General features: G+C 45.1%; 1 protein-coding gene across 1 annotated transcript; it reads right to left on the reverse strand.

Annotated features, from left to right (window-relative positions):
* Positions 1-24,326: 24,326 nt before the first annotated feature.
* LOC129833779 (transmembrane protein 235-like) lies at positions 24,327-57,101 on the reverse strand. The gene is made up of 4 exons (XM_055898583.1): positions 56,575-57,101; positions 55,020-55,100; positions 48,086-48,223; positions 24,327-25,489 (listed from the first exon to the last, which is right to left on the reverse strand). The coding sequence occupies exons 1-4, from the start codon at positions 56,744-56,746 to the stop codon at positions 25,257-25,259; spliced, it is 624 nt and encodes a 207-aa protein (XP_055754558.1). The 5' UTR covers positions 56,747-57,101; the 3' UTR covers positions 24,327-25,256.
* Between the last annotated feature and the right edge of the window lie 6,250 nt (positions 57,102-63,351).

Consider the following 63,351-nt stretch of genomic DNA (forward strand, 5'->3'; position numbering starts at 1 on the left):
CAGCACTCAGCACTAACAGCACTCAGCACTAACAGCACTCAGCACTAACAGCACTCAGCACTAACAACACTCAGCACTAACAGCACTCAGCACTAACAGCACTCAGCACTAACAGCACTCAGCACTAACAGCACTCAGCACTAACAGCACTCAGCACTAACAGCACTCAGCACTAACAACACTCAGCACTAACAGCACTCAGCACTAACAACACTCAGCACTAACAGCACTCAGCACTAACAGCACTCAGCACTAACAACACTCAGCACTAACAGCACTCAGCACTAACAGCACTCAGCACTAACAACACTCAGCACTAACAGCACTCAGCACTAACAGCACTCAGCACTAACAGCACTCAGCACTAACAGCACTCAGCACTAACAACACTCAGCACTAACAGCACTCAGCACTAACAGCACTCAGCACTAACAGCACTCAGCACTAACAGCACTCAGCACTAACAGCACTCAGCACTAACAGCACTCAGCACTAACAACACTCAGCACTAACAACACTCAGCACTAACAACACTCAGCACTAACAACACTCAGCACTAACAACACTCAGCACTCAGCACTAACAACACTCAGCACTAACAACACTCAGCACTAACAACACTCAGCACTAACAGCACTCAGCACTAACAGCACTCAGCACTAACAGCACTAACAGCACTCAGCACTAACAACACTCAGCACTAACAACACTCAGCACTCAGCACTAACAGCACTCAGCACTAACAACACTCAGCACTCAGCACTAACAGCACTCAGCACTAACAACACTCAGCACTAACAGCACTCAGCACTAACAACACTCAGCACTAACAACACTCAGCACTCAGCACTAACAGCACTCAGCACTAACAGCACTCAGCACTAACAGCACTCAGCACTAACAACACTCAGCACTAACAGCACTCAGCACTAACAACACTCAGCACTAACAACACTCAGCACTAACAACACTCAGCACTCAGCACTAACAGCACTCAGTACTAACAGCACTCAGCACTAACAACACTCAGCACTCAGCACTAACAACACTCAGCACTCAGCACTAACAACACTCAGCACTAACAGCACTCAGCACTAACAACACTCAGCACTAACAACACTCAGCACTAACAGCACTCAGCACTAACAACACTCAGCACTCAGCACTAACAACACTCAGCACTAACAACACTCAGCACTCAGCACTAACAACACTCAGCACTCAGCACTAACAACACTCAGCACTAACAGCACTCAGCACTAACAGCACTCAGCACTAACAACACTCAGCACTAACAGCACTCAGCACTAACAACACTCAGCACTAACAACACTCAGCACTCAGCACTAACAGCACTCAGTACTAACAGCACTCAGCACTAACAACACTCAGCACTCAGCACTAACAACACTCAGCACTCAGCACTAACAGCACTCAGCACTAACAACACTCAGCACTAACAACACTCAGCACTCAGCACTAACAGCACTCAGTACTAACAGCACTCAGCACTAACAACACTCAGCACTCAGCACTAACAACACTCAGCACTAACAGCACTCAGCACTCAGCACTAACAACACTCAGCACTAACAGCACTCAGCACTAACAACACTCAGCACTAACAACACTCAGCACTAACAGCACTCAGCACTAACAATACTCAGCACTAACAACACTCAGCACTAACAACACTCAGCACTAACAACACTCAGCACTCAGCACTAACAACACTCAGCACTAACAGCACTCAGCACTAACAACACTCAGCACTAACAGCACTCAGCACTAACAGCACTCAGCACTAACAACACTCAGCACTAACAACACTCAGCACTCAGCACTAACAGCACTCAGTACTAACAGCACTCAGCACTAACAACACTCAGCACTCAGCACTAACAACACTCAACACTCAGCACTAACAACACTCAGCACTCAGCACTAACAACACTCAGCACTAACAGCACTCAGCACTAACAGCACTCAGCACTAACAGCACTCAGCACTAACAGCACTCAGCACTAACAGCACTCAGCACTAACAACACTCAGCACTAACAACACTCAGCACTAACAGCACTCAGCACTAACAGCACTCAGCACTAACAACACTCAGCACTAACAACACTCAGCACTCAGCACTAACAGCACTAACAGCCCAGCACTAACAGCACTCAGCACTAACAGTACTCAGCACTAACAGCACTCAGCACTAACAGCACTCAGCACTAACAGCACTCAGCACTAACAGCACTCAGCACTAACAACACTCAGCACTAACAGCACTCAGCACTAACAGCACTCAGCACTAACAGCACTCAGCACTAACAGCACTCACAGCACTCAGCACTAACAACACTCAGCACTAACAACACTCAGCACTCAGCACTAACAACACTCAGCACTAACAGCACTCAGCACTAACAGCACTCAGCACTAACAACACTCAGCACTAACAATACTCAGCACTAACAACACTCAGCACTAACAGCACTCAGCACTAACAGCACTCAGCACTAACAGCACTCAGCACTAACAGCACTCAGCACTAACAGCACTCAGCACTAACAACACTCAGCACTAACAACACTCAGCACTAACAACACTCAGCACTAACAACACTCAGCACTAACAGCACTCAGCACTAACAGCACTCAGCACTAACAGCACTCAGCACTAACAGCACTCAGCACTAATAGCACTCAGCACTAACAGCACTCAACACTAACAGCACTCAGCACTAACAGCACTCAGCACTAACAGCACTCAGCACTAACAGCACTCAACACTAACAGCACTCAGCACTAACAGCACTCAGCACTAACAGCACTCAACACTAACAGCACTCAACACTAACAGCACTCAGCACTAACAGCACTCAACACTAACAACACTCAGCACTCAGCACTAACAGCACTCAGCACTCAGCACTAACAGTACTAACAGCACTCAACACTAACAGCACTCAGCACTCAACACTAACAGCACTAACAGCCCAGCACTAACAGCACTCAGCACTAACAGTACTCAGCACTAACAGCACTCAGCACTAACAGCACTCAGCACTAACAGCACTCAGCACTAACAGCACTCAGCACTAACAGCACTCAACACTAACAACACTCAGCACTCAACACTAACAGCACTCAGCACTCAGCACTCAGCACTAACAGCACTAACAGCCCAGCACTAACAGCACTCAGCACTAACAACACTCAGCACTAACAGCACTAACAACACTCAGCACTAACAGCACTCAGCACTAACAGCACTCAGCACTAACAGCACTCAGCACTAACAGCACTCAGCACTAACAGCACTCAGCACTAACAGCACTCAGCACTAACAGCACTCAGCACTAACAACACTCAGCACTAACAGCACTCAGCACTAACAGCACTCAGCACTAACAGCACTCAGCACTAACAGCACTCAGCACTAACAGCACTCAGCACTAACAGCACTCAGCACTAACAACACTCAGCACTAACAGCACTCAGCACTAACAACACTCAGCACTAACAGCACTCAGCACTAACAGCACTCAGCACTAACAACACTCAGCACTAACAGCACTCAGCACTAACAGCACTCAGCACTAACAACACTCAGCACTAACAGCACTCAGCACTAACAGCACTCAGCACTAACAGCACTCAGCACTAACAGCACTCAGCACTAACAACACTCAGCACTAACAGCACTCAGCACTAACAGCACTCAGCACTAACAGCACTCAGCACTAACAGCACTCAGCACTAACAGCACTCAGCACTAACAGCACTCAGCACTAACAACACTCAGCACTAACAACACTCAGCACTAACAACACTCAGCACTAACAACACTCAGCACTAACAACACTCAGCACTCAGCACTAACAACACTCAGCACTAACAACACTCAGCACTAACAGCACTCAGCACTAACAGCACTCAGCACTAACAGCACTAACAGCACTCAGCACTAACAACACTCAGCACTAACAGCACTCAGCACTAACAGCACTCAGCACTAACAACACTCAGCACTAACAACACTCAGCACTAACAGCACTCAGCACTAACAGCACTCAGCACTAACAGCACTAACAGCACTCAGCACTAACAGCACTCAGCACTAACAACACTCAGCACTAACAGCACTCAGCACTAACAACACTCAGCACTAACAGCACTCAGCACTAACAGCACTCAGCACTAACAGCACTCAGCACTAACAGCACTCAGCACTAACAACACTCAGCACTAACAGCACTCAGCACTAACAACACTCAGCACTAACAGCACTCAGCACTAACAACACTCAGCACTAACAACACTCAGCACTAACAACACTCAGCACTCAGCATTAACAACACTCAGCACTAACAGCACTCAGCACTAACAGCACTCAGCACTAACAGCACTCAGCACTAACAGCACTAACAACACTCAGCACTAACAGCACTCAGCACTAACAACACTCAGCACTAACAGCCCAGCACTAACAGCCCAGCACTAACAACACCCAGCACTAACAACACTCAACACTCAGCACTAACAACACTCAGCACTAACAGCACTCAGCACTAACAGCCCAGCACTAACAACACCCAGCACTAACAGCACTCAGCACTAACAACACTCAGCACTAACAGCCCAGCACTAAAAGCCCAGCACTAACAGCACTCAGCACTAACAGCACTCAGCACTAACAACACTCAGCACTAACAGCCCAGCACTAACAGCCCAACACTCAGCACTAACAGCCCAGCACAAACAGCCCAACACTAACAGCACTCAGCACTAACAACACTCAGCACTAACAACACTCAGCACTAACAACACTCAGCACTAACAACACTCAGCACTCAGCACTAACAGCCCAGCACTAACAACACTCAGCACTCAGCACTAACAACACTCAGCACTAACAGCCCAGCACAAACAGCCCAGCACAAACAGCCCAGCACTAACAGCACTCAGCACTAACAGCACTCAGCACTAACAACACTCAGCACTAACAACACTCAGCACTAACAACACTCAGCACTCAGCACTAACAACACTCAGCACTAACAACACTCAGCACTCAGCACTCAGCACTAACAGCACTCAGCACTAACAGCACTCAGCACTAACAACACTCAGCACTAACAACACTCAGCACTCAGCACTCAGCACTAACAACACTCAGCACTAACAGCACTCAGCACTAACAGCCCAGCACTAACAACACTCAGCACGAACAACACTCAGCACTAACAGCACTCAGCACTAACAGCCCAGCACTAACAACACTCAGCACTCAGCACTCAGCACTAACAACACTCAGCACTAACAACACTCAGCACTCAGCACTAACAACACTCAGCACTAACAGCACTCAGCACTAACAACACTCAGCACTCAGCACTAACAGCACTAACAACACTCAGCACTAACAACACTCAGCACTAACAGCACTCAGCACTAACAACACTCAGCACTAACAACACTCAGCACTAACAACACTCAGCACTAACAACACTCAGCACTAACAGCACTAACAGCACTCAGCACTAACAACACTCAGCACTCAGCACTAACAACACTCAGCACTAACAGCACTCAGCACTAACAACACTCAGCACTCAGCACTAACAGCACTAACAGCACTCAGCACTAACAACACTCAGCACTAACAGCACTCAGCACTAACAACACTCAGCACTCAGCACTAACAGCACTAACAGCACTCAGCACTAACAACACTCAGCACTAACAGCACTCAGCACTAACAGCACTCAGCACTAACAACACTCAGCACTAACAACACTCAGCACTCAGCACTAACAGCACTAACAGCACTCAGCACTAACAACACTCAGCACTAACAACACTCAACACTCAGCACTAACAGCACTAACAACACTCAGCACTCAGCACTAACAGCACTAACAGCACTCAGCACTAACAACACTCAGCACTAACAGCCCAGCACTAACAACACCCAGCACTAACAGCACTCAGCACTAACAGCCCAGCACTAACAACACCCAGCACTAACAGCACTCAGCACTAACAACACTCAGCACTAACAGCCCAGCACTAAAAGCCCAGCACTAACAACACTCAGCACTAAAAGCCCAGCACTAACAGCACTCAGCACTAACAACACTCAGCACTAACAACACTCAGCACTAACAGCACTCAGCACTAACAGCACTCAGCACTAACAGCACTCAGCACTAACAGCACTCAGCACTAACAGCCCAGCACTAACAGCCCAGCACTAACAACACTCAGCACTAACAGCCCAGCACTAACAGCACTCAGCACTAACAGCCCAGCACAAACAGCCCAACACTAACAACACTCAGCACTAACAGCCCAGCACAAACAGCCCAACACTAACAGCACTCAGCACTAACAATACTCAGCACTAACAACACTCAGCACTAACAGCACTCAGCACTAACAGCACTCAGCACTAACAGCACTCAGCACTAACAGCACTCAGCACTAACAGCACTCAGCACTAACAGCACTCAGCACTAACAACACTCAGCACTAACAACACTCAGCACTAACAACACTCAGCACTAACAACACTCAGCACTAACAGCACTCAGCACTAACAGCACTCAGCACTAACAGCACTCAGCACTAACAGCACTCAGCACTAATAGCACTCAGCACTAACAGCACTCAACACTAACAGCACTCAGCACTAACAGCACTCAGCACTAACAGCACTCAGCACTAACAGCACTCAACACTAACAGCACTCAGCACTAACAGCACTCAGCACTAACAGCACTCAACACTAACAGCACTCAACACTAACAGCACTCAGCACTAACAGCACTCAACACTAACAACACTCAGCACTCAGCACTAACAGCACTCAGCACTCAGCACTAACAGTACTAACAGCACTCAACACTAACAGCACTCAGCACTAACAGCACTCAGCACTAACAGTACTCAGCACTAACAGCACTCAGCACTAACAGCACTCAGCACTAACAGCACTCAGCACTAACAGCACTCAGCACTAACAGCACTCAACACTAACAACACTCAGCACTCAACACTAACAGCACTCAGCACTCAGCACTCAGCACTAACAGCACTAACAGCCCAGCACTAACAGCACTCAGCACTAACAACACTCAGCACTAACAGCACTAACAACACTCAGCACTAACAGCACTCAGCACTAACAGCACTCAGCACTAACAGCACTCAGCACTAACAGCACTCAGCACTAACAGCACTCAGCACTAACAGCACTCAGCACTAACAGCACTCAGCACTAACAGCACTCAGCACTAACAGCACTCAGCACTAACAGCACTCAGCACTAACAACACTCAGCACTAACAGCACTCAGCACTAACAGCACTCAGCACTAACAGCACTCAGCACTAACAGCACTCAGCACTAACAGCACTCAGCACTAACAGCACTCAGCACTAACAACACTCAGCACTAACAACACTCAGCACTAACAGCACTCAGCACTAACAACACTCAGCACTAACAGCACTCAGCACTAACAGCACTCAGCACTAACAACACTCAGCACTAACAGCACTCAGCACTAACAACACTTAGCACTAACAGCACTTAGCACTAACAGCACTCAGCACTAACAGCACTCAGCACTAACAGCACTCAGCACTAACAGCACTCAGCACTAACAACACTCAGCACTAACAGCACTCAGCACTAACAGCACTCAGCACTAACAGCACTCAGCACTAACAGCACTCAGCACTAACAGCACTCAGCACTAACAGCACTCAGCACTAACAACACTCAGCACTAACAACACTCAGCACTAACAACACTCAGCACTAACAACACTCAGCACTAACAACACTCAGCACTCAGCACTAACAACACTCAGCACTAACAACACTCAGCACTAACAGCACTCAGCACTAACAGCACTCAGCACTAACAGCACTCAGCACTAACAGCACTAACAGCACTCAGCACTAACAACACTCAGCACTAACAGCACTCAGCACTAACAGCACTCAGCACTAACAACACTCAGCACTAACAACACTCAGCACTAACAACACTCAGCACTAACAGCACTCAGCACTAACAGCACTCAGCACTAACAGCACTAACAGCACTCAGCACTAACAGCACTCAGCACTAACAACACTCAGCACTAACAGCACTCAGCACTAACAACATTCAGCACTAACAGCACTCAGCACTAACAGCACTCAGCACTAACAGCACTCAGCACTAACAGCACTCAGCACTAACAACACTCAGCACTAACAGCACTCAGCACTAACAACACTCAGCACTAACAGCACTCAGCACTAACAACACTCAGCACTAACAACACTCAGCACTAACAACACTCAGCACTCAGCATTAACAACACTCAGCACTAACAGCACTCAGCACTAACAGCACTCAGCACTAACAGCACTCAGCACTAACAGCACTAACAACACTCAGCACTAACAGCACTCAGCACTAACAACACTCAGCACTAACAGCCCAGCACTAACAGCCCAGCACTAACAACACCCAGCACTAACAACACTCAACACTCAGCACTAACAACACTCAGCACTAACAGCACTCAGCACTAACAGCCCAGCACTAACAACACCCAGCACTAACAGCACTCAGCACTAACAACACTCAGCACTAACAGCCCAGCACTAAAAGCCCAGCACTAACAGCACTCAGCACTAACAGCACTCAGCACTAACAACACTCAGCACTAACAGCCCAGCACTAACAGCCCAACACTCAGCACTAACAGCCCAGCACAAACAGCCCAACACTAACAGCACTCAGCACTAACAACACTCAGCACTAACAACACTCAGCACTAACAACACTCAGCACTAACAACACTCAGCACTCAGCACTAACAGCCCAGCACTAACAACACTCAGCACTCAGCACTAACAACACTCAGCACTAACAGCCCAGCACAAACAGCCCAGCACAAACAGCCCAGCACTAACAGCACTCAGCACTAACAGCACTCAGCACTAACAACACTCAGCACTAACAACACTCAGCACTAACAACACTCAGCACTCAGCACTAACAACACTCAGCACTAACAACACTCAGCACTCAGCACTCAGCACTAACAGCACTCAGCACTAACAGCACTCAGCACTAACAACACTCAGCACTAACAACACTCAGCACTCAGCACTCAGCACTAACAACACTCAGCACTAACAGCACTCAGCACTAACAGCCCAGCACTAACAACACTCAGCACGAACAACACTCAGCACTAACAGCACTCAGCACTAACAGCCCAGCACTAACAACACTCAGCACTCAGCACTCAGCACTAACAACACTCAGCACTAACAACACTCAGCACTCAGCACTAACAACACTCAGCACTAACAGCACTCAGCACTAACAACACTCAGCACTCAGCACTAACAGCACTAACAACACTCAGCACTAACAACACTCAGCACTAACAGCACTCAGCACTAACAACACTCAGCACTAACAACACTCAGCACTAACAACACTCAGCACTAACAACACTCAGCACTAACAGCACTAACAGCACTCAGCACTAACAACACTCAGCACTCAGCACTAACAACACTCAGCACTAACAGCACTCAGCACTAACAACACTCAGCACTCAGCACTAACAGCACTAACAGCACTCAGCACTAACAACACTCAGCACTAACAGCACTCAGCACTAACAACACTCAGCACTCAGCACTAACAGCACTAACAGCACTCAGCACTAACAACACTCAGCACTAACAGCACTCAGCACTAACAGCACTCAGCACTAACAACACTCAGCACTAACAACACTCAGCACTCAGCACTAACAGCACTAACAGCACTCAGCACTAACAACACTCAGCACTAACAACACTCAACACTCAGCACTAACAGCACTAACAACACTCAGCACTCAGCACTAACAGCACTAACAGCACTCAGCACTAACAACACTCAGCACTAACAGCCCAGCACTAACAACACCCAGCACTAACAGCACTCAGCACTAACAGCCCAGCACTAACAACACCCAGCACTAACAGCACTCAGCACTAACAACACTCAGCACTAACAGCCCAGCACTAAAAGCCCAGCACTAACAACACTCAGCACTAAAAGCCCAGCACTAACAGCACTCAGCACTAACAACACTCAGCACTAACAACACTCAGCACTAACAGCACTCAGCACTAACAGCACTCAGCACTAACAGCACTCAGCACTAACAGCACTCAGCACTAACAGCCCAGCACTAACAGCCCAGCACTAACAACACTCAGCACTAACAGCCCAGCACTAACAGCACTCAGCACTAACAGCCCAGCACAAACAGCCCAACACTAACAACACTCAGCACTAACAGCCCAGCACAAACAGCCCAACACTAACAGCACTCAGCACTAACAACACTCAGCACTAACAACACTCAGCACTAACAACACTCAGCACTAACAACACTCAGCACTCAGCACTAACAGCACTCAGCACTAACAGCACTCAGCACTAACAACACTCAGCACTAAAAACACTCAGCACTCAGCACTAACAACACTCAGCACTAACAGCACTCAGCACTAACAACACTCAGCACTAACAACACTCAGCACTAACAGCACTCAGCACTAACAGCACTCAGCACTAACAGCCCAGCACTAACAACACTCAGCACTCAGCACTAACAACACTCAGCACTCAGCACTAACAACACTCAGCACTAACAGCACTCAGCACTAACAACACTCAGCACTAACAACACTCAGCACTAACAGCACTCAGCACTAACAGCCCAGCACTAACAACACTCAGCACTCAGCACTAACAACACTCAGCACTAACAGCACTCAGCACTAACAACACTCAGCACTCAGCACTCAGCACTAACAACACTCAGCACTAACAGCACTCAGCACTAACAACACTCAGCACTAACAGCCCAGCACTAACAACACTCAGCACTAACAACACTCAGCACTAACAACACTCAGCACTAACAACACTCAGCACTCAGCACTAACAACACTCAGCACTAACAACACTCAGCACTAACAGCACTCAGCACTAACAGCACTCAGCACTAACAGCACTCAGCACTAACAGCACTCAGCACTAACAACACTCAGCACTAACAGCACTCAGCACTAACAGCACTCAGCACTAACAACACTCAGCACTAACAACACTCAGCACTAACAGCACTCAGCACTAACAGCACTCAGCACTAACAGCACTAACAGCACTCAGCACTAACAGCACTCAGCACTAACAACACTCAGCACTAACAGCACTCAGCACTAACAACACTCAGCACTAACAGCACTCAGCACTAACAGCACTCAGCACTAACAGCACTCAGCACTAACAGCACTCAGCACTAACAGCACTCAGCACTAACAACACTCAGCACTAACAACACTCAGCACTAACAGCACTCAGCACTAACAACACTCAGCACTAACAACACTCAGCACTAACAACACTCAGCACTAACAACACTCAGCACTAACAACACTCAGCACTCAGCACTAACAACACTCAGCACTAACAGCACTCAGCACTAACAGCACTCAGCACTAACAGCACTCAGCACTAACAGCACTAACAACACTCAGCACTAACAGCACTCAGCACTAACAACACTCAGCACTAACAGCCCAGCACTAACAGCCCAGCACTAACAACACCCAGCACTAACAACACTCAACACTCAGCACTAACAACACTCAGCACAAACAGCACTCAGCACTAACAGCCCAGCACTAACAACACCCAGCACTAACAGCACTCAGCACTAACAACACTCAGCACTAACAGCCCAGCACTAAAAGCCCAGCACTAACAGCACTCAGCACTAACAGCACTCAGCACTAACAACACTCAGCACTAACAGCCCAGCACTAACAGCCCAGCACTAACAGCACTCAGCACTAACAGCCCAGCACAAACAGCCCAACACTCAGCACTAACAGCCCAGCACAAACAGCCCAACACTAACAGCACTCAGCACTAACAACACTCAGCACTAACAACACTCAGCACTAACAACACTCAGCACTAACAACACTCAGCACTAACAACACTCAGCACTCAGCACTAACAGCCCAGCACTAACAACACTCAGCACTCAGCACTAACAACACTCAGCACTAACAGCCCAGCACAAACAGCCCAGCACAAACAGCCCAGCACTAACAGCACTCAGCACTAACAGCACTCAGCACTAACAACACTCAGCACTAACAACACTCAGCACTAACAACACTCAGCACTAACAACACTCAGCACTAACAACACTCAGCACTCAGCACTAACAACACTCAGCACTAACAACACTCAGCACTAACAACACTCAGCACTCAGCACTCAGCACTAACAGCACTCAGCACTAACAGCACTCAGCACTAACAACACTCAGCACTAACAACACTCAGCACTCAGCACTCAGCACTAACAACACTCAGCACTAACAGCACTCAGCACTAACAGCCCAGCACTAACAACACTCAGCACTCAGCACTCAGCACTAACAACACTCAGCACTAACAACACTCAGCACTCAGCACTAACAACACTCAGCACTAACAGCACTCAGCACTAACAACACTCAGCACTCAGCACTAACAGCACTAACAACACTCAGCACTAACAACACTCAGCACTAACAGCACTCAGCACTAACAACACTCAGCACTAACAACACTCAGCACTAACAACACTCAGCACTAACAACACTCAGCACTAACAACACTCAGCACTAACAGCACTAACAGCACTCAGCACTAACAACACTCAGCACTCAGCACTAACAACACTCAGCACTAACAGCACTCAGCACTAACAACACTCAGCACTCAGCACTAACAGCACTAACAGCACTCAGCACTAACAACACTCAGCACTAACAGCACTCAGCACTAACAACACTCAGCACTCAGCACTAACAGCACTAACAGCACTCAGCACTAACAACACTCAGCACTAACAGCACTCAGCACTAACAGCACTCAGCACTAACAACACTCAGCACTAACAACACTCAGCACTCAGCACTAACAGCACTAACAGCACTCAGCACTAACAACACTCAGCACTAACAACACTCAACACTCAGCACTAACAGCACTAACAACACTCAGCACTCAGCACTAACAGCACTAACAGCACTCAGCACTAACAACACTCAGCACTAACAGCCCAGCACTAACAACACCCAGCACTAACAGCACTCAGCACTAACAGCCCAGCACTAACAACACCCAGCACTAACAGCACTCAGCACTAACAACACTCAGCACTAACAACACTCAGCACTAACAGCCCAGCACTAAAAGCCCAGCACTAACAACACTCAGCACTAAAAGCCCAGCACTAACAGCACTCAGCACTAACAACACTCAGCACTAACAACACTCAGCACTAACAGCACTCAGCACTAACAGCACTCAGCACTAACAGCACTCAGCACTAACAGTACTCAGCACTAACAGCCCAGCACTAACAGCCCAGCACTAACAACACTCAGCACTAACAGCCCAGCACTAACAGCACTCAGCACTAACAGCCCAGCACAAACAGCCCAACACTAACAACACTCAGCACAAACAGCCCAACACTAACAGCACTCAGCACTAACAACACTCAGCACTAACAACACTCAGCACTAACAACACTCAGCACTAACAACACTCAGCACTAACAACACTCAGCACTCAGCACTAACAGCACTCAGCACTAACAGCACTCAGCACTAACAACACTCAGCACTAAAAACACTCAGCACTCAGCACTAACAACACTCAGCACTAACAGCACTCAGCACTAACAACACTCAGCACTAACAACACTCAGCACTAACAGCACTCAGCACTAACAGCCCAGCACTAACAACACTCAGCACTCAGCACTAACAACACTCAGCACTAACAGCACTCAGCACTAACAACACTCAGCACTAACAACACTCAGCACTAACAGCACTCAGCACTAACAGCCCAGCACTAACAGCCCAGCACTAACAACACTCAGCACTCAGCACTAACAACACTCAGCACTAACAGCACTCAGCACTAACAACACTCAGCACTCAGCACTCAGCACTAACAACACTCAGCACTAACAGCACTCAGCACTAACAACACTCAGCACTAACAGCCCAGCACTAACAACACTCAGCACTAACAACACTCAGCACTAACAACACTCAGCACTAACAGCACTCAGCACTAACAACACTCAGCACTAACAGCACTCAGCACTAACAACACTCAGCACTAACAACACTCAGCACTAACAGCACTCAGCACTAACAGCCTAGCACTAACAACACTCAGCACTCAGCACTCAGCACTAACAACACTCAGCACTAACAACACTCAGCACTCAGCACTAACAACACTCAGCACTAACAGCACTCAGCACTAACAACACTCAGCACTCAGCACTAACAACACTCAGCACTAACAACACTCAGCACTAACAACACTCAGCACTAACAACACTCAGCACTAACAGCCCAGCACTCAGCACTAACAACACTCAGCACTAACAACACTCAGCACTAACAGCCCAGCACTCAGCACTAACAACACTCAGCACTAACAACACTCAGCACTCAGCACTAACAACACTCAGCACTAACAGCACTCAGCACTAACAACACTCAGCACTCAGCACTAACAGCACTAACAGCACTCAGCACTAACAACACTCAGCACTAACAGCACTCAGCACTAACAACACTCAGCACTCAGCACTAACAGCACTAACAGCACTCAGCACTAACAACACTCAGCACTAACAGCACTCAGCACTAACAACACTCAGCACTAACAACACTCAGCACTAACAGCACTAACAACACTCAGCACTAACAACACTCAGCACTAACAACACTCAGCACTAACAACACTCAGCACTCAGCACTAACAGCACTAACAGCACTCAGCACTAACAACACTCAGCACTAACAACACTCAGCACTAACAGCACTAACAACACTCAGCACTAACAGCACTAACAACACTCAGCACTAACAACACTCAGCAATAACAACACTCAGCACTAACAACACTCAGCACTAACAGCACTCAGCACTAACAACACTCAGCACTAACAGCACTCAGCACTAACAGCACTCAGCACTAACAGCACTCAGCACTAACAGCACTCAGCACTAACAACACTCAGCACTAACAGCACTCAGCACTAACAGCACTCAGCACTAACAACACTCAGCACTAACAACACTCAGCACTAACAACACTCAGCACTAACAACACTCAGCACTAACAACACTCAGCACTAACAACACTCAGCACTAACAACACTCAGCACTAACAACACTCAGCACTAACAACACTCAGCACTAACAGCACTCAGCACTAACAGCACTCAGCACTAACAACACTCAGCACTAACAACACTCAGCACTAACAACACTCAGCACTAACAACACTCAGCACTAACAGCACTCAGCACTAACAACACTCAGCACTCAGCACTAACAGCACTAACAGCACTCAGCACTAACAACACTCAGCACTCAGCACTAACAGCACTAACAGCACTCAGCACTAACAACACTCAGCACTAACAACACTCAGCACTAACAGCACTCAGCACTAACAACACTCAGCACTCAGCACTAACAACACTCAACACTCAGCACTAACAACACTCAGCACTAACAGCCCAGCACTAACAACACCCAGCACTAACAGCACTCAGCACTAACAGCCCAGCACTAACAACACCCAGCACTAACAGCACTCAGCACTAACAACACTCAGCACTAACAGCCCAGCACTAAAAGCCCAGCACTAACAGCACTCAGCACTAACAACACTCAGCACTCAGCACTAACAGCCCAGCACTAACAACACCCAGCACTAACAGCACTCAGCACTAACAACACTCAGCACTAACAGCCCAGCACTAAAAGCCCAGCACTAACAACACTCAGCACTAAAAGCCCAGCACTAACAGCACTCAGCACTAACAACACTCAGCACTAACAACACTCAGCACTAACAGCACTCAGCACTAACAGCACTCAGCACTAACAGCACTCAGCACTAACAGCCCAGCACTAACAGCCCAGCACTAACAGCACTCAGCACTAACAGCCCAGCACAAACAGCCCAACACTAACAACACTCAGCACTAACAGCCCAGCACAAACAGCCCAACACTAACAGCACTCAGCACTAACAACACTCAGCACTAACAACACTCAGCACTAACAACACTCAGCACTAACAACACTCAGCACTCAGCACTAACAACACTCAGCACTAACAGCCCAGCACAAACAGCCCAGCACTAACAGCACTCAGCACTAACAGCACTCAGCACTAACAACACTCAGCACTAACAACACTCAGCACTCAGCACTAACAGCACTCAGCACTAACAGCACTCAGCACTAACAGCACTCAGCACTAACAACACTCAGCACTAACAACACTCAGCACTCAGCACTAACAACACTCAGCACTAACAGCACTCAGCACTAACAACACTCAGCACTAACAACACTCAGCACTAACAACACTCAGCACTAACAACACTCAGCACTAACAGCACTCAGCACTAACAGCCCAGCACTAACAACACTCAGCACTCAGCACTAACAGCACTCAGCACTAACAGCACTCAGCACTAACAACACTCAGCACTCAGCACTCAGCACTAACAACACTCAGCACTAACAGCACTCAGCACTAACAACACTCAGCACTAACAACACTCAGCACTAACAACACTCAGCACTAACAACACTCAGCACTAACAACACTCAGCACTAACAACACTCAGCACTAACAGCACTCAGCACTAACAGCCCAGCACTAACAACACTCAGCACTCAGCACTCAGCACTAACAACACTCAGCACTAACAACACTCAGCACTCAGCACTAACAACACTCAGCACTAACAGCACTCAGCACTAACAACACTCAGCACTAACAACGCTCAGCACTAACAACACTCAGCACTCAGCACTAACAACACTCAGCACTAACAGCACTCAGCACTAACAACACTCAGCACTCAGCACTAACAGCACTAACAGCACTCAGCACTAACAACACTCAGCACTAACAGCACTCAGCACTAACAACACTCAGCACTCAGCACTAACAGCACTAACAGCACTCAGCACTAACAACACTCAGCACTAACAGCACTCAGCACTAACAACACTCAGCACTAACAACACTCAGCACTAACAGCACTCAGCACTAACAACACTCAGCACTAACAGCACTCAGCACTAACAACACTCAGCACTAACAACACTCAGCACTAACAACACTCAGCACTAACAGCACTCAGCACTAACAACACTCAGCACTAACAACACTCAGCACTAACAACACTCAGCACTAACAGCACTCAGCACTCAGCACTAACAGCAATAACAGCACTAACAGCAATAACAGCACTCAGCACTAACAACACTCAGCACTCAGCACTAACAACACTCAGCACTAACAGCACTCAGCACTAACAACACTCAGCACTCAGCACTAACAACACTCAACACTCAGCACTAACAACACTCAGCACTAACAGCCCAGCACTAACAACACCCAGCACTAACAGCACTCAGCACTAACAGCCCAGCACTAACAGCACTCAGCACTAACAACACCCAGCACTAACAGCACTCAGCACTAACAACACTCAGCACTAACAGCCCAGCACTAAGAGCCCAGCACTAACAGCACTAACAGCACTAACAACACTCAGCACTCAGCACTAACAGCCCAGCACTAACAACACCCAGCACTAACAACACTCAGCACTAACAACACTCAGCACTAACAACACTCAGCACTAACAGCACTCAGCACTAACAACACTCAGCACTCAGCACTAACAACACTCAGCACTAACAACACTCAGCACTAACAACACTCAGCACTAACAACACTCAGCACTAACAACACTCAGCACTAACAACACTCAGCACTCAGCACTAACAACACTCAGCACTAACAACACTCAGCACTAACAACACTCAGCACTAACAGCACTCAGCACTAACAGCCCAGCACTAAAAGCCCAGCACTAACAACACTCAGCACTAACAACACTCAGCACTCAGCACTAACAGCCCAGCACTAACAACACCCAGCACTAACAACACTCAGCACTAACAACACTCAGCACTAACAGCACTCAGCACTAACAACACTCAGCACTAACAGCCCAGCACTAAAAGCCCAGCACTAACAGCACTCAGCACTAACAACACTCAGCACTCAGCACTAACAGCCCAGCACTAACAACACCCAGCACTAACAGCACTCAGCACTAACAACACTCAGCACTAACAACACTCAGCACTAACAACACTCAGCACTAACAGCCCAGCACTAAAAGCCCAGCACTAACAACACTCAGCACTAAAAGCCCAGCACTAACAGCACTCAGCACTAACAGCACTCAGCACTAACAGCACTCAGCACTAACAGCACTCAGCACTAACAACACTCAGCACTAACAGCACTCAGCACTAACAACACTCAGCACTAAAAGCCCAGCACTAACAACACTCAGCACTAAAAGCCCAGCACTAACAGTACTCAGCACTAACAGCACTCAGCACTAACAGCACTCAGCACTAGCCCTTCATTAGTAAAATCTGATGTGTTGTTGCTCGATTAAACCAAAATGTGCCCACCATAGGAGTGTCTCCATAGGAATGGCTGGAGAAACAGTGCTTTACATAAGCCTCATCTGGTTTCACCAACACAATGCACACATACTGTTGTGTTGTTGTAAGGCATTGTATATTGCAAAAAGCTTAATTTTCTAATTTAAGTGAGCTTGGAACAAATTGGGGTTTTAAAAGCTGTGGTTGTGATGTTGTAAGGCATTGTTTATTTGCATAAAGCTTAATTTGCCCAGTGGGCAGAACCAAAGAAGGCTTAAAACAGTTGGCTACAATTCAGTTGAAACTTACAGCGTCATTAGTCTGTCTTTGTGCCAGCCACCTCGTAAGGACAGGAGCTTAAGCTTTTTATACTGTGGTAATTGTACATCATTTTGAACATAATTATATGGTCAGATTTATCAAACTTTAGAACCAGTTTGCACTTAATAGTATACTGTATTTGCATTTTATGCGCTATGCTAACCTGCACTGACTTCTCACAACATTTTAAAAGAGAGGTTACAAGATTATTCCAATGCGATACTGTGGGTATAATGTCAGTGTATTTTACAGATGTAAAATGCCGGCTACAAACTAAGGCCGGGGATTCAAACAAACCACAATGTGCAGACATCACACTGCACTGTAGAATATGCCACGTTCACGTTTTAGACAGAACTAGGACACTCAGAAATGTCTGACTTGCTTACTGGTTGAATGCAGCACAGTTTAGCAAGCAGACATTTTCAAGTTTCCTAGTTCCGACTAGCACGTGAACTCGGCATAATTAACAATTGAATGGAGCCAATATCTCCACAGAAAACTGCCTTTATTAATAGTCAACTGAGGTGTTCTACCAACTCTGTGATGTTTGTTTGAATCACGGCCTTAGAGAAAGAAAAAGAAAAAACATGTTTTGCTTATAGCTTTGTTTGTTTGAGTATCATTTCCCTCTGCATAGTTTGCGCCTGCTATTTACAAAGACCCTATTAGAAAATTGCCCAATTGGCAGATTGTCTGCTCAAAGAAGAATACATTGATGCTACAATTAGGTTAACACATGGACACTGAGAAATATTGATACATACATGACTATTGACAGCATTTATACTGACATGACATTGCAGCAAACAACAACAGAAGCTGAGAGACCCCAACATCTTATGTTAATGGTGGTCATGAGGCAAAAAGGGATCCCCTAAATGAACAGAAATATTGTCTAGAAATAGGCTAGCAAAGGTCCCGGTATTCTTTTGTCTTGCCTACTACTTACTAAAACGGCATACTGTGTTCTACAATAAAATACAACTTTATTGTCCATGTTACAGCAAACAAGGCCAATTGATCTCCTGCACATACAGTTCATTGGGTTTTCCTCAAACAGCTGAATGTGCAGTTTAGTCCACAGAACCCTGGTTACATAACCTTGGATATCTCCTAACGGAACGGTAATTGTTTCTAGCACTTCTGGCACATCTTGAAATAGTTTCCTACGAATGCGGCTCTACATTTTGAACAGTTGGAGCTATTACCAACTATGACCTATTCCTGAAAGCCTCTCAGTGTGTGTCTTCTGCTTCCACATGCGATGCAACCTGTGCAGAACTTGTTAGACGGGAGAGTGGTAAATCTGCACAGAATAGCCTAACTAAGGGAAATTCATATATCCACCACAAACTATCATACACAAAGAGAATCATAAGAATCAACCTCAACATTTGGTTAATATTTAATTGTGTTGGCAAAAAACATGAATTATACTTGAAATAAACTAACCCTTAAAATCCTGTTGTTGAAAATCGGGTGAGAATTAGTGTACGTTGACCACTTTGTGCGTTTTTAACCAAATTGATGTTCAATGTCAGTGAGTTGACAGATGACATTCACAGAATGTTGCTTCAATGTATTTTTGCCCGGTGGGATGTAAACACTTTTATTCATATTATTCCATTAAGGTCTTTAAACAGAATTTCAGGGCCTAAATGCTGCAGCTGTAGCATATTTATTAACCACATACTGTATATGGTACAGTAGGTCTATGAATCACACTGACTACATATATGGTAGGTCTATGAGTCACACTGACTACATATATGGTACAGTAGGTCTATGAGTCACACTGACTACATATATGGTAGGTCTATGATACACTGACTACATATATGGTAGGTCTATGAGTCACACTGACTACATATATGGTAGGTCTATGAGTCACACTGACTACATATATGGTACAGTAGGTCTATGAGTCACACTGACTACATATATGGTACAGTAGGTCTATGAGTCACACTGACTACATATATGGTAGGTATATTCGTCACACTGACTACATATATGGTAGGTTTATGAGTCACACTGACTACATACAGTATATGGTAGGCTTATAGCTATGTTGGTTTATGAGTCACACTGACTACATACAGTATATGGTAGGCCTATAGCTATGTTGGTTTATGAGTCACACTGACTACATACAGTATATGGTAGGCCTATAGCTATGTTGGTCTATGAGTCACACTGACTACATACAGTATATGGTAGGTTTATGAGTCACACTGACTACATACAGTATATGGTAGGCCTATAGCTATGTTGGTTTATGAGTCACACTGACTACATACAGTATATGGTAGGTTTATGAGTCACACTGACTACATACAGTATATGGTAGGCCTATAGCTATGTTGGTCTATGAGTCACACTGACTACATACAGTATATGGTAGGCCTATAGCTATGTTGGTCTATGAGTCACACTGACTACATACAGTATATGGTAGGCCTATAGCTATGTTGGTCTATGAGTCACACTGACTACATACAGTATATGGTAGGCCTATAGCTATGTTGGTCTATGAGTCACACTGACTACATACAGTATATGGTAGGTTTATGAGTCACACTGACTACATACAGTATATGGTAGGCCTATAGCTATGTTGGTCTATGAGTCACACTGACTACATACAGTATATGGTAGGCCTATAGCTATGTTGGTTTATGAGTCACACTGACTACATACAGTATATGGTAGGCCTATAGTTATGTTGGTTTATGAGTCACACTGACTACATACAGTATATGGTAGGCCTATAGCTATGTTGGTTTATGAGTCACACTGACTACATACAGTATATGGTAGGCCTATAGCTATGTTGGTTTATGAGTCACACTGACTACATACAGTATATGGTAGGCCTATAGTTATGTTGGTCCATGAGTCACACTGATTACATATATGGTAGGTTTATGAGTCACACTGACTACATACAGTATATGGTAGGCCTATAGCTATGTTGGTTTATGAGTCACACTGACTACATAGCTATAGGTGTACCATGTGATAAACATTTGATTCAGCCATACTCCACAACGTGTTTTCACTTATCTTGTCACTTTGAGTGTATAGTCTCACACATATTGCCATTCCACATGGTGATACGTGAGTAAGGTGTGATTAATTAGTATGAGAAACCATTTTCAGCCCCAAGAGACAACACAATGTAATGTCAGCAACATGAGGGTTTGAAAGGAGTTTGAGCATAATAAAAACCCAGGTAAGATGACACGGATGTCATTTTATATAAGGGAGCAGTTCACTTCGGTTGAACTTCAGTTGAACTGTGTGGGATTGGAGTTTGTGTGATGGATACTTTCTCACAGATCCAGAAGTGCGATTCACTCCACAGTGTATCCAGCTTTCCTCTGGGCTAGAAGAATGTGACCATCGTTCAGCACAGTCCTCCCTGCCATGATAGTTATTACACTGTCCGCTCCCCTTGTAACAATACAGAGAACCTCCAATGTCCAGTAGCTTTTAATGATTAACGCTTTATTTAGGCGATAACACTGTTCTTCACTCCTGGACCTGGACACACTGGAATCAATCAGCTGACATCGGTATAGCGTTGCTAAAATCCGGTAACTTTACAACAATTCCCTAATTACCCCATGATTCCAGCAATGTTCTAACCGGGATTTCTGTATAACCGGGTCGTTTTTGGAAAGTTAGAATTCCTGCCTGTGTAATGCATGGATAAATACCTGATAATAGCAGAGACAAATCATGAACATAATTCACTGGCTTTCTACTCTGCCCACACACACATGATACTTCAGCTCTCTCTCTCTCTCTGAAATGGTTTTAATCCGTCTGTCATTTTTGAACAAACTCCCCTATTGTCCTCTCTCTCTCTCTCTCTCTCTCTCTCTCTCTCTCTCTCTCTCTCTCTCTCTCTCTCTCTCTCTCTCTCTCTCTCTCTCTCTCTCTCTCTCTCTCTCTCTCTCTCTCTCTCTCTCTCTCTCTCTCTCTCTCTCTCTCTCTCTCCTCTCCTCTCTCTCTCCTCTCTCTCTCTCTCTCCCTCTCTCTCTCTCTCTCTCTCTCTCTCTCTCTCTCTCTCTCTCTCTCTCTCTCTCTCTCTCTCTCTCTCTCTCTCTCTCTCTCTCTCTCTCTCTCTCTCTCTCTCTCTCTCTCTCTCTCTCTCTCTCTCTCTCTCTCTCTCTCTCTCTCTCTCTCTCTCTCTCTCTCTCTCTCTCTCTCTCTCTCTCTCTCTCACCTGTTCCTCTCAGCTGTTAATGATCACCAGGTCTGAGTCTCTCCTCAGACAGTCCTGTCTCTCTCACCTGTTCCTCTCAGCTGTTTATGATCACCAGGTCTGCGTCTCTCCTCAGACAGTCCTGTCTCTCTCATCTGTTCCTCTCAGCTGTTAATGATCACCAGGTCTGCGTCTCTCCTCAGACAGTCCTGTCTGCTCTCATCCCAGGATTTCACCTCAATGGAGATGAAGTACAAACTGGATTCCAAATTCCTCCGTCCCTGTTGAGAAGGTTGATCTGTTGATGAGAACAGAGGAACAGACTGAAAAACACCCACATGGACACACAACTTTTATGACAGTTAACTCATTTCTCAGAGTTTATAACTCACCTAGCACAGAGAGCTTGTCTGAAGATCGTCTCTCTCCACCTGCATCTGCTCTCTCTCTCTTTAGGAAGGTTTTTGTTTCTGGTACAAACAGTAGCTCATCTCTCTCTTTAGGAAGGTTTTTGTTTCTGGTACATACAGTAGCTGATCTCTCTCTTTAGGAAGGTTTTTGTTTCTGGTACATACAGTAGCTCATCTCTCTATTTAGGAAGGTTTTTGTTTCTGGTACATACAGTAGCTCATCTCTCTCTTTAGGAAGGTTTTTGTTTCTGGTACATACAGTAGCTCATCTCTCTCTTTAGGAAGGTTTTTGTTTCTGGTACATACAGTAGCTCATCTCTCTCTTTAGGAAGGTTTTTGTTTCTGGTACATACAGTAGCTCATCTCTCTCTTTAGGAAGGTTTTTGTTTCTGGTACATACAGTAGCTCATCTCTCTCTTTAGGAAGGTTTTTGTTTCTGGTACATACAGTAGCTCATCTCTCTCTGCAGATTAGTTGGTTTTCTGAACCTTTTTTAGTCCTTTATTACTACTGGTATGCAATTGACCTTTGGCACTATTGGCAGGTGGAAAACCCAGGGGAACTAGTGAGTGAGGGCAGCTACTGTATGTGGGACTAAAACAGTGAGACAGTATTTCAGACTAATGATCATTGTTCTACATTGTGAGGGTGAAGAGTTGTGTAGGTTAGGGTCATTTAGAATGTGCTGCAGTATACACAACAGACCAATTTCCTTTGTTAGCCCTCATAGTCAGTATGATTTAATGTTACTGTAGCAAGGTTTGAAAGGAGTTGGAACATAACACAAACACAAGACTGCCATGATGCAAGTACAAGGCAGGCATCTGTCTACTCTACAATTATAGGCTTAAAGCATTTTGAAACTTGGATCATTTCCTTTTTTCCAAATTAAATTCTACAATGCCTATTAACATTATGATACAATTACAGAGACAAGTGGACTGAGAAACCAAAACCAAACTTCCCTACAGCAATAATGTCCTAGTGATTAACGTTGTGTCTTTCTTCATCTCACAACAACTTATTGATTAGCAAAGAGCCACAACATTAATAAATGAGTAGATTGTGACAATGTATGGAATGTGCTGAAAGTAGCTTCTGGGCTGTGAACCCTGAGGAAACCAAAGAGGAAATAGAGGTGCTATGTAATCGAAGCCTTATTAACTACTGTTGCCCTCCAGCCATTGAGGATGCGAAAGCATTTCTCTATGTTAGCATTCGAATCTAGTGATTTGCTATGTAATATTGTCAGAAAGATTGTATTGTTGTGTGTCCGTGTGTATGATTGGAGCCTTGCAAATATTTTTCAATTAGCAAAATAGAGCTGCAGCCCCCAATAATGAGACCATGTGTCCAGAGAGGGATGAATTGTGGGGCCAAGTTCTTTTGCCTCTGAGACTGTCCTAATATGGACCAGCAGCTCAGAGGAGAAAGGTAGAACATGCAACATCCAAGTCAGTCCTTTGGAGTTGCAATGCACTGGGGAGTTTGATCAGTGGTCACAGTCAGGGGTCGTGTTCATTAGGGCACGCAACAGAAAACATTTTAAAATGTTTGGCAACAGAGAATGAAAATGACTGATTCTGAATGGACCCTTCCAGAAGTCCCTTCCAGTTTCAGTCCTTTCTCTTTCCCTCTTCAGGCCATGGCGATAATGGTGACTCCATGGTCATGTCCCATGAGATGGGCCATACGTGCAGCCAGCATCAGCAGCAGGCCTGCGGTCACCTCCAGGCTGAAGGAGAGACAGGCCATACCCAAAGACCAGCCATAGGACACATGGACGCTGGCCAGAATCTCAGGTTCCAACAGTTCCCGAGCCCGTTGGCAGTAGCTGACGTAAACACTCAACCCGGAGAGGGTGAAGAGACCTGGATGGATACAGACAGATAGTCAAAGTTTGGCCGGGATTCAATCAAAGGCACGTTATAGAGCAGCACACTAGACAGCTGACAATGCACTTTTTAAAGTTAATTTACGTTTTTGCCATCATCTGCAGTATTTACCATGAATGCGATCTCCACCAAAAGCTGTCCAGTTCGCTGCTATAGAACGTGCATTGGATTGAATCCAAGTTACTCAAATACAGTGAGTGATCAAGTTTTACCTTCAATGTTCTAATTATAGATTTACTCTTGTGAGTGTCCGGCGTTGATATCTATTTATAATTTTTCATGATTATGTTGGATGCATAAAAAAGCATTGGAGAAGATCTGATGTCCCTCCCTCAGAGTTGTAATTATCAGTATTCTGACCTTCTGGTCAGTGCATTCAAATAAGGTTGGTAAGAAAACCACATACCAAAGTCATAGTATGTGTGATGGATATCACTGTGCTTGCTTAGCTAAACCACTTCATCCCTAACAAGCTCACCCCAAGACTAGAACCCTGGATCATCCCTAACAAGCTCACCCCGAGACTAGAACCCTTGACCACTGCCTCACAAACACATCTGACCACCCTCCTTGATAACGTCTTAGCCAACTCACACCGAGACTAGAACCCTGGACCACTGCCTCACAAACACACCTGACCACCCTCCTTGATAACGTCTTAGCCAACTCCCCCCAAGACTAGAACCATGGATCATCCCTAACAAGCTCACCCCAAGACTAGAACCCTGGATCATCCCTAACAATCTCACCCCAAGACTAGTACCCTGGATCATCCCTAACAAGCTCACCCCAAGACTAGAATCCTGGATCATCCCTAACAATCTCACCCCAAGACTAGAACCCTGGATCATCCCTAACAAACTCACACCAAGACTAGAACCCTGGACCACTGCCTCACAAACACACCTGACCACCCTCCTTGATAACGTCTTAGCCAACTACACTAGTGAATAGCTATAAATTCAGCAGCGTGGCTCGAGGCACTTCATGTTGGGGGGTGAGGTTACAAATCCCCATCTGTTACTACAGTATAAGACCTGTTATAGCTATGAGGGCAAAAGCAAATGATTCATGAGACCATCTCTCGACCGCTGAGCTAATATCTCAGACATCTCAACACTCAATTCCACAGTAAACCCACAGTCTAGTTGTTTTCCCATAAATAAAAGACAAACAGGCAATATGACAACCGCAGTCTTTGTTCGTTGTTTCCTCTCATTTTCCCATGGAGACCACCGAGGTCAGAATTATCATCATAGAGCTAGCTTGTTCAAGCTTGTTGTCCACAGAAATCCACTAATACTATCCATGGAATTCAACCTATTTACCTAATCAGTTTTTAACTATACCCTGTGAGGTATAATACATAATTGATGCATTTAGTTACAGTATAACGATCTGATGGAGATGATGTAATCCCAGCTAGATGAGCTTTTCACGCTGTGTCAAAATTATTATAATCTAGTTATGAGGAAAATGTTTGCAAACATCTCAACATCCTCTCAATCTCTCTGTCAGTGTCCCAAATGGTACCCTATTCCCTACATAGTGCACTACTTTTTGACAAGGGCCAATATACCTCAAAAGTAGTGTACTATGTAGGGAATAGGGTGCCTTCTGGTTCAAAAAAACTTTACGGAGAAAGCAAATCATGCAATAATCTGAGACGGAGCTCAGAACAATAGCCAAATTAGCCGCCATGTTGGACTCAACAGAAACCAGAAAATACATGATAAATGTTTCCTTACCTTTGATGAACTTCATCAGAATGCAGTCCTAGGAATCCCAGGTCCACAATAAATGCTTGATTTGTTCGATAATGTCCGTTATTTATGTCCAATTAGCTACTTTGGTTAGCGCGTTAGCGGTAAGCAATTCCAAAGTCACAAAGCGCATCCACTATAACGTGACGAAATGTCCAAAAGTTCCGTAACAGTCAGTAGAAACATGTCAAACGATGTACTGAATCAATCTTTAGAATGTTGTTAACATACATCTTGAATAACGTTCCAACCGGAGAATTAGATTGACTTCAGAAGAGCGGTGGAACGGAGGTCCTCCTCATGTGAAGGCGCATGTGAAAGCATGGTCAGCTCGTGGCAGTGATTACTCATTCCTGTCTCCTTCGGCCCCCCTTCACATTAGAGTCATCAGACAAACTTCTATTGACTGTTGACATCTAGTGGAAGCCGTAATTTCAATGAGAGCTTGGTTGAAAATCTGCCACCTCAGAAACAATTCAAACAGGAAGTGGAACTTCTCAGGTTTTTGCCTGCCATATGAGTTCTGTTATACTCACAGACATAAGTCAAACAGTTTTAGAAACTTCAGAGTGTTTTCTATCCAATACGAATAATAATATACATATATTAGCAACTGGGACTGAGGAGCAGGCAGTTTACTATGGGCACCTCTGTGCACCTTTCATCCAAGCTACTCAATACTGCCCCTGCAGCCATAAGAAGTTAAGGAGCCTTTTGGTCCTAGACTTGGCGCTCCGTTACTGCTTGCCATGCGGTAGCAGAGAAAACAGTCTATGACTTGGGTGACTGGAGTCTCAGACAATTTTTGGGGCTTTCCTCTGACACCGCCTATTATAGAGGTCCTGGATGGCTGGAAGCTTGGACCCAGTGATGTACTGGGCCGTACGCACTATCCTCTGGAGCGCCTTACGGTCAAATTCAGAGAAGTTGCCATACCAGGCGGTGATGCAACCGGTCAGGATGCTCTCGATGGTGCAGCTGTAAATGAAATCCATGAAACAACTAGTCCAATGTCATAATGACTTTAACACACAGACAAAAAATAGCTATTGCATAGTACGTGAAATGAATTCACAAACAGCAATAATGATCGATCGTTATATTTAGATCTTTGAACTGTGTGGCATTTACACACGAACAAAGAACAGACATTCAAGGGGTACAAAAAGCTATAATGATTGTCCATTTACAAACATCTGTGCCCCTTATTAGAATAGCCTGGATTTTTAAATACCCATCTAAATTCCAGACTGGATCTAATTTCACGCTCAGCTCATAGTCCTAATTAGCTGGACTATGAGCTGAATAATCAAGCAGAGGGAGGTGTTTTCTGAAAACGTCTAACTTTACAACAGATCATAACCTGAACACGTCACAAGGTGTTAAAGGGGCAATCCGTGATTGGTACATCCATGATTTTGACTTTATAATTTTCAAAACTATTTGTATAGTTTTTTCCCACAGTTAAAGTGCAAACAGTAGTTGAATTATAATACACCTACAAAATACATACAACTACAACATGGGAACAATAAGATTTGTGTATTTATGATAGACTGTATAGACATTGAAGAACTTACAAACTTACAGAAGCCTCATATATGGTCTATGTTCACTCTACCTTGTATTTTTTTTATTTTATTTAACCTACTTGAATATAATATATGTACATTTTGTGTAAACTGTCTGTCTCTAAATGTTATCCCTAGCAGCACCATATCACCAAGTACAATTCTGAGCATGTGAATCTAAATGTGCCTGGCGACTGAAGGTGATTCTGATTCTGAGGTCAGTTTAACTGTCGTACCCCATCAGAACCCAAAATATCAGCTTGTTTTACTCCGTTGTTTGTAAACGATGTAAACGTAAACAACCACTATATAGCCTCTAAACATGGTTCTAACTAGACGTTTAATCTCATGGATGGTCAGTCAGTACATCCATAGCTCTCTCTATGAATGTGAGTGGTTACATTTCTCCAGCCCCATCCCTGAGATGTTTACCCAAACAAGTGGCGGGGAAACCACGTTGTTGATTTTTGAATCCTGGATTTCCCCTTGAAATACCAGGGGTGGAGGCTGTACCTAATTTGTAAATATGATTAACATGAATCAATTCCAGCAGCGCCTTTGAGAGTGAATTAGGGCCAATGACACTGATGTTCTGCTGACAAGGTAACGGCAGACATGCGTTTGTTACAAACTTGGCCTTGGAAGAGATTTACCAGCTTGATGGACCACTTCCTCTGTACAAAACTAAACTATGTTGTTGCAACATGAATCTTAATGAAGCTTAGATTTAGACATGACACTTCTCAAGATTCAAAACTCTTCAGATTATGAAAAACACTGGTCTGAAATACACTGATGTAAATAGATATACTTGTCCGTCACAAGAGAATGTCATGTCCCTGAGGGAGAAGTCTGACACACAGAAACATGAGCTTGCCTGTGTGTCCCTAATACATGTAAGCCTGTCTGTTTATCCGTAATAAACCTCAAGAGTCATTGCAGCTTCTTTTTCTTTGATTCTGGGAACGTCATTATGTGAAGTGTCCTCACTGTCCTGGGGGTAATGTTACATGTATATTTACAGTCTTCAGAAAGTAGTTACACCCTTTTACTGTTTTACAGTTCTGTTGTGTTGCAGCCTGAATTTAAAATGGATTTTATTGAGATTTTTGCTCACTGGCCTACACACACACACACAATACCCCATCATTTCAAAATGGAAATATGTTTTTCTACATGCTAACCAATTAATTAAAAATGAAAAGCTTAAATGTATTGAGTCAATAAGTATTCAACCCCTTTGTTATGGCAAGCCTAAATACGTTCTGAAGTAAAAATGTTCTTTAGATGTCACATAATAAGTTCCATGGACTCACTCTGTGTGCAATAAAAGTGTTTAACATGAATTTCAAACACAGATTCAACTACAAAGACCACAGAGATTTTCCAATCCCTAGCAAAGAAGGACACCTATTGGTAGATGGATAAAGAAATACACTTTGGATGGTGTATCAATGCACTCAGTCACTACAAAGATACAGGTTTCCTTCCTAACTCAGTTGCCAGAGAGAAAGAAAACCGCTCTGGGATTTCACCATGAGGCCAATGGTGACGTTAAAACAGTTGCATAGTTTAATGGCTGTGATAGGAGAAAACTGAGAATGGATCAACAACATTGTAGTTACTTCACAATACTAACCTAATTGACAAAGCGAAAAGATGGAAGCATGTACAGAATAAATATATTCCAAAACATGTATCCTGTTTGCAACAAGGCACTAAAGTAAATGCTGCAAAAAATGTGGCCAAGCAATTAACTTTTTGTCCTGAATGCAAAGTGCTATGTTTGGGACAAATCCAATACAACACATAACTGAGTACCACTCTCCATATTTTAAAGCATAGTGGTGGTTGCATCATGTTATGGGTATGCTTGTAATTGCTTAGAATTGGGGAGTTTTTCAAGATAAAAAGAAACAGGATGAAGCTAAGTGCAGGCAAAATCCTAGAGGAAAACCTGGTTCAGTCTGCTTTCCACCAGACACTGTGTCACGTTCTGACCATAGTTCTTGTGTGTTTTGCTTGTTTTAGTGTTGGTCAGGACGTGAGCTGGGTGGGCATTCTATGTTGTGTGTCTAGTTTGTCTGTTTCTATGTTTGGCCTAATATGGTTCTCAATCAGAGGCAGGTGTTTTGTGTTGTCTCTGATTGGGAATCATATATAGGTGGCTTGTTTTGTGTTGGGGATTGTGGGTGGTTGTTTCCTGTCTTTGTCTTTTCTCTGCACCAGATAGGGCTGTATCGGTTTGCCACATTTGTTATTTTGTATTGTGTTAAGTGTTCACTGTTTATCGTTTTATTAAACATGTTGAGGACTGGCTACGCTGCGTGTTGGTCCGATCCCTGTTACACCTCCTCTTCTAGTGAAGAGAGGGAAGGCTGCCGTTACACACTGCGAGATTAATTCCCCTTTCAGCAGAACAATAACCTAAAACACAAGGCCAAATCTACACTGGAGCTGCTTACCAAGAAAATAGTGAATGTTCATGTGGCCGAGTTACAGTTTTGACTTATATCTTTAAAAAATATTTTTTTTTATTTCACCTTTATTTAAACACGTAGGTTAGTTGAGAACAAGTTCTCATTTGCAACTGCGACCTGGCCAAGATAAAGCTAGATAAAGCCAAGATAAATCTATATACAGCATGTGCAAATGAGATAGGATAAGAGAGGTAAGGCAATAAATAGGCCATGGTGGCAAAGCAATTACAATATAGCAAATAAACACTGGAATGGTAGGATGTGCAGAAGATGAATGTGCAAGTAGAGATACTGGGGTGCAAAGGAGCAAGATAAATAAATAAATACAGTATGGGGATGAGGTAGATTGGATGGGCTATTTACAGATGAGCTATGTACAGGTGCAGTGATCTGTGAGTGCTCTGACAGCTGGTGCTTAAAGCTAGTGAAGGAGGTAAGAGTCTCCAGCTTCAGAGATTTTTGAAGTTCGTTCCAGTCATTGGCAGCAGAGAACTGGAAGGAGAGGCGGCCAAAGGAAGAATTGGCTTTGGGGGTGACCAGTGAGATATACCTGCTGGAGCGCGTGCTACGGGTGGTTGCTGCTATAGGGACCAGTGAGCTGAGATAAGGCGGGGCTTTACCTAGCAGACTTGTAGATGACCTGGAGACAGTGGGTTTGGCGATGAGCATGAAGCGAGGGCCAGCCAACGAGAGCATACAGGTGTGCAGTGGTGGGTAGTATATGGGCTTTGGTGACAAAACGGATGGCACTGTGATAGACTGCATCCAATTTGTTGAGTAGAGTGTTGGAGGTTATTTTGTAAATGACATCGCCGAAGTCGAGGATCGGTAGGATGGTCCGTTTTACGAGGGTATGTTTGGCAGCATGAGATAAGGATGCTTTGTTGTGAAATAGGAAGCCGATTCTAGATTTAATTTTGCATTTGAGATGTTTAATGTGAGTCTGGAAGGAGAGTTTACAGTCTAACCAGACACCTAGGTATTTGTAGTTGTACACATATTCTAAGTCAGAACCGTCTAGAGTAGTGATGCTAGTCAGGCGGCAGGTGTGGGTAGTGATCAGTTGAAGAGCATGCATTTAGTTTTACTTGCATTTAAGAGCAGTTGGAGGCCATGGAAGGAGAGTTGTATGGCATTGAAGCTTGAAAATGAAATTGAAAAAAATGTATAAAATGAAAATGGTTGTCTAGCAATGATCAACAACCAATTTGACAGATCTTGAAGAATTTTAAAATATTATTTGAATAAATTGTTGTACAATTTAGATGTGGAAAGCTCTTAGAGAATTACCCAAAAAGACTGACAGCTGTAATCGCTGCCAAAAGTGATTCTAAATGTCACGTTCCTGACCTATTTCTGTTAGTTTGTTGTATGTGTTAGTTGGTCAGGACGTGAGTTTGGGTGGGCATTCTATGTTGTCTTTTCTATGTTGGTTTAGGGTTGCCTGGTATGGCTCTTAATTAGAGGCAGGTGTTTGGCGTTCCTCTAATTGAGAGTCATATTTAGGTAGGTTGTTTCACAGTGTTCGTGGTGGGTGGTTGTCTCCTGTGTCAGTGTTTGTCGCACCATACGGGACTGTTCGGTTTGTTTTGTACATCGTCATTTTGTGTAGTCTATTTTCCCTGTTCGTGCGTTCTTCGTGTTTAATGTAAGTTCGTCGTCCAGGTCTGTCTACTCCGTTTGTTGTTTTGTTAGTTATTGTGAAGTTCGTGTTTTTTCGTCTTTTCTTTAAATAAATTATGTGTTCACAACCCGCTGCGCCTTGGTTCCATCACTACTCCTCCTTTTCGGTTGAAGAGGAGGAGGACTACCATTACACTAAAATGTGTTGATTCAGGGGTGTGAATACTTATCTAATTTGATATTTCTGTATTTGATTTTCAATTAATTAGCAAACATGTCTAAAACCATGTTTTCACTTTGTTTGGTATTGTGTGTAGATGGATGAGAGAGAAAAAAAATTCATACCGTTCCATTTATTCCATTCCAGCCATTACAATGAGCCCGTCTTCCTATAGCTCCTCCACCAGCCTCCACTGATCTATATATACTGTAAGAACCAATCTCCTGTGGCTAAGAGTGTGTAACACACCTCAAGAGTGTTTGTCACACAACAAACACAAAAAAATAGTTTGGTAAAATTCTCAAATGTTCACCTTATTTCAGTTTATGTAACACAACAAGCAACGTATTGTGTGTAGAGAATCATTGTACCATCTGAACCTGTGAATGATATTTTTAATAGCCAAACATATCATATCTGACTAAGTGTTTCATACTGATGTACAAAACTTAAAGTACAAAGAAGAAAAAAAGAAACTGAGGGAAAGCATATAAATATCACACATAGAACGGATATCAGTTTATCAGATTTGCTTTCAATTAAAAAGACAGATCTGTAACTTGCATTTCTATCTGTAATCCGTCGGCTCTTATACAAAACTACATAGCGGACCTATTCAGATTATGAAAGGCGTTGGTTGTAAATGCACTGATGCAAACAAATGAGACCCAATTGAATGGAATAGAATGTTGAGGCTCTAAGAAAAGTGTCTGACGCAGAAACATAAGCCTGTGTGTTACCCTAATAAAGCTGAAAGATCATTGCTGACATTGCTCTCAGTGCTCCCTGTTGAATACAATTTATTTGTGGGTAAGAGTGTTTGTGGGTTTTGTACATCGGTTTTAGACACCGTTTCATTGTGGGTAAGAGTGTTTGTGGGTTTTAGACACTGTTTCATTGTGGGTAAGAGTCTTTGTGGGTTTTAGACACCGTTTCATTGTGGGTAAGAGTGTTTGTGGGTTTTAGACACTGTTTCATTGTGGGTAAGAGTCTTTGTGGGTTTTAGACACCGTTTCATTGTGGGTAATAGTGTTTGTGGGTTTTAGACACCGTTTCATTGTGGGTAATAGTGTTTGTGGGTTTTAGACACCGTTTCATTGTGGTTAATAGTGTTTGTGGGTTTTAGACACCGTTTCATTGTGGGTAATAGTGTTTGTGGGTTTTAGACACCGTTTCATTGTGGGTAATAATGTTTGTGGGTTTTAGACACCGTTTCATTGTGGGTAAGAGTGTTTGTGGGTTTTAGACACCGTTTCATTGTGGGTAATAATGTTTGTGGGTTTTAGACACCGTTTCATTGTGGGTAATAGTGTTTGTGGGTTTTAGACACCGTTTCATTGTGAGTATTTGTAGCACACCTCAAAAGTGTTTGTCACAAACGCTCCCATGAGAGACTGGATAGACACAAAAAACATACAAGACCAAAGATCTGATTGATTGGAAACAATGTCTTGTAATGTATGTGTTTGAGCATGTTAGCCAATGACCAGGCCCTATGGTAATAATCATTTGTGACTGAGAAAAACAACAACTCAATGTCCTGAGGGTGATGTTCTCACGTCCATACTAGCACAACACTTTCAATGGATGCCCAATACATTGCGTCATAGTTCCTGTACTATGAACACTAAGTGGGAAGCTAGTGTGGATTTTATGACAGAGACAGATCTGACTCGAGAACAGATCTAGCTCTAGAACTGACTCTAAAACATATCTGGCTCTAGAACAGATCTAGCTCTAGAACTGACTCTAAAACAAATCTGACTAGAACTGACTCTAAAATATATCTGACTCTAGAACAGATCTAGCTCTAGAACTGACTCTAGAACAGATCTGACTAGAACTGACTCTAAAACATATCTGACTCTAGAACAGATCTAGCTCTAGAACTGACTCTAAAACATATCTGACTCTAGAACAGATCTAGCTCTAGAACTGACTCTAGAACAGATCTGGCTCTAGAACAGATCTAGCTCTAGAACTGACTCTAGCTCTAGAACTGACTCTAGCTCTAGAACTGACTCTAGCTCTAGAACTGACTCTAGATCAGTTCTAATGTCCAGTGTCCTCTGTTCTAATATCCACCCTAGCTCCCCACTGAGCCAGACTGTTTTAGGGTCTATTGGGAGACTGGCATAATGAGAATTTGAGTAAAGTCAGATGTGAGCACAGGTGTGGGATCAGGAGATGGTAGGGCTATTACTACGGTAAACAAGAGTGAGATGACTACAGTACGTGGTGCTCATATTGAACAGCCTCTCCCTCTGGAGGACGGGAGGTTGTTGTGGTGGACACCGGGGCCACAAGCAGGAAAACAAATGTTGATTGATGTACACTGAAAAACAAATCCACATGTATATCCACAATGGGCAACCAGTTTTCCCTGCAGGTAGACTCCTGCATGGACAATAACAACACGTTATGCCTGCAAATGAAGACTAATGTGTCAAATTAAGTGCCTCTGTAGATTCTATTTCAGCTGTGGAATGTTGTTACTGGTTTCAAAGAGGATTCTAATTGTTTCATTGATAAAAATAAAAACAGCTACCAAATCTCAGAGGAACAAACAGAAGGAGAGAGGTACACTATGAGTGAACAGCCTCTGTGTTTTATAGTCTTGGAATACAGTACCTGCTTCAAATTGGGACACATTTACCATACTGTACGTAAAATGTATCCACACATGACTGTAAGTCGCTTTGGATAAAACCATCTGCTAAATGGCATATATTGTTATATTATATATTATATTATGACCCTGCCTTTCTCTAGCTTGTCATTACTTCCCACTCTAAAGCCAAATGTAGGAATTTTCAGAAAGCTCGGCCCTCAAGCTCAATTAAACCTATTTCATCTATTTCCTTTCTCATGGATACCCTTCATTCACCTTCTCCACATGGACAGCCTTATAATAGGCCCAGTGCAGGTGTTACGGATGTCACATTACTTTCATAGCGAGTACCACTTCCCCTTGATTCGTTCCAGCGGTTTGAGCCATCCGAAAGGACACCAAATGGATGGCTCCAACCACCATATTTCACTCTGTTACTTAGGCAGAGCCATTAGCTACTGTGGTGGTGATGCAGTGTTCCTCTCATCCCATTAAGCAGCTCCTTACCTCCATTTCATGGTAGGCTGGTAAGGCTTTTCAGGGGTGTCCTATTAGCCACCGTTGTCACGTTCCTGACCTATTTCTGTTAGTTTATGTGTGTTAGTTGGTCAGGACGTGAGGTTGGGTGGGCATTCTATGTTTTCTGTTTCTGTGTTGGTTTTTGGGTTGCCTGGTATGGCTCTTAATTAGAGGCAGGTGTTTGGCGTTCCTCTAATTAAGAGTCATATTTAGGTAGGCGTTGTCACAGTGTTCGTTGTGGGTGATTGTTTTCCGTGTCTGTGTCTGTACACCACGCAGGACTGTTTACGTTTTGTTCGGTTTGTGTAGCCTATGTTCCTATTCGTGCTGTTTTTCTTGTTTTATGTAAGTACGTCGTCTAGGTCTGTCTACACCGTTTGTTGTTTTTTGTTAGTTTATCAAGTTCGTGTTTTCGTTAAATAAATATGTCTTTTCACTACGCTGCGCCTTGGTTCCCTCAATACTCCTCCTCTTCAGATGAAGAGGAGGAGGACTGCCGTTACAACCGTACTATTAGCTACCTGTAATAATGTCCAGGTGTGACCCAAGAGTTACCTAGATACAAAGATTTAGATTCCATTTTACAAAGCTGTAATTGGAATGGGTGCTTAAGAGGAAATTATCATCCCAATATAAGGAGGAGGATTTCAACAGTTATTACTATCCCAGAGTAAACATCTTCCTTTTTAGTTTTCATGCTTCATCCACAAGTATGATTTTCCACTTGAACCAGGATTAAATGACATTCCTTTAGGTTTGTGGCATTCAGCTAATCTCATAAATGATGTGATGGATTTTGTGTTTACTGGTTTTCTACTGCTGGCTGCTCTCCAGCTGAACTCTGGACAAGCTAGCCTACAGCAATAATTACGGAACCTGCCAGACTTCTCAAGGAAACTGTTCCTCAGAGTGAGGTGGGGGACATTTGTCAAGGGTCTATGTTCCTTATAGAGTGGTGTCGGAGATAGAACTGCATTGGAGCTGTCAAATCGGTGATCAGCTGCTCTTGAAATAATTGAAGCCACACCCACTCCACTCACATTAAAAGTTCAGAAGGAGAAAGTGTAGTCGATATAGAAATAATATTCAAATCAAATCAATCAAATAATGAGGATTTTCCTCATCCTAACTGAGGTGTAGATTACATCTCACATTCCAGTGTTTGAACTTGTAAACAAGGCTCCATGGGATTTGTCTTAATGCTAAAGTAGATCTGATTGAATAGAGCTATACCTCCTACCACGTAGAAGACCCATCCAGCCCATACATGGCATCTACATTAGGACATTGTCAGTTGTCTGACCAAACTCCCTGAGTTGTCTGTCCAAACTCCCTCAGTTGTCTGTCCAAACTCCCTCAGTTGTCTGTCCAAACTCCCTCAGTTGTCTGTCCAAACTCCCTCAGTTGTCTGTCCAAACTCCCTCAGTTGTCTGTCCAAACTCCCTCAGTTGTCAGACCAAACTCCCTCATTTGCTAGACCAAACTCCTTCAGTAGTTAGACCAAAGTCCCTCAGTTGTCAGATCAAACTCCCTCAGTTGTCAGACCAAACTCCCTCAGTTGTTCAGACCAAACTCCCTCACTTGTAAGACAAAACTCCCTCAGTTGTTAGACCAAGCTCCCTCTCCCTCAGTTGTCAGACCAAACTCCCTCACTTGTCAGACCAAACTCCCTCACTTGTCAGACCAAACTCCCTCACTTGTCAGACCAAACTCCCTCACTTGTAAGACCAAACTCCCTCAGTTGTTAGAACAAACTCCCTCTCCCTCAGTTGTCAGACCAAACTCCCTCAGTAGTCAGACCAAACTCCCTCACTTGTCAGACCAAACTCCCTCACTTGTCAGACCAAACTCCCTCACTTGTCAGACCAAACTCCCTCACTTGTCAGACCAAACTCCGTCACTTGTCAGACCAAACTCCCTCACTTGTCAGACCAAACTCCCTCACTTGTCAGACCAAACTCCCTCACTTGTCAGACCAAATTCCCTCAGTTGTTAGACAAAACTCCCTCAGTTGTTAGACCAAACTCCCTCAGTAGTCAGACCAAACTCCCTCAGTTGTCAGACAAAACTCCCTCAGTTGTCAGACCAAACTCCCTCAGTTGTCAGACCAAACTCCCTCAGTTGTCAGTCCAAACTCCCTCAGTTGTGAGAGTAGAGCAGTACTGTATTGCTCCCTACTTGGGAAATTGTTTTATCAGTCAACATCATCAATACATAACAATGACAAACATATGATCAAAACACACATTAAGACAGATATGAAGGCAGCTGCACCTTAGTAGCCATAAAAGATACAATCCAATTCAAGGAGTTACGAAATGCTGTTGTTTATCCTCCTCTGGGGAAACAAGCAACAACAACATTTCTAATAAGAAGACATGGTAAATCAGTTAATCATTGAAAAGCCTCATGGCTGTGGGTAAGGATGATCATCTAAACCTCTCTGTGGAGCTTCTGGGCAGGATGAACCTGCTACTGAAGCTGCTCCTGTGCTGCATACCCTGCTGTAGAGGGGGGGGGTGGCATTGTCCATGAGCATGTGTGTCTTAGCTTGCAGCATTTTTATGAACCTGCTAGCCCAAACGATCTCAGTGGTCCAAACTATCTCAGTGGTTCGAATATGGATCCTGTAGATAGAATAAGCCCTTCTCATTTAGCTTGTTGATATCATTGAATTAAACAGGACAAAAAACATGCCTTGGCAAGGTATGGTGTCATGCATTGGATTTTGGATTGACAACAGTCAGCATCGTCATGTTTGTGACACCAATGTAGGCCTTTCTAATGTTAGGACTAATCTAGTTAAATCAGGAATGTTAGGACTAATCTAGTTAAACCATGAATGTTAGGACTAATCTAGTTAAATTATGAATGTTAGGACTAATCTAGTTAAACCATGAATGTTAGGACTAATCTAGTTGTAACGACGGGTGAGTGAAATGAATGAGGAGTCAACTGCAGAGAGCGAAATGTACGGGAAAACGCTTTAATGTCCTTCGAAAACGTAACAGGTCCATGCCCGTGTTTTGGGTGAATGCCCAAAACACTGGCACTAAACAAACCCCAAACCTTGTTACAAACACTGGACAGCGAAAAACCCAAAACAGACACGAAACATCACCACACGTAACAACTAATAAGCCCGCACAAACACTAGCGGGCAAAACGAACCTAAATAGCACCCATCCCAAAACCCCAACAAGGAACAGGTGAAAACAATTAGACAAAAACAAACGAAAAGGAAAAAGGGATCGGTGGCAGCTAGTAGACCGGTGACGACGAGCGCCGAGCGCCACCCGAACAGGGAGAGGAGCCACCTTCGGTGGAAGTCGTGACACTAGTTAACAACCCAAATAACACTATAGTTAATCCAAACGTAATCTATGAGTATATACACCAAAAATATATATTAATAATGATATGTACAGCAGCAGATATGTTACATTGAGCTCTGTTGAGAATCCAGTGTATCAATAAACCGTGTAGCAGTACATGGGACAGCAACCTTGTCTGTGTGTGTGTGTGTGTGTGTGTGTGTGTGTGTGTGTGTGTGTGTGTGTGTGTGTGTGTGTGTGTGTGTGTGTGTGTGTGTGTGTGTGTGTGTGTGTGTGTGTGTGTGTGTGTGTGTGTGTGTCTGTGTGAGTGTGTGTCTGTGTGAGTGTGTGTCTGTGAGTTTGTGTGTGTGCGTGTGTTTTGTTTGAGTGAGTCTATCTTTGTCTCAAGCACAAGGTGTGCACATCCAGTACAAAGACAGAACAGATGGATCTCTGTAATATTGGACGGGTAGGAGAAAAATACTGGAAAATATAGTGCTTTGTGTTCTCATCACAACATTCATTCAAGGCAGCCTGCTGCCTGAAGACCAGAGTGAAAAATAAGTAGAACTGTGAAGGCCTAGTTCAAACAGGCCCAGACTAAGTAATAGCACAGCCCAGTAGAACTCTGAAGGCCTAGTTCAAACAGGCCCAGACTAAGTAATAGCACAGCCCAGTAGAACTGTGAAGGCCTAGTTCAAACAGGCCCAGACTAAGTAATAGCACAGCCCAGTAGAACTCTGAAGGCCTAGTTCAAACAGGCCCAGACTAAGTAATAGCACAGCCCAGTAGAACTGTGAAGGCCTAGTTCAAACAGGCCCAGACTAAGTAATAGCACAGCCCAGTAGAACTGTGAAGGCCTAGTTCAAACAGGCCCAGACTAAGTAATAGCACAGGGAAACAAATATCGGAAAAGCAGATATAAAAACAAGGTTGCTCATCAACTGTGTGGAAAGCCACCAAGTAGACTCTAATATCCTGGTTCAATCAGGTCAAAACAGCCCAGTAGACTCTAATATCCTGGTTCAATCAGGTCAAAACAGCCCAGAAGACTCTGATATCCTGGTTCAATCAGGTCAAAACAGCCCAGTAGACTCTAATATCCTGGTTCAATCAGGTCAAAACAGCCCAGTAGACTCTAATATCCTGGTTCAATCAGGTCAAAACAGCCCAGTAGACTCTAATATCCTGGTTCAATCAGGTCAAAACAGCCCAGTAGACTCTAATATCCTGGTTCAATCAGGTCAAAACAGCCCAGTAGACTCTAATATCCTGGTTCAATCAGGTCAAAACAGCCCAGTAGACTCTAATATCCTGGTTCAATCAGGTCAAAACAGCCCAGAAGACTCTGATATTCTGGTTCAATCAGGTCAAAACAGCCCAGAAGACTCTGATATCCTGGTTCAATAAGGTCAAAACAGCCCAGAAGACTCTGATATTCTGGTTCAATCAGGTCAAAACAGCCTAGAAGACTCTGATATCCTGGTTCAATCAGGTCAAAACAGCCCAGAAGACTCTGATATTCTGGTTCAATCAGGTCAAAACAGCCCAGAAGACTCTAATATCCTGGTTCAATCAGGTCAAAACAGCCCAGAAGACTCTGATATTCTGGTTCAATCAGGTCAAAACAGCCCAGAAGACTCTAATATCCTGGTTCAATCAGGTCAAAACAGCCCAGAATACTCTGATATTCTGGTTCAATCATGCCAAAATAGCCAAGTAGTGGTGGGCAAAATAGCCAAGTAGTGGTGGGCTTTCTGGGCCAACAGCTGCCGGGGCATCACCCAAGTAGGTAGAACTGGTATTGGAGGAGTAGTTACAAAGTCAAGTACTCTATAGGTAAGTTACATGTAATGTAATAAAACTACTACTATAATAATATAGAAATGCCATAATACTCTCTTTATGTGCATTCTTGGCTGAAGATGAATCAAACCTGCATTGGGATAAGGAACATAAATAACATGGCTCCTTCTTTCCCCAACAAAAAGTGAATATTTTCAAGGTAAAGAAGTATAAACTAAATAATATACTGGCCTACTTATAATGCTTTATATACAGTATGTGTGCCTCACAGAAAGTGTTACAGAAATATCAATGTTTTTATTTTATTTCACTGTGGGGCTGATTTGAAATGTGTGTATATTTTGCTTATTCATCACAGCACTTCACTCAGTCTCAGCTGGATTAGATCTCATATTTTATTCTGTCTGGAGGTGCTGTCATCAGAAGCTATTCACAAGGAAAGCTTTTTACTTGTCAAGTGGGCAACACGTAAGGTGTTCCTATTTCCATTAGGTAGACCAAGAGCAGTTTTTTTGGAGGGATAAAAATGTAAGAGTTAGACATAACGAGACCTGACACTCTCATAATGCCATGTTTATTCTGCTGCTGCAAGAAAAAAACCTGATGAATGAAAGATGTCTTCTTTGTGTGAGATTGCGAACCTACACTCTTTTTCAGGGACTAGACAGGAACTCATGCCAGCAAAGGCATCTATATTTCCAGAAAAGGTGTTATTGATGACTAGAGCAGGGCTGTTCAAGGCTGTTTTATTCCCCTGGAGCAGAGCTGTTCGAGGCTGTTTGATTCCCCTAGAGCAGGGTTGTTCGAGGCTGTTTTATTCCCCTGGAGCAGGGCTGTTCAAGGCTGTTTTATTCCCCTGGAGCAGGGCTGTTCAAGGCTGTTTTATTCCCCTAGAGCAGGGCTGTTCAAGGCTGTTTGATTCCCCTAGAGCAGGGCTGTTCAAGGCTGTTTTATTCCCCTAGAGCAGGGCTGTTCAAGGCTGTTTTATTCCCCTAGAGCAGTGTTGGTCCTGGAGGGACAAAATACTCCTGTTTTTCATCCTCTCCTGTTAATCAGGTACTGGGTCAGACCTGGGAAACCAGGTGAGTGCAATTAATAACTACCAGGTAGAAACAAGAAACAGAAGTGTTTTGGACCTCCGGGACTGGAGTTGAGCAGCCCTGTCCTAGAAGCTGGAAGCATCAAAGGGTCAGCTGCAGAGCAGTGCCCCTGGGGCAGGTTAGGGGTTCAGTGTCTTGCTGTAGTGCCGCTGGGGCAGGTTAGGGGTTCAGTACCTTGCTGTAGTGCCCCTGGGGCAGGTTAGGGGTTCAGTACCTTGCTGTAGTGCCCCTGGGGCAGGATTAGGGTTCAGTTCCTTGCTCTAGTGCCCCTGGGGCAGGTTAGGGGTTCAGTTCCTTGCTGTAGCGCCCCTGGGGCAGGTTAGGGGTTCAGTACCTTGCTGTAGTGCCCCTGGGGCAGGTTAGGGGTTCAGTACCTTGCTGTAGTGCCCCTGGGGCAGGTTAGGGGTTCAGTACCTTGCTGTAGTGCCCCTGGGGCAGGTTAGGGGTTCAGTACCTTGCTGTAGTGCCCCTGGGGCAGGTTAGGGGTTCAGTTCCTTGCTCTAGTGCCCCTGGGGCAGGTTAGGGGTTCAGTTCCTTGCTGTAGTGCCCCTGGGGCAGGTTAGGGGTTCAGTTCCTTGCTGCAGTGCCCCTGGGGCAGGTTAGGGGTTCAGTGTCTTGCTGCAGTGCCCCTGGGGCAGGTTAGGGGTTCAGTTCCTAGCTGTAGTGCCCCTGGGGCAGGTTAGGGGTTCAGTACCTTGCTGTAGTGCCCCTGGGGCAGGTTAGGGGTTCAGTACCTTTCTGTAGTGCCCCTGGGGCAGGTTAGGTGTTCAGTACCTTGCTGTAGTGCCCCTGGGGCAGGTTAGGGGTTCAGTACCTTGCTGTAGTGCCCCTGGGGCAGGTTAGGGGTTCAGTACCTTGCTGTAGTGCCCCTGGGGCAGGTTAGGGGTTCAGTGTCTTGCTGCAGTGCCTCTGGGGCAGGTTAGGGGTTCGGTGTCTTGCTGCAGTGCCTCTGGGACAGGTTAGGGGTTCAGTTCCTTGCTGTAGTGCCCCTGGGGCAGGTTAGGGGTTCAGTTCCTTGCTGTAGTGCCCCTGGGGCAGGTTAGGGATTCAGTGTCTTGCTGCAGTGCCCCTGGGGCAGGTTAGGGGTTCAGTGTCTTGCTGCAGTGCCCCTGGGGCAGGTTAGGGGTTCGGTACCTTGCTGTAGTGCCCCTGGGGCAAGTTAGGGGTTCAGTGTCTTGCTGCAGTGTCCCTGGGGCAGGTTAGGGGTTCAGTGTCTTGCTGCAGTGTCCCTGGGGCAGGTTAGGGGTTCAGTGTCTTGCTGCAGTGTCCCTGGGGCAGGTTAGGGGTTCAGTGTCTTGCTGCAGTGCCCCTGGGGCAGGTTAGGGGTTCAGTGTCTTGCTGTAGTGCCCCTGGGGCAGGTTAAGGGTTCAGTGTCTTGCTGCAGTGCCCCTGGGGCAGGTTAGGGGTTCAGTGTCTTGCTGTAGTGCCCCTGGGGCAGGTTAGGGGTTCAGTGTCTTGCTGCAGTGGCCCTGGGGCAGGTTAGGGGTTCAGTGTCTTGCTGCAGTGCCCCTGGGGCAGGTTAGGGGTTCAGTGTCTTGCTGCAGTGCCCCTGGGGCAGGTTAGGGGTTCAGTGTCTTGCTGCAGTGCCCCTGGGGCAGGTTAGGGGTTCAGTTCCTAGCTGTAGTGCCCCTGGGGCAGGTTAGGGGTTCAGTACCTTGCTGTAGTGCCCCTGGGGCAGGTTAGGGGTTCAGTACCTTTCTGTAGTGCCCCTGGGGCAGGTTAGGGGTTCAGTACCTTGCTGTAGTGCCCCTGGGGCAGGTTAGGGGTTCAGTACCTTGCTGTAGTGCCCCTGGGGCAGGTTAGGGGTTCAGTACCTTGCTGTAGTGCCCCTGGGGCAGGTTAGGGGTTCAGTGTCTTGCTGCAGTGCCTCTGGGGCAGGTTAGGGGTTCGGTGTCTTGCTGCAGTGCCTCTGGGACAGGTTAGGGGTTCAGTTCCTTGCTGTAGTGCCCCTGGGGCAGGTTAGGGGTTCAGTTCCTTGCTGTAGTGCCCCTGGGGCAGGTTAGGGATTCAGTGTCTTGCTGCAGTGCCCCTGGTGCAGGTTAGGGGTTCAGTGTCTTGCTGCAGTGCCCCTGGGGCAGGTTAGGGGTTCGGTACCTTGCTGTAGTGCCCCTGGGGCAAGTTAGGGGTTCAGTGTCTTGCTGCAGTGTCCCTGGGGCAGGTTAGGGGTTCAGTGTCTTGCTGCAGTGTCCCTGGGGCAGGTTAGGGGTTCAGTGTCTTGCTGCAGTGTCCCTGGGGCAGGTTAGGGGTTCAGTGTCTTGCTGCAGTGCCCCTGGGGCAGGTTAGGGGTTCAGTGTCTTGCTGTAGTGCCCCTGGGGCAGGTTAAGGGTTCAGTGTCTTGCTGCAGTGCCCCTGGGGCAGGTTAGGGGTTCAGTGTCTTGCTGTAGTGCCCCTGGGGCAGGTTAGGGGTTCAGTGTCTTGCTGCAGTGGCCCTGGGGCAGGTTAGGGGTTCAGTGTCTTGCTGCAGTGCCCCTGGGGCAGGTTAGGGGTTCAGTGTCTTGCTGCAGTGCCCCTGGGGCAGGTTAGGGGTTCAGTGTCTTGCTGTAGTGCCCCTGGGGCAGGTTAGGGGTTCAGTGTCTTGCTGTAGTGCCCCTGGGGCAGGTTAGGGGTTCAGTGTCTTGCTGCAGTGCCCCTGGGGCAGGTTAGGGGTTCAGTTACTTGCTGCAGTGCCCCTGGGGCAGGTTAGGGGTCCAGTTCCTTGCTGTAGTGCCCCTGGGGCAGGTTAGGGGTTCAGTGTCTTGCTGCAGTGCCCCTGGGGCAGGTTAGGGGTTCAGTGTCTTGCTGCAGTGCCCCTGGGGCAGGTTAGGGGTTCAGTTCCTTGCTGTAGTGCCCCTGGGGTAGGTTAGGGGTTCAGTGTCTTGCTGCAGTGCCCCTGGGGCAGGTTAGGGGTTCAGTTACTTGCTGCAGTACCCCTGGGGCAGGTTAGGGGTTCAGTTCCTTGCTGTAGTGCCCCTGGGGCAGGTTAGGGGTTCAGTGTCTTGCTGCAGTGCCCCTGGGGCAGGTTAGGGGTTCAGTGTCTTGCTGCAGTGCCCCTGGGGCAGGTTAGGGGTTCAGTTCCTTGCTGTAGTGCCCCTGGGGCAGGTTAGGGGTTCAGTGTCTTGCTGTAGTGCCCCTGGGGCAGGTTAGGGGTTCAGTGTCTTGCTGCAGTGCCCCTGGGGCAGGTTAGGGGTTCAGTTCCTTGCTGTAGTGCCCCTGGGGCAGGTTAGGGGTTCAGTGTCTTGCTGCAGTGCCCCTGGGGCAGGTTAGGAGTTCAGTGTCTTGCTGCAGTGCCCCTGGGGCAGGTTAGGGGTTCAGTTCCTTGCTGTAGTGCCCCTGGGGCAGGTTAGGGGTTCAGTGTCTTGCTGCAGTGCCCCTGGGGCAGGTTAGGGGTTCAGTTACTTGCTGCAGTACCCCTGGGGCAGGTTAGGGGTCCAGTTCCTTGCTGTAGTGCCCCTGGGGCAGGTTAGGGGTTCAGTGTCTTGCTGTAGTGCCCCTGGGGCAGGTTAGGGGTTCAGTGTCTTGCTGTAGTGCCCCTGGGGCAGGTTAGGGGTTCAGTGTCTTGCTGCAGTGCCCCTGGGGCAGGTTAGGGGTTCAGTGTCTTGCTGTAGTGCCCCTGGGGCAGGTTAGGGGTTCAGTGTCTTGCTGCAGTGCCACTGGGGCAGGTTAGGGGTTCAGTGTCTTGCTGTAGTGCCCCTGGGGCAGGTTAGGGGTTCAATGTCTTGCTGCAGTGTCCCTGGGGCAGGTTAGGGGTTCAGTGTCGTGCTGCAGTGCCCCTGGGGCAGGTTAGGGGTTCAGTGTCTTGCTGCAGTGCCCCTGGGGCAGGTTAGGGGTTCAGTGTCTTGCTGCAGTGCCCCTGGGGCAGGTTAGGGGTTCAGTGTCTTGCTGCAGTGCCCCTGGGGCAGGTTAGGGGTTCAGTGTCTTGCTGCAGTGCCCCTGGGGCAGGTTAGGGGTTCAGTGTCTTGCTGTAGTGCCCCTGGGGCAGGTTAGGGGTTCAGTTCCTTGCTGTAGTGCCCCTGGGGTGCTGGTTTAGGTCCACTTGTATTATCTGTGCGATGGCGCATTGAAGCTCTTTTGGGAGCATGTGGTGCCCGACACCCTATTTAGACACGGTATGTTGGTGTTTCCTTTATTTTAGCAGTTACCTGGATGTGTTTGTGATAAAACTCAAAGATCCACTGAACACATTGATTGGTACATGTTTTTTAGGTTGCTCATTCGATAAACAAGATTTCAGTTTCCTGACCAATTTCACATTAGGTTATTGATGTTTGTCCCCCATGAGACACTGTAGACGTGGAAGTCTATTTCCCTTCCTCAAAGTCCCAAGAATGAATGTAAAATAACTCAAGAAATCTGTAATAGATGTTGACGTTTTGGCCAAGGATGTTGTAGTTGCACAATTTGACATCTAACTAAGGTATTTGGTGCAGTATGTCTCAGGTAATAAAATGCACAACATGTTGTCTTATGTAAAAAGTCGGAGCTTCTGGGCAGGACTGTCTCACTGTCAATGCTATTGGATAGAGAGCAATCATCACAGCTGTTCACCCCATGTTATTGGGCAAAAGGACATTGTCAAATCAAAACCCAACCTTCATTTACCCAGTGTGATGCACAGATGTTACACACTCTGTTGTAGACTAAACTGACTTTACGACCAAAATGATTCTATTTACACTTTGAAGTCAACTATGACACTAGAATAACTGTTTCTGACTCATATTGATGCCTCAAAAGGATTAGTTGCCTTTTAAAAGGCAGTCGCTCTTTAATCCACAGTTGTTTTTGGGGGGGAGGAACTATTCATCTTCTGTGGCTAAATGATGCTCTCTGGTGTATTTGAAACTCCTGTGGATCTACGGGCTTGGGCTCAGGGGCTTCAGCCCCGGGAAGCCCTGCATTAAACCGACCCCAACTAAAAGTATTCAGTGCAATATCTCAACCTTTCAAGACATATTTACTGTCATCTCTGAATATCCTTGAATGAGGTTATTTAAGCCTGTTTCAGAGTGAAAACTGAGTTTATTTGAAAGCTGAAAGCGACCTTCAATTGAATAAAGACAACAGTATGAGAATGTTTGTACTCAAATCCTCCCACACACACTGACAGCTAGAAAATGCCCACTGGTCTTTAACCTTTCAGTATCGTGCACCGTACAATTTCAGCCTAAAGCAATTGAACAAGACATTCACATCAGTACAACATAGAATCAATATACAATAACCATTTCACTGCCACAAGCTCCAGAACACCATGAAAAACATGGGTTCATATTGTTTTCTTTCAAAAGGTTCACCTTGAGTGCCAGGTGGGCAGAGTTGGCACTTTTGGACTATTCTATTGTTTCCATTGTGCTGGGAAAGCTCAAGCAAACACAAATACTATTTTAACCCTTTTCTGAAAACCAGGGTTGTGTTCATTAGGGCACACAACAGAATAAAACTAAATCTATTAAAAAAAATAAATAAGAGTGTTTCTCATTGGACAAGTCCATGTAGTCCCCGTTTCAGTCCGTTCTCTTCCAATTAGTGTCTAATGAACACAACCCAGGCCTGAACACCAAGGAGATGCTCCAGAAAGTCACTTACTGCAGAAGAGGAAGTAGGATGCAGAGCCGGCCAGCAGGCTGGGATTCCTGGCCAGAGAGCTGACCAGACCACAGATCCCTCCCAACACCACCAGCAACAGACTGAGAGGCAGCAGGGTGACTATGACCTTGTGGGAGTCTGCAGGGAGACCCAGAATGCAAAGCAGGGTTACTGTGAGCTGGAGAAATACATATCACTGTACATTGTCCTCTCACAAAAACATTTCCGCATGGTGTGTGTGTGTGTGTGTGTGTGTGTGTGTGTGTGTGTGTGTGTGTGTGTGTGTGTGTGTGTGTGTGTGTGTGTGTGTGTGTGTGTGTGTGTGTGTGTGTGTGTGTGTGTGTGTATGTGTGTGTGTGTGTGTGTGCAAGCAGGTCTGTTTCTAGCGTTTCGGGGACCATAAGCGATATTTGGTTGGGGGCCCCCCCATCTCACGGGCAAAAAAAAGTAATGCCCCCCTCTTGGTGGCCGAAAGAATGATTTGCAGCTTTGAAGCTAATGTCTTGTAATTCTACACATTTTGCATAGAGAAATGTTATCTCACATGGGCTAATTAAGTGACTGTCAGTGATTGACATAACAATAGGAAAACTGCAGATGCACTAACAAACTTCAAAATTGTATTATACTATTCTAACTCTCGTTGAGACCCAGGCTGACATACTAAATCGGGTTGTGGGCTCCTTAGTGGCCACTTATGTCGCTTATGCCTAGAAACATCACTGTGTGCTTGGGGGTGTGTGTGAGGGGCATTCAGACCCTTGACTTCTTCCACAATTTGTTACGTTACAGTTTTATTCTAAAATGGGTTAAATTATTTGTTTCCCATCATCAATCTACACACAAATCCCCATAATGACAAAGAGAAAACAGGTTTTCAGAAATGTTTGCAAATGTATTATTTACGTAAGTATTCAGACCCTTTGCTATGAGACTCAAAATTGAGCTCAGCTGCATTCTGTTTCCATTGATCATCTTTGAGATGTTACTACAACTCGATTGGAGACCACCTGTGTTCAATTAAATTGATTGGACATGATTTGGAAAGGCACACACCTGTCTATATAAGGTCCCACAGTTGACAGTGCATGTCAGAGCAAAAACCAAGCCATGCGGTCGAAGGAATTGTCTGTAGAGCTCTGAGACAGCATTGAAGGTCCACAAGAACACAGTGGCCTGCCTCCATCATTCTTAAATGGAAGAAGTTTGGAACCACCAAGACTCTTCCTAGAGCTGGCAACCCGGCCAAACTGAGCAATCGGTGGGAGAGGGGCCTTGGTCAAGGAGGTGGCCAAGAACCCGATGGTCACTCTGACAGAACTCCAGAGTTCCTCTGTGGAGATGGGAGAACCTTCCAGAGGGACAACCATCTCTGCAGCACTCCACCAATAAGGCCTTTATGGTAGAGTGGCCAGACGGAAGCCACTCCTCAGTAAAAGGCACATGCCAGCCTGCTTGGAGTTTGCCAAAAGTCATACAAGATTCTCTGGTCTGATGAAACCATGATTGAACCCTTTGGCCTGAATACCAATAATCATGTTTGGAGGAAACCTGGCACCATCCCTACAGTGAAGCATGGTGGTGGTAGCTCCATGGATGTTTGTCAGTGGCAAGGACTGGGAGACTAGGCAGGATCGAGGGAAAGATGAACGGCGCAAAGTACAGAGAGATCCTTGATGAAAACCTGCTCCATAGCGCTCAGGACCTGGGATGAAGGTTCTCCTTCCAACAGGACAACGACCCTAAGCACACAGCCAAGACAACCCAGGAGTGACTTCGGGACAAGTCTCGGAATGTCAGTGAGTGGCCCAGCCAGATCCCGGACTTGAACCCTATCGAACATCTCTAGAGAGACCAGAAAATAGCCGTGCAGCAACGCTCCCCATCCAGCCTGACAGAGCTTGAGGATCTGCAGAGCAGAATGGGAAAAACTCCCCAAATACAGGTGTGCCAAGCTTGTACCCAAGAAGACTCGAGGCTGTAATTGCTGCCAAAGGTGCTTCAACAAAGTACTGAGTAAAGGGTCTAAATACTTCTGTAAATATGATATTTCATTTTATTTATTTTTATGCATTTGAAAAAAAAAAAGTTTTTTTCTTCATCTTTATGGAGTATTGTGTGTAGATTGATGAGGGGAAAAACAATTTAATACATTTTAGAATAAGGCTGCAACGTAACAAAATGTGGAAAAAGTTAAGGGGTCTGAATACTTTCCGAATACACTGTATTTCCAAAAGAAAAAAAGAAACCCTTTATTTGTCAGCTTGGTCTGTTTTACCACCGTCGTCCTGAAATGCTACTTGTCCTTAATTAAGTCAAGTATACACTATAGGCCAACAAAAGCCCAACTACAGTTGAAGTCGGAAGTTTACATACACTTAGGTTGGAGTCATTAAAACTTGATTTTCAACCACTCCACAAATGTCTTGTTAACGAACTATAGTTTTGGCAAGTCGGTTAGGACATCTACTTTGTGCATGACACAAGTAATTTTTCCAACAATTGTTTACAGACAGATTATTTCACTTATATTTCACTGTATCACAATTTCAGTTTACATACACTAAGTTGACTGTGTCTTTAAACAGCTTGGAAAATTCCAGAAAATTATTCCACGGCTTTAGAAGCTTCTGATAGGCTAAATGACATCATTTGAGTCACCTGGAGGTGTACCTGTGGATGTATTTCATGTCACGTTCCTGACCTGTTTTCTCTTGTTTTATATGTCTTTATTGGTCAGGGCGTGAGTGTTGGGTGGGCAGTCTATGTTTTCTATTTCTATGTGGGGTTTTGTGTTCGGCCTGGTATGATTCTCAATTAGAGACAGGTGTGTATCGTTTGTCTCTGATTGAGAGTCATACTAAGGCAGCCGGGGTTTCACTGGTGTTTTGTGGGTGTTTGTTTCCTGTGTTAGCGTTTGGGCCACACAGGACTGTTGCAGGTTAGTCACGTTTGTTGCTTTTGTTAATTTGTAGTGTTTGTTGGTTTGCCATTAAAATCATGAATACCTCCTACTCCGCATCTTGGCCCGATCCATGCTCCTCCTCGTCTGAGGAGGAGAACGACATTGACAGCCGTTACATTTCAAGGCCTATCTTCAAACTCAGTGGCTTTTTACTTGACATCATGGGAAAATCCAAAGAAATCAGCCAAGACCCAGAAACAAAATTGTAGACCTTTACAAGTCTGGATCATCCTTAAGAGCAATTTCCAAATGCCTGAAGGTACCACGTTCATCTGTACAAACAATAGGACGCAAGTATAAACGCCATGGGACCACGCAGCCGTCATACCGCTCAGGAAGGAGAGGCGTTCTGTCTCCTAGAGATGAACGTACTTTGGTGAGAAAAGTACAAATCAATCCCAGAACAACAGCAAAGGACCTTGTGAAGATGCTGGAGGAAACAGATACAAAAGTATCTATATCCACAGTAAAACGAGTCCTATATCGACATAACCTGAAAGGCCACTCAGCAAAGAAGAAGCCACTGCTCCAACACCGCCATAAAAAAGCCAGACTACGGTTTGCAACTGCACATGGGGACAAAGTTCATACTTTTCGGAGAAATGTCCTCTGGTCTGATGAAACAAAAATAGAACTGTTAGGCCATAATTACCATTGTTATATGTTTGGAGGAAAAAGGGGGATGCTTGCAAGCCAAAAAACACCATCCCAACCGTGAAGCACGGGGGTGGCAGCATCACGTTGTGGGGGTGCTTTGCTGCAGGAGGGACTGGTGCACTTCACAAAATAGATTGCATCATGAGGAGGTAAAATTATGTGGATATATTGAAGCAACATCTCAAGACATCAGTCAGGAAGTTAAAGCTTGGTCGCAAATGGGTCTTCCAAATGGACAATGAGCCCAAGCATACTTCCAAAGTTGTGACAAAATGGCTTAAGGACAACAAAGTCAAGGTATTGGAGTGGCCATCATAAAGCCCTGACCTCAATTCCGTAGACCATTTGTGGGCAGAATTGAAAAAGCATGTGCGAACAAGGAGGCCTACAAACCTGATTCAGTTACACCAGCTCTGTCAGGAGGAATGGGACAAAATTCACCCAACTTATTGTGGGAAGCTTGTGGAATGCTACCCGAAACGTTTGACCCAAGTTAAACAATTTAAAGGCAATGCTACCAAATACTAATTGAGTGCATGTAAAATATTTACTAGGATTAAATGTCAGGAATTGTGAAAAACTGAGTTTAAATGTATTTGGCTAAGGTGTATGTAAACTTCCAACTTCAACTGCACATGTTTAGTAATGAACCTTATCATTTTATGGGGTCTATATTGTATTGTCAAAGTGGAGTGCAATGATGTTGATTCACTTTGTAAACATTGAGCCCATCGTACAGACTCAACAACCTGTGCTGTTGTGTGTGGATGTGACAGAGCTAGAACTAACTACAGCTCTGCCCTAAATGGTGTAAAGAACTGAAGTAAAAATACTTTAATTGCTACTTAAGTAGTTTTTGGGGGGTATCTGTACTTTACTATTTATATTTTTGACTACTTTTACTCCACTACATTCCTAAAGGAAATCATGTACTTTTTACTCCGTACATTTTCCCAGACAATCAAAAGTACTCGTTACATTTTGAATACTTAGCAGGACAGCAAAATGGTCAAATTCACACACTTATCAAGAATCATCTCTACTGCCTCTGATCTGACAGACTCACTAAACACACATGCTTCATTTGTAAATGATGTGTGAGTGTTGGTGTGTGAGTGTTGGTGTGTGAGTGTTGGTGTGTGAGTGTTGGTGTGTGAGTGTTGGTGTGTGAGTGTTGGTGTGTGAGTGTTGGTGTGTGAGTGTTGGTGTGTGAGTGTTGGTGTGTGAGTGTTGGTGTGTGAGTGTTGGTGTCTGAGTGTTGGTGTCTGAGTGTTGGTGTGTGAGTGTTGGTGTCTGAGTGTTGGTGTCTGAGTGTTGGTGTCTGAGTGTTGGTGTCTGAGTGTTGGTGTCTGAGTGTTGGTGTCTGAGTGTTGGTGTCTGAGTGTTGGTGTCTGAGTGTTGGTGTCTGAGTGTTGGTGTCTGAGTGTTGGTGTCTGAGTGTTGGTGTCTGAGTGTTGGTGTGTGAGTGTTGGTGTGTGAGTGTTGGTGTCTGAGTGTTGGTGTCTGAGTGTTGGTGTCTGAGTGTTGGTGTGGGAGTGTTGGTGTGGGAGTGTTGGTGTGGGAGTGTTGGTGTGGGAGTGTTGGTGTGTGAGTGTTGGTGTGTGAGTGTTGGTGTGTGAGTGTGTGCCTCTGGCTATCTGCAAATAAAAAAATAACAAGAAAATGGTGCCGCCTGTGTAAAGGTGGTCCTCCTCCTCTTCAACCGAAGAGGCACATCAGGGCGAGTGCGGGAAGAAGGAACAGTGCGTACAGGGCTCTGGAGACGCACAGGTGGCTTAGTGCGTGGTGCCGGAACTGGAGGCACTGGGCTGGAGACACGCACCATAGGGAGAGTGCGTGGAGGAGGAACAGGGCTCTGGAAACGCACTGGAAGCCTGGTGCGTGGTGTAGGCACTGGTGGTACTGGGCTGGGACAGGAAGGTGGCGCCGGAAATACCGGACCGTGTAGGCGTACTGGCTCCCTTGAGCATTGAGTCTGCCCAACCTTACCTGGTTGAATGCTCCCCGTTGCCCGACCAGTGCGGGGAGGTGGAATAACCCGCACCGGCCTATGTAGGCGAACCGGGGATACCATGCGTAAGGCTGGTGCCATGTAAGCCGGCCCGAGGAGACGCACTGGTGGCCAGATATGTAGGGCTGGCTTCATGACATCCGGCGCAATACTCAATCTAGCCCTGCCAGTGCGGGGAGGTGGAATAACCCGCACCGGGCTATGCACACATACAGGAGGCACCATGCGCTCTACTGCGTAACACGGTGTCTGCCCGTACTCCCGCTCTCCACGGTTAGCCTGGTAAGTGGGCGCAGATCTCCTACCTGCCCTTGGCCCACTACCTCTTAGGCCCCCCCAAGAAATTTTTGGGTAGTACTCACTGGCTTTTCGGGCTTCCGTGCAAGACGCATCCCCTTATAAGGCGGTTCCCTTCTCCGATTGCCTCTGCTCTCCTCAGTGCCTCCAGCTGTTCCCATGGGAGGCGATCCCTTCCAGGTAGGATCTCCTCCCATGTGTAGCAACCTTTCCCGTCCAAAACATCCTCCCAAGTCCATTCCTCCTTCTTGCGCTGTCCCTTCCTCGATTACACCGCTGCTCTTCAACCGAAGAGGAGGAGTAGTGATGGAACCAAGGCGCAGCGGGTTGTGAACACATTATTTATTTAAAGAAAAGACGAAAAAACACGAACTTTACTATAACTAACAAAACAACAAACGGAGTAGACAGACCTGGACGACGAACTTACATTAAACACGAAGAACGCATGAACAGGGAAAAATAGACTACACAAAATGACGATGTACAAAACAAACCGAACAGTCCCGTATGGTGCGACAAACACTGACACAGGAGACAACCACCCACAACGAACACTGTGAAACAACCTACCTAAATATGACTCTCAATTAGAGGAACGCCAAACACCTGCCTCTAATTAAGAGCCATACCAGGCAACCCTAAACCAACATAGAAACAGACAACATAGAATGCCCACCCAAACTCACGTCCTGACCAACTAACACATACAACAAACTAACAGAAATAGGTCAGGAACGTGACAGCCTGGTTTGCTTAAAATAAGATTATTTTTAAAATGTATTCTTTAACTTTAACTTGAGTTATTTTCCATTAAGGTATCTTTACTTTTACTCAAGTACAACAATTGGTTAATTTTTCCACTACTGCTACTTTTTACCAGGGCTCATAGGACTCTGGTTAAACGTTACGCACTATGTAGGGAATAGGGTGCCATTTGGGACCCAAATATAGTCTTCATGTAGAAGGCGTCCGAGGCCACATAGCAGAGGCCACATACTCACTGATAAGGTGCTTCTCTATGTCAGTTTTGTTGGAGGTATCCACAAAGAAGGACTGGATTGGCCAAGAGGTGGCATTTTTCCCTGTAAAAAGAGCAAACAGAAGATATGTGCTGACCTTTCAGACTGGTAGACGATACGTAAAATGGCATGATTGCATGACTACGTCGCTTTGGATAAAAGCTTCTGCTAAATGGCAGATATTGCATATTATATTGGACTGCTCAGACTGGTACATACATCACCATGTTAAAATACCAGTCAAACGGTAGGCTATGACACAACACACCTATGGCTGTATAAGACCTATATGGTTGCTAATATCCGGTTACTAAGTGTGTGCCTAACATCGACAGCTGCTTCACCGCTGAGCTCTCAGACAGAACTCTTTACAGGCCATGAATCAACAAATCTATAGCAGTGATTGATAGTGTTGACACACTGTACTGCAGAATTGTGGTGTAGCACCTGACTTGATACACTAACAGACACTGCAGGTGCTCCCTAAGTAATGTGTTACTCCCCCATGTCTGCGTCCCAAATAGCATCTTATTTCCTATGTAGTGCACTACTTTTGACCGGAGCTCTATGGGAATAGGGAATAGGGTGTGATTTGGGACGCACAGACTGTCTGCTATGGGAAATATGCTCTAGGCTGACAGAGATGCAGTTGAAAAAACAGCCAGAAAGATACAGGTCAGCTATGTGAATAATAATAATAATAATATTAATATTATTGATATTAATAATAATAATAACATTATTATTATTAATCATAATAATAATAACAATATTATTATTAATCATAATAATAACAATAACAAAAATATTAATAATTATAACACGTATAATAATAATAACAATAAAAATGATAATATTAATAACAATCATAATAATAGTATTCATAATAGTAATAACAATAATCATAATGTATATGCAAAAATGTAAATGAGCGAGAGTACAATAAAACAGATGTGTAAAGAACGCTTCTAAAGTGCACCTGTTTATTGCAATGTCCTGTGCATGCAAATGAGTCTACAACAGAGATGGCTATGGACCAGCATTGGGTCCATTCTGAAAGGGGTAGCATTTTGAAGGTGAAACTCGATTCTGTTTTTGTAGCTGAATTTAAATAAATGTAATCTAAAATAAAATAAGGAAAGCAAAAATGTGACGAAGTTGAATCAACATTGACAAGTGATTGCATTTGCAAAAAGTCATTAATTTATGGGAATTTCTTGTTTTTTTCATCCAACTCTTAACCTAAAGGACATTTTTTGGTTGATGTCACGTTGAATTCACGTTAGTTGACAACTCAACCAAATATACATTACAATTAGACGTTGAACGGACGTCTATGGCCAGTGGGTCGTGGAAGCAGGCTGACATGGGTGGTGAAACAGGTAGACTCCGTTGTTTAAATTAGGCATATGTAGTTCAAGTTATATGACACGCTACTAGAAAACACAGCGCAATATTGAACCGCTATATCAAAGTGTGCTAGGCTATGGCATTTGATTTGGGGTGCTTAAAAAAATGGTTAATTACGTGGACATACCTTCACGGATCCTCCAGAGACCGGAATGCGAACTCAGGTCCTCCAAGTCCGACTGGTTCGCCTTGTTCACATCGATGATGTACCAATAGTCGCTGCCAATTGCCACTGCAAGAAAGCTGAAGCTGAGTAAACCTGAAAAGCCAGCCGTGATAACAACCATTCCGTACTTCATTGTCAATTCAACTTCGTTAAAAAACAAATCCGTGAGCAATTCAAATGAACGCCATGGTCACAAAGAAATCCGTTTCACACAACGTTCTGGACCGCGCACCCGAGATGGATAAATACGCAAAGCTCTCCAACATGGTCTTTATTCTTCTCCCGCCATCTAGTGCTGACTTGTTAAATTATCCTCGGCAACATCTGGTCAAGAGGGTTCTGTTTTGATATTGTCAAAAATAATGGAACGAATAATAAAACGCAACTGCGCTTTGAAATAGTAAATAACGGGAGAGAGAGTAGCCGACCGATGTATTATTAGACACTACTGAGAGGGTCCGATGCTTATGTAACCCACTCCTCACTCCTGGGTAAGTACACCCACGCTAGTTCGTAGGAGTAGTGAGAGTAAACATTAGGACCTATAAGTAAAATGAGCAGGACACCAGGAATACATTTTAATGAAAATAGCCAGTAGCATTAAGATACATCCCAATAGAGAAATACTTCACTTTGAGAAACTTTTCAAGCTTCAAACTCAAAATGGAAACTTTCTGTCCAGATGATGAGGACTCAAAACGCACTTATTTTCTCTATTTCAGGCAGGTTGAACAGAAGGTTATCGTCTGAGAGCTGTCAATCAGAGGGCGGGACTGTCAATGGGAAACCCAAAAGAATAAAGGAAGGAGCAGCATTGATAAACTACTTGCTCAAATGAAATATAGTCAACTATTAGCTTAATATGTACTCAATTTAAGCAATGGCTTACACCTAACCGAGAGGGTACTTGTAGCACTGGCTATCACGCTGCAGCCCAGTCCTACTCAATTCTCTTATAACGTTTTTGATGAGCAGTGGCACTGCTAATATATCTTGTATTTCAGTAGTTAGCCTATTTTGGAACAGCTGATCCATTACACCAAACACATAATGGATGACGAGCTCCATATCGGAACTTTTAATATTATTGTGACAATTTCTTAGAATGGACAGTCAATAAATCAGTCAGGTTACCTGGAATGAAGGAATGTTGTATTAGTAGTAGGCTACTTCTATAACGAGCTGGGTCCACAAGTATTGTATTGGATTAAATTGTATTCAGCACCCTCTCATGTCCTCATATCCCCAATTGACACGGAGTGATCCCTAGGTTGCCTGAGGCTCTTGTGCATGTCAAGGCTGTAGCCCACTGAGCAAAAGCCTATGCACTAGATTGGGGAGCTGACAACAAGTTTCCTAGTCAGGCTACCACCCAGATGTGGGGTTTTAGGCTGGATTTCTGTATAAGCACGTTGTGACATCTGCTGATGTAAAAAGGGCTTTATAAATACAGTTGAAGTCGGAAGTTTACATACACTTAGGTTGGAGTCATTAAAATTAGTTTTTCAACAACTCCACAAATTACTTGTTAACAAACTATAGTTTTGGCAAGTCGGTTAGGACATCTACTTTGTGCATGACACAAGTAATTTTTCCAACAATTGTTTACAGACATATTATTTCACTTATAATTCACTGTATCACAATTCCAGTGGGTCAGAAGTTTACATATACTAAGTTGACTGTGCCTTTAAACAGCTTGGAAAATTCCAGAAAATGATGCCATGGCTTTAGAAGCTTCTGATAGGCTAATTGACATCATTTAAGTCAATTGGAGGTATACCTGTGGATCTATTTCAAGGCCTACCTTCAAACTCAGTGCCTCTTTGCTTGACATCATGGGAAAATTAAAGAAATCAGCCTAGACCTCAGAAACAAAATTGTAGACCTCCACAAGTATGAGTCTTCCTTGGGAGCAATTTCCAAACGCCTGAAGGTACCACGTTCATCTGTACAAACAAGAGTACGCAAATATAAACACCATTGGACCACGCAGCCGTCATACCGCTGTAACGATTCTCGTCCTCCTCCTCTGAGGAGTATGAAGGATCGGACCAATATGCAGCGTGGTAAGTGTTTGTCATATTTTAATAATAAACTGAACACTACAAAATACAAAAATAACAAAGTGAATGAAAACGAAAACCGAAACAGTCCTGAATGGTGACACAAACACAAACCCAGGAAACAACCACCCACAACCAAAATGGGGAAAACAGGCTACCTAAATATGATTCTCAATCAGAGACAACGATCGACAGCTGCCTCTGATTGAGAACCATATCAGGCCAGACATAGAAATACAACAACATAGAAAACAGAACATAGACTACCCACCCCAACTCACGCCCTGACCAACCTAACACAAAGACATAAAAAGAAAAGAAGAAAGGTCAGAACGTGACAAGCGCTCAGGAAGGAGACGCGTTCTGTCTCCTAGAGATTAATGTACTTTGGTGCGAAAACTGCAAATCAATCCCAGAATAACAGCAAAGGACCTTGTGAAGATGCTGGAGGAAACAGGTACAAAAGTATCTATATCCACAGTAAAACGAGTCCTATATCGACATAACCTGAAAGGCCACTCAGCAAGGAAGAAGCCACTGCTCCAAAACCACCATAAAAAAGCCAGACTACGGTTTGCAACTGCACATGGGGACAAAGATCATTATTTTTGGAGAAGTGTCCTCTGGTCTGATGAAACAAAAATAGAACTGTTTGGCCATGCTTGGAGGAAAAATGGGGAAGCTTGCAAGCCGAAGAACACCATCCCAACCATGAAGCAAGGGGGTGGCAGCATCATGTTGTGGGGGTGCTTTGCTGCAGGAGGGACTGGTGCACTTCACAAAATAGATGGCATCATGAGGAGGTAAATTGTATGGATATATATGCAACATATGCAACATCTCAAGACATCAGTCAGGAAGTTCAAGCTTTGTCGCAAATGGGTTTTCCAAATGGACAATGACCCCAAGCATACTTCCAAGTTGTGGTAAAATGGCTTAAGGACAACAAAGTCAAGGTATTGGAGTGGCCATCACAAAGCCCTGACCTCAACCCTATAGAACATTTGTGGGCAGAACTGAAAAAGCGTGTGCGAGCAAGGAGGCCTACAAACCTGACTCAGTTACACCAGCTCTGTCAGGAGGAATGTGCCAAAATGCACCCAACTTATTGTGGGAAGCTTGTGGAATGCTACCCGAAACGTTTGACCCAAGTTAAACAATTTAAAGGCAATGCTACCAAATACTAATTGAGTGTATGTAATCTTCTGACCCACTGGGAATGTGATGAACGAAATAAAAATGGAAATAAATAATTCTCTACTATTATTCTGACATTTCACATTCTTAAAATTAAGTGGTGATCCTAACTGACCTAAGACAGGGATTTTTACTATGATTAAATGTCAGGAATTGTGAAAAACAGAGTTTAAATGTATTTGACTAAGGTGTATGTAAACCTCTGACATCAACTGTGCATTTGATTTATAGTGTCACAGCCATCGTAGGGAGGAGACCAAGGCGCAGCGTGGTAAGCGTACATTCCTCTTTATTTAAAGAACGAACACTGAACAAAACAAACAAAATAACAAAACAAACCATGAAGCTAATATGGATAGTGCATACAGGCAACTAAACATAGAATAAGAACTCAACAAAACCAAAAGGGAAAATGGCAAACCTGAACTTATAGGGGAGGGTCCGGGTGGGCATCTACCCTCGGTGGCGGCTCTGGTTCTGGCCGCCGCTCCCCCCTCTTTACACTGATCCCTCAGCCTATGTAGATCCGGACCGTGGATCATCGCCGGAGCCCCCGGACTGCGGATCATCGCCGGAGGCCCCGGACTGCGTACCCTCGCTGGAGGCCCCGGGCTGCGTACCCTCGCTGGAGACCCCGGGCTGGGGACCGTCGCTGGAGACCCCGGGCTGGGGACCGTCGCTGGAGACCCCGGGCTGGGGACCGTAGCTGGAGGCCCCGGACTGGGGATCTTCACTGGAGGCTCCGGACTGTGGCCCGTCGTTGGAGGTTCCGGACTGTGGCCCGTCGTTGGAGGTTCCGGACTGTGGCCTGTCGTTGGAGGTTCCGGACTGTGGCCCGTTGTTAGAGGTTCCGGACTGTGAAACGTCGCCGGAAGCTCTGGACTGTGTACTGTTGCCGGAAGTTCTGGACTGGGTACTGTCGCCGGAAGCTCTGGACTGGGTACTGTCGCCGGAAGCTCTGGACTATGGAAGCGCCCTGGAAGCCTGATGCGTGGTGCCAGAACTGGTGTACCAGGCTGAGGACACGCACCTCAGGGCGAGTGCGGGAAGGAGGCACAGGATACCCTGGGCCGTGGAGATGCATTGGCGATCTGGAACGTAGAGCTGGCTCAATGCGTCCTGGCTGGATGCCCATTCTAGCCCAGCAAATGCGAGGAGCTGGAATAGATTGCACCGGGTTATGAATGCGAACTGGAGACACCGTGCGCATTTCTGCATAACACGGTGCCTGACCAGTCACACGTTCCCCACGGTAAGCACGAGGAGTTGGCTCAGGTCTCCAACCTGACTCAGCCAATCTCCTCGTGTGCCCCCTTCCCCTTAAAAAATTGGGGCTGCCTCTCGGGCTTCCTTGCTAACCGTGTCCCCTCGTATTGTCGCCGTTCCTCCTGTGCTATCTCCACCTGCTTCCATGGCAGGGTCTTGTCCCCTGCCATTACCTCCTCCCAGGTCCAGGATGTCCTCCACTCATCTTTCACCCGGGCCCAGGATGTCCACTCCTCTTGAGCACGCTGCTTGGTCCTTTTATGGTGGGTTCTTCTGTCACGGCCGTCGTAGGGAGGAGACCAAGGCGCAGCGTGGTAAGCGTACATTCCTCTTTATTTAAAGAACGAACACTGAACAAAACAAACAAAATAACAAAACAAACAAAATAACAAAACAAACCATGAAGCTAATATGGCTAGTGCAGACAGGCAACTAAACATAGAATAAGAACTCAACAAAACCCAAGGGAAAATGGCAACCTAAATATGATCCCCAATCAGAGACAACGATAAACAGCTGCCTCTGATTGGGAACCAATTCCGGCCACCATAGACATACATATGCCTAGACTTACCAACAGCCCTAGACATACAAAAAACCCTAGACAATACAAAACATGCATACCCACCCTTGTCACACCCTGACCTAAACAAAATAATAAAGAAAACATAGATAACAGGGCGTGACATGTAGATACTAAAGTACTACATAAACAATAAGGTCAGTAGTATGTTTCACTTACAATTTTTAATTAACTTTCAGCGTCAAAATGTGTTCCATTTGATGTTCACAGAAGCGTGGTCAAAACCCTAATCTGCAGAAACATTCTGTTTAATGGAGATTGTAGAGCTCAGGGCCGTGATCAAAAAGGAATTACATGGTGTGTGACTCTCAAAGACAAACCTCAACCAAACAGCCATGTTATTTTTTTAAATAACTAAATAAGAGTAGCACGTCTGGAAAACAATTTAAATATAGCCTGCAGATATAGTGCTTTATAACATGGTATAAACACGAATGAGCATTATAACAAGGCTTATAATTATGTTTTGTCTTCCTATGTGTCAACTGACTCAAAATGGAAGGTATTCAGTCAGGATTTATTATGAGATGATTGTAAGGGGATCATATGTGCCCATGGCAAGTCTTACAATGCATTACACCCTTTAGGCTTTAACATCAAGTGTTACTACAAGTCCCTGTTGATTTCAATTGGTCAACAGATAATGGATGAAGAAACTTCAATATCTCCTACAGTGGTCAGTTGTGTCGCAGCAGTGTAGATGTACAAGTACAGCCTTGTTTGATGAACTAGTACATTCTTAGAATAAAGGATTCCAAAAGGGTTCTTCGGCTGTCCCCATAGGACAACCCTTTTTGGTTCCAGGTAGAACCCCCTTTGGTTCCAGGTAAAACTATTTTGGGTTCCATGTAGAACGCTCTGTGTAAAGGGTTCTACGTGGAACTCAAAGGGGTTCAACCTGGAACCAAAAAGGGTTCTTCAAAGGGTTATCCTATGGCAAGGGTATTCAACTCTTAACCTACGAGGTCCGGAGCCTGCTGGTTTTCTGTTCTATCTGGTAATTAATTGCACACACCTGTTGTCCCAGGTGTAAATCAGTCCCTAATTAGAGGGCAACAATAAAAAAATGCAGTGGAACTGGCTTTGAGGTCCATAGTTGAGTTTGAGGGTCCTATGGGGACAGCCAAAGAACCCTTTTAGGCTCCACATTTTTCTCTAAGAGTGTACAGCCAATTCAAACTACATTAACAATCAACTGGTGCAGAGCCATGTCAAATGATAACAATCTTGTCACAAAATGAACCAGGGTTCAATCCCTGTCTACCTTTTTCTACTGTGCCTTCCATTCTCATCCATATCCACCTGTAAATTAAATCTGTCTAAGGAGAAAGAAGTAAGCCTTCTCTGAGCCAGAATGGCCCTAGTGCAGCAGCCTGTTACCTGTTTCTGTAGGTTGTAAGCCTTCTCTGAGCCAGAATGGCCCTAGTGCAGCAGCCTGTTACCTGTTTCTGTAGGTTGTAAGCCTTCTCTGAGCCAGAATGGCCCTAGTGCAGCAGCCTGTTACCTGTTTCTGTAGGTTGTAAGCCTTCTCTGAGCCAGAATGGCCCTAGTGCAGCAGCCTGTTACCTGTTTCTGTAGGTTGTAAGCCTTCTCTGAGCCAGAATGGCCCTAGTGCAGCAGCCTGTT

The sequence above is a fragment of the Salvelinus fontinalis genome, chromosome 34 (assembly GCF_029448725.1).
Source record: "Salvelinus fontinalis isolate EN_2023a chromosome 34, ASM2944872v1, whole genome shotgun sequence".
Classification (NCBI taxonomy): domain Eukaryota; kingdom Metazoa; phylum Chordata; class Actinopteri; order Salmoniformes; family Salmonidae; genus Salvelinus; species Salvelinus fontinalis.

Coding starts and splice junctions, on each gene's coding strand:
- LOC129833779 (XM_055898583.1), bottom strand. CDS start 56,746: ATGAAGTACGGAATGGTTGTTATCACGGCTGGCTTTTCAGGTTTACTC. Junction 55,101..56,574: donor TCTCTGGAGGATCCGTGAAG/GTATGTCCACGT, acceptor CTCTTTTTACAG/GGAAAAATGCCACCTCTTGG. Junction 25,490..48,085: donor ATCCTACTTCCTCTTCTGCA/GTAAGTGACTTT, acceptor GTATCCATCCAG/GTCTCTTCACCCTCTCCGGG.